Consider the following 72,089-nt stretch of genomic DNA (forward strand, 5'->3'; position numbering starts at 1 on the left):
GACAGCACAGAAGTGTGCCCACATAAATGCAAGACCAACATTTGAATTTTCCATGTGGGCTCCTTGCACGAGTAAGAGAGGGTGCTCAACAATTTCCTTGGCAGCTGACATGCCATGCTGTGCCCACCTATGTTCTCAAGTATGCGCGCAGGTAATTTTTATCTGAAACTGCAGAATTTGGTCTTTGAGTGGGCACAGGTGCATCACAGCGCTGGTGTCATGCACAGTTAAACAGTGGTCCTTCACTCTGTTTGATACAAGCAAGGGAGTATGTTAACTCCGAGCCCATGACGCTAGATTACAGAGTTCAGAGACAGTGAAACCACCGAGGAATAAGGACACAGACCTACAGCTATGATGTCACTTCATGATGCAACAATCCAAATAGAAAAAATCTCAAAATGCAGGACTGAAGCAAGTTTTTATTTCAAATGATTGTTGGCAGTGTCACAGTGCTGTCTATATCGATCACACTTGAAAAGTATACACCACACAAGAATGGAAAATGGGTCAAAAGTGATGGAAACAGCAGCATGTCAAGTATGCCATTAGATAGGCTTGAAAAATAAATGAGTTTGGACAAATTGATGTGTGACATAACTTGACTAAGACAATTGAAATTGCAGTTTGACTTGGGACAAATTGACTTGTGACTTGACGAAAAATGACTTGTGACATGACTTGCAGAAAAAAAAGCAACATGACCCTTTTCTCCTCAGAATGGAGTATTTTATGAGCAACTAACAAGGAGATTTTCTGAGGTCTTCACTCTGCATTTCAATTTGAAAGGGATATGTCAATTGAGTTGAACCAAATGACCAAAACCACAAAAGTCGGCAAGAATTAAGGGGTGGGGGGTGACAGATGTTAAAGGAGGGAGTTAAACTGCTGATGTTCAACACAGCAAGAGACCCTGCAATTTCCAAAGAGCGCCTGTAGTTCTTCCACCACACAAGTTCAAACAGGACGACCTGATGCATCAGATTGTTGCCACACCAGGTCTTTATACAGGACCACTCATGAATACTGACAATTGGGTTTCATCCAGGATTGCAATGTCTGTCCACTCCCAGTGAAATACTTGAAACTGTTACCCCCAGTGTTATCTGAGCCCATATTTCCAATACGGCCAATGTTCTGGAAGGCAATGTGAAGGTTTAGTCACAAGTGTTAAAGATTTGTGTGAAAAGAATGAGGGGGGGTGTTTGATTATTTTCTACAAGAAGAAATTGCTAAACCAAAATTTGTCTGTCTACCTTTCCTTAGGACAGGGGGATAGATGATGCATTGACTGACGAGAACAAATAACCGCAAGATTGCTGAGCCTAAAGACAGAATCAGAACAGAGCAAGCAATCCAGGGATTCATTTCAATGAACAACACTCCACCCAGGTTATAAAAGCAATTTTCTGTCAAAGATCTGCAAAATCAACAAAGATTCACAAAGAGCTGGCGGAAGCCACTTCGTTACTTTGATGGCAGGGCAGGGTGAAGTTGGGGTAAAGAGTCCACTAGCTAATCCTTTTGTGAATTAGTGAAATGGAGTCACATCCGGACCAAAGCTGTTGACTGTGTAAAACATCTTGTTTTGTTGTTATCACTCATCAAAGTGTAGCCATAAATGTGGATGGCAGAAAAGGTAATTCAACCTTAACACATTTTTTTTTTCTGGAGTAAATGTCGAAGTATAATCAAGATGTATGGCGGTCAGGCGGTCAGACAGTCATGCGGGAAATGGGTAAGTATATGGAGCCAACTTGAAGACGGGGAGGGTTGCAGTTGGGACTGAGAAGTGAACTGTGGTGCCTTATCGGTCGGTGCCATGCCGGGTGATAAAGAAAAGGATAGAACTTTACAGCAGCGGCTGATGAAACACTCATTACAGGCAGTTGGGAGGGAGGAACTGAAAAGGGGAGGGAGTTCGAAGGAAGCACACAAAGTACATTCAGCTCAACTTGTTTTCATACATATCACTATGTATTATAACAATACAATTGACACTTTGTTTCCATTGGGTCGTGACAAAAGGTAGTGGTCTTTCCATTCTTGGAAAATCCTTTCATCGATACTACTCAGAAGGCACTACTGTTCTTTTATTTTCAAGGCACTCTTTATCAAAAGAGGGCAAGAAAAACTTGCAAAAAATTTGCCCTTTAAAATAAACAATTTCAAAATAGACCACCAAATCTACCACCAATGATGGCCATTCATATTGTATGAACAAACTCATAAACAAGTAAAAGGAGGAACATGCTAAAAAAATGTAGAAAAGTGTGACATATATTTTTACACAGAGGAATGGTTACACAACTGCTCTGCCTTGACTGGCATCACGTTCTGGCTTATAAACATGGAAGTTTTCATTGGCATGAAAACCAAAATGTTGAAGGTTTCCCCTTTCACTGTTTCAAAAGAGGTGGACATTTCAAGAAAGCTTCCCTACATATATTTAAGTCATAAAAATCATACTGCATCTCTCCTTTAACCCTGCATTCCTCAAATCATAAAGCCCTCGTCCTCCATCTAAACTTAAATATTGACAACTCTGGTAGAACTCTCAGAGGTGTTCTGAAAACTTTAGAACAATTTTAGAACATTTCTGACAGATTCTCAAACATACTTCCCCCCCAAGAACTAATTTCAGCCATCCCATTTATTCTTGATGGAAACTCTTTCCTCTCTTTTTTCTTCCCAGAATGAAACTTTCTTTTTGTCTTGCTGTGCTGCCACATATTACAGGTTACTTAATGTTTGGCCCAACTGAAATCTCCCAAATTGATCTGAACCACCGAGTCAGTTAGTACAGTCGGCTGCTTGAGATCGTATGTCTGAAATCAAAATTTCTTTCAATTTGTTTTTCAGAGCCAGTAACAACCACCAATTGAAATGGGCACTGACACTGCCCTCTTTGGTTCCCTCCACTGTGCCTCTCTCTGACCAATCCATTTAACAAGGCAATTCTTATCTCATAAGGACCTTCACTTTCCGAGACAAATCCAAGGGTCTTCAGCTGACGGTCAGATTTTCAAATCAGAGGTTGAGAATTTTAACGGAAGCAACTACATCGAGTAACAAGAGTGGCATTAAAGTAAAATGTGTCAGTAAGGTCTGTAGGGAAAAGAATCCAAAACCAACTGACTTGATTAAAAAAATCGAGAGAAACAAGGGCCCAGTATAGGCAGGTTTGGCTGAATTCTTCCCTCCCCCTAAGATTAGAATGGCCGTTCACCCACTGCCAAATTGCATGGGCAAACAAGGGATGTGTCTGGAATCAATGATTAAACAATGCTTAAATGAGTCATTGAATAAATGATTGGGGCCCATCAATCATTCAAAAGTCGCCCCGCTTGCGGACTCTCTCACCTCCCAGTACGGTACACCAGGAGGGGATGTGTTACAGTCTGGCGGAGTGCCGGGCTCAGACTGAAAGGGAAACCCATGCTGTATTACACCGTGTTATCGTGTAGAACTTCGCTGGGTGAGGTGAACCTGATGAAACATGAAACCCTTCACCATGTCCTGGTAGCGGGGAGAGAGAAAACGTGCCGCACACAGAGTAAGGCGTGTCGAGACTGGGACAGCAACGTGACATTTCTGCATCTGAGGGAACACCGGTGTTGAGCAAGTAAGGGTGCATTTCAATGGCAATCACAGGCAGAGACCCTGTAAATATGAAGAAAGAGAAAAGGAGGGAAGAGGCATTTCTGGGAAGGCTTTGTACTTGTACTGGATATCTTATTGAACCACTGCTTTAAGTCCCTCAGAAAGGGGCCCAATTTCAAGGCTCTGCTTGGCAACCAGTTCTGTGCTTACAGAGCCTCTGATTATTTCTGGCAAGCAGGAAGTGAAGCTTAGTGCTTAGTTTACTCAAAACAATTTTACCACTCTTATGCTTCAGACTTCCCCCTCTTGAATTGTTCTAAATCACTGTCATTTAACAAATGAAGAATACAATTTTGAAAAAGTGCCAAATTAACGTGGCACATTGACAACTTTATGCCAAATAGACACTGGTGATGCATACTGTTTGCATTTTACATTTACGTATACGGTTTTAAAACTAACATCATGTTTCACATGTTATCAATAATAATCTTCCCACGTTTCCTTGCAGAGCCTCCTCTTGATCAGCTGTCACTAAATTGCTTCAAAACTGAAAAACCCTTCAGTGCAGGGAGCTTTGGTTGAATAACTGACTTTATGATCAGTCATATCATTTGAGGCAGGACACCTCTGGGCTGCAATCTCATCTGAGTCTATGACGCTCCAATAATTGTGCATAGAAGCTCAAGAACTCAGCGCTGAGCGGTGGGTACGAGGAAACCATGATAGGCGGCAGTGCGCTCACTATAGCATCATTGGATCATTCTGCTCGAGTAAACTCCCCTCAACCAGTTCCAGAGAGAGAGAGAGAGAGGGCAAAGGAAAACGATCCAAAGCCCTGAGCAATCAGAAGCCAGCCAAGCTGACCGGGATGATTCTATTCCACTCTAACGGAGACAGCATTGCGATCTCTGATTGGCCCAATGATGCTAATAATGCCATCTCCACTGCCTAATGAGCCAGTCAGGGATGACGTAGCTCACGCGGTCCAAAATCTGAATGTAACACTCCTGGCCAGGAAATGAAGCTGCGGTGGTCGCTGATCGTATCGTAAACACGGATCAATACGGGAGGTGACAAGTGTCCGCACGCTGTCAGTTGGTTGCCAATGCTGTTCTACATACCTGACATGATTTCTGTATCACAACCCACAAGCAATGACGATCTCTTATCTGTATCATATCTTTGGCCATGCAGGGTAGCTTTGGACGACAGAGGCTTTGCATAGTAGCCATTGTGCAGGGCAGTTCTTTTGTTCCACAGGGAAATCTCCTTTGTGCATACCCTGTGGAACCCAAAAAAATGGCCTTGTAAAATGGCAGTCTGGGGAATCCTATAGAACTTAATTGACATGAACAAAGAAGGAAGGCTTTGAAGCTATTTTCAGAGAGGGACTAAGGCAAACACATTGTTGGGATGGAGAATCATCTTGTTTTTCTATCTTCATCCATTTGACCAGGTTACTGTTTCAATTTCAATTAAGCCCGTGGATTCTTACCCGCACCTGTTTTCTTGCTATCATCGCAATCATAATTCATAGCTGGCATCTAACATCGTGTGACAAATTTTTTGTGACAACTTAAAGCTTTTTTGGTGGCAACTCGTTTTCTTCTGATGGCAAAATTGCTGAGAAATATGCCGCATATCATAAAACATTAAAATTCTGACAATAGGCTGATCCAAAATCTTCAGGTATATATCAAAACTAGAAGAAAAATTAAAGGAGAACGCTAAGAGTGCCTAAAATTTGGGCTCTGTCCTCAAGCACCCCCTCTCTTGTTAACAGAGGAGGGAGGCTTGGCAAACCATGGGCCAACCTCGTACCCATTGGGAGACCTGGGCATGGAAATGGGTCACCAAAATCATCAGGGTTCAATCTGGGGCCAATGTACAGAAGTTGGGGATAATGTCAAAGGGCCTCAATGATGAAATTCTGAGCAAACTCTGTGAATTCACACTCCCATGATGTACAATTAAGACAGAAATTTACGACGTCCATTACCGAACACCCCCGCCATTTCCTTCATCTTGCAGCTGTTCTTCACACTTCATAATCGGAGCTGTTCTGTTTACAGTCCTCATCAAGCACTCACATAACAGCCATTAGCAGAGTGATTAGTTTGTCAGATATTGCTCCTCAAAACCATTCTCTCCCCCCCCTATTTTCAAGAGGGTGAAAATCCTGCGAAGCTGATGCAGACGAGATGGAACTTCCGACCATACACTACAGGGTCGGGTCAGTTTGCCTCCCCCCTGTTTTAACAGCCAACAGAAGATCTCCCTCCTCTCGCTTACCATTAATCTGGGTTTCCTTGAGGATGCGGGAGGCCGGTAAGTGACCGACGAGGGCAAAAATCTCATCCTCCAAACCAGAAGTCGGCAATTAAGGCTGATTAATAGGACTGATTGCTTTTGAGTACTTGGACATGATCCAACTTGTAAATGAGCGATGGCGACACGACCGCAGGATGTCGGGCACTGTAAGTGGATAAATCATCTATTGTCGTTCTGGTTCTGTTTTGAACGTGAACGAACCAGGCACAAGGTTGTCCATACAAACAGTTGGTACACTGCCCCATTTCTTGTAGTACTTTATGCTGTCTTGTAAGACTCTAATGAAAGTGGTCTCTTTGATGCATGGAACCACGAGACAACTGATGAAACAATAGGCTCTATCAATGAATAAGTCATTGACTCAATAACCCACTGTCAAGCAGGAGTCGCATTTCAAATGTGGCTCATCACCAGAAAGGCAAATGTGCAGAACCTCAGGACAATGGAGTAAAAACGCAGCATGCAGGGAACTAGTAACTGTACTAGTGGTATGCACAATGTACGGAGTTACTGTTCGATGAGGAAAATTCTGCTCACCCTGCTGGCACGGTTATTTATCAAACATCACAATTAATATGCCAGCTCTCTACCTCCCCTGGGGCTATGAGGCTCAATAACCCCTCTCTCCTGTAAACGCAACCCCGGTACGTGTATGAGGAGGTTTGGCTAGAAGTGGGACAGGCCGATCGGTGCTTCGGGGTGGGTTCGGGGGGAAGGTAGTCATGTGCGACTTGGGAAGGATGTGAGGCAGGGGGTGGGCTTTTTTGTTGTTTGGAGGCCTAGGATCAGGGTTGGTGTGGGGAGGGGAGGCGCATGGCAGAGGATATCATCTCCAGGGTGATATGATCAGGGGTCCAGATTAAGTTCGCCGCTTCTGACAATGAGGTCTGGCCTGTTTCCTCTGCTCCTGCGTGCAAGCTGCTCGCTGTACTGACGACCACTGTACACAACCTCCGGCGCGCAATGCAGTCAGTTGTCCTTTGCCTAGAACTTTGGCAGATGACGCAGACTAAAAAAATGGGAACTTGAACCGATTTTGATGAATTGGGAAAAATTCATTAGTCGGTGGTTAATGGTGCGAGGGTGTACGACGATGAAATCAAGTCTGGCATGCTTGCGCGTCATTGTCGATGGTGTGAGATCACGGTCTAGTGTTTTCATTGTCAGGTTGGCCCACGGTGGTGGGAGCAAATGAATACAGCTCGTCTTAATGACACAACAATAAAATCAAGTCAATTGGAAACACCAATACTGTTTGGTGTTCGCTCGCATGAAATGCCTCTGGGCTTGGCAGCATAATGGCTGTGCTTCACTGGTATAGCCCAAATCACAGACCCTTTCCATTTTCGGGTATGTGTTTGACTTGTGTACTGATGAGGGCCAAACCATAACATCCTCAGCAAGCCACCTTGTGCAGGCATAGAAATGGGTAACGTTCAGGGAATGGTGATGATACACAGTCTTGGGAGGAAATGGACTTAAGCTGTTGACCAAAAAAAGGGGTGCAGGTTGAACTCAGTACATGTACATGCACGGTATGTACAATCAGTTCAAAGGTGGATAAAAAAGAAATATAAAAAAACACCAGCTTACTCAGGGCTATGAGGGACTTGACTTGACCCCCTGTGCAGACCTCTCTACCCCATTTCTGTGTAATTTAGGCAAATTGATATGCAGCAATACAAATAACCAACAGAGGACCATCCCTCTGCTATGAGTAAGAACTACATTACTTACAAGAGCCTTGCTCTACAAGTGTCCCAAGGACTTTTTAAAAAAGAATGCCTGTCCCGGGGGCTTAATACTCATTAAATAAAATAAATGCATGTATTGCTTACAGGATGTCAACACACATGAGAACAGTTGCATCCCAGGAAAAAAACAGTTTAAAAAAGGGTGAAAAGGAGAAAGAAGAAAGTAATTATGGGGGAGGGTTGATGTAGAATGTTTTGTTACACTTGTAAGACAACCTGAAACAGCAGCATCAAAACTGGAGTCAACAGAATTAGGTGTGTCTGTGGGGAAATTGCTGCAAGAAAGTGGAGCCTTGACTCGATGTAAAATCTCACTTTGTCCAGCACACAAACCCCTGTGCTAGTAAGCAGGGCAAATGGACAGAATATCTTGCAGCATCTTCTGGGAAATCAGTCTCAAATTAAGCTCGGAGAAGGCCGCCGTAATTCTGTTACTCATTGCCGGAGCAGCGTGGGTTTGCCCCACAAAGTTAGGCAAGCTTCCCCTGCCCCACTGCCAGAATGAGATTACTGTCTTGCGGACGCTGTTTGCAGACTCTCGCTCCCGTTTTCTTCTGGCGGAATTAATCGTGGGGCTGTGTAGCTACTTATGTCCCACTTCAAATTTTTTGGGGGGACACGGGATAGCACAACACTGGACGGTGTTGTCATCCCTTAATTGCGTGCCATGGGACCAGGAGTGTTATGGGAAGTTTCCAAGTCTTATACTGACCAAGACTTGCGCTATAGGAAGGCTTACACTGTTGGTGATGAGAGATTTGAAAACAAAGCAAGGTGGTAAAAAAGGCCCAGAATTTGAGTGACAGAATGCTGGGTTTTTGTGAATGATCTAGCAACAAGAGATCAGGTGTGCATAGAAACACCACCTGTGGCCGAGCTTTTCTTTTGTTTTTGCCCAAACTGTCTCCACAATGAAATGCCTGGAATATTTGAGATATCCAGTTGACGATGATTGTTGCATTCTCTTGTGCCATCTCAAAACAAGCCTTTATTTTCAGAGTGCAGTTCCTGAAAACACATAAAGCTTGTGACTGACCAAAATATTTTTCCTTCCCTCACCTCAGCTGCCCCCTTAGTTTCCCACATCTTTAGCACCTTGATTTTTGGTCCTTTGTGACAGACATTAATTAATAAGCGTCTCCAGCTCCCAAAACCACATCTTTCCTCCCACCCAATAACAATTAGAGTCAGGGCGATTTAGGCCAATATCACTTGATTTTCTGATAAACATCAAACACCCGCTTTTTTATATTAGTGGGGAAGCTGGCAGCTTGTGGCAAGTACACAATTGTGCCATCATTCAGAGCAGAAAATGAGCTGGGACTTATTCTCTAGCAGCAGGCTTGAAGTTGCCCCGAGGTGAGGGGGGGGGACTCAACCACATGGTACACCCGCCCCCTCCAGGGGAGGAAGCTCAATCTCATAAGACACCCTTCTCCCCCCCTGAAAAAGAAATCTTATTTGGGGAGTTAAACATTGGAGATGCTTTAGAGATCCCTGCAGGTCATCTGGAGTGGGGTACAGAAAACTTTTTTTTAGTCAATTGGTAAAAGGTGGTTGGAGGGTTACCATCTGCAATGTGGTGAGGCTTTTGGGCGCAAATTATTCATGGTAGAAGAAGGAAATGGGAATTTGAATCAAAGACAATTATCCCTGTTGGGAGTAATGAAAAAGTAATCTAATTGTTGTCAAGCTGCCGGCCGAATGAAGCGGCACATTATTGGGGCCTTAATCCCCACAGAAGAGGCCGACAACAGGGCTGGTGTGTGTGGGGGGGACGGCAAACCTGGCCTGGGTAGGGGCACTCGGTGATACCCTTGAATCAAGGGTTGTATCATGCTGGGGCAGCATTATCTCACAGTCCAATCCAGTAAGGAACAACTCCCTCACAACAGAAAATCTTCCCAGTCCCAGTCTCACCCTCCATTGTAACAACAGCACTCGGCACTCTAAATGTTAGAGGTCACACAGTTTCAGAACAAAAATAATTTCAAAAGAGATTTTTTTTGGTCATTGGCAGGTGCGGCGGAAAAAAAGGGAACCCAAAGATGTTAAGTCAACCACTAAGAAAGCACCAGGACACCTTTTTCCATGTTCAGAGTTGTAAAAGCCCCTTTCTGAAAAGATGCAGAACATCAAAAGCCAGGCCGACAGCTAGTTATACCAGGGGTGCTTGTCTGGTGATCAGCCACTCGTAAAATCTCTCCCTGGCTTGTGGATGTAGGCCCTTTTGTCTGCCTTGTGTACAAATTGGTTTGGGTGCAAGTGATAGGGGGATTAGAGAGAGCCAAGTACAAGGGATGGCTGAAAAGAAGTTTTGGTGTTGGGATTTTTTTTTTTAATTGAGTTGCATACTGCAGTTTTGAAGTCAGTAACAGCGTTGTGGGTTTTGTGTGTGTGTGTGTGTCAGGCTTTTTATTGCTCTAAGCTACTGAAAACAGCTTAACGATTCTCGCCAGGAGGGATCTCTCTTGGGTCAGCAGAACTTTCTTTCCTCTCCCTAAAAATCTCTCCAACTACCGAAACACATTTTGGACAGAAAAATCGGACATTACAAAACTATGCACACACATCTCAAAAGTCCATCGGGAAAAAGGTATCACTGATCCGTGGGTTAACCATTTAAAAAAGCAGATGATTTCTTCCTTTTTCAGTTTTCGGAATGTATCCTAAAGATCCTCATCAAATTTTGACAGGTTGCTATCTCAAGCGCCTTGATTAAATGCTGAGCTGTATTACAGATTTGCTAATATACAATGCAAGCTAACTTACCGTATATATAAAAATAACAATCTGTTTGGACGGCAGAAAAGAGGACACAGGAGTGTCAAAAGTCAGGTCGTATCTTCATTTCATGGGTACTGGTATTTTGAAAGCATTTGTAAATACTTCTGTTGAGGCAATGAGTGTCATGGAAAAACACTTTTCCAAAATGCACCAAGGAATGCATACAGAGCAAGCTGCGGATATTAAATTTGTTTATGCCTGTTGATCCCCACTTACATAAGCCTATTACCCTCTGTAATCCCATTTGCTTTTTCATATTTCACCCCTTACGAATTGTCTTCCTTTTTCAATTTCACGACTCCCTCTCTTTTTTGATTGATCAGAATTTGGGTGAATGTGTCCGAGTTGTTGAAGCAGAAACCAATCGCGGCTTGCAGGGTTTGTGGTAGTATTAGCCGCAAACAAGATCTGCATTTTTTCCTCTTTCTTTCCAAACCGGGAGTGTATATATATCTCTCTACCCGAATTGCCCAGGGGATAGCAGGGCAATGGTGAGATTAAAAACTCCTGGAGTGAGGGAACCCAACCTTGCCAGGAGCTATGAAAATAGGGGGGGGAGGGAAGATTTTGGCTGTGGCTGCAAAGCAGAGAGGGAGAGATGAGGATAGAATTGGCTCAAACTAACAAGGCTGGGTCTTATAAAGTGAGGAAGGTCCACCTCCCTCAACAAAAAAATCTGTGATTGCCACTCCAATTTGAGGATGATTTTCCCAGCCCGGGGGTGGTTGGATTACAAGGGAGTGTGCAGTGGGAAAGAGATTGCTGCCAAATTGAAATAACATAATATAACCACTGTCCAATGTCGAAGGGCTTACAAGAGTACAAGTGACCCCTGGTGGACACTGGAATGTAGACTAATATTCATGAATTACATGTACTCTGTCACAAACTCTAATCTGCAAGAACTCAGGCTCATATGTTTGAATAATGGAGGTCTGGAACAAATCAAATGTTTCATAAAATCTTCACTTCAAATGCCACTTGGCCTTTACCAGTGAAAAATGTCCTACTCATGTGACATTCCATGGGAGTAAATCTCTTTTCCAAGCAAAGCTGCAAGGACTATTGGAAATGTTTACAGACACTTCATATCAACAGCTGCCATTTTACATTAAGTGAGATTTCCTCTCTCTAAATTTGGCCCTGTCCCGCCCAAAGTGCAATGAATGCCAAGGCCAGTTACCATAACATCAGGGCCGCGTTACACCCCATCAAACTTGATATCATTACGCACTGCACATCTCAATCAAACTCCCAGACACAGTCCCAATGCCCAGTCAAAGAAAAAAAAAGAAAAAAAAAAAAAGAAAAGGAAAATCTCCGCTCATAATAAGAAAGGGCTTTGGCTTGATCGCCCTATCCATGCTAATCATTTCCGCAGATTTGACCTTGCGAGGGGCACCATTTCCGTCACGGCGCACACGTTCATATCTTTTCATTTTCTTTCTTCCCCCCCCCCACAAAGGGTGTTATAGGACGCACACCTGAGTGCACACAATGATGAACTCTGATTGGTTTAATCTGCTCTGTTATTATAGCGCTGAGTAAAATGGATGAGCTCGTGCGCTAAGCCATCCGTGGTGTTAGTTTTGCGGTGTCGGACACAGAATACCGATATTTTCTTGTTGACTTCCAAGTCGCTGCCATGCCAGGCTGGGGGGCACTGTTATTTGACTGTGAATTCTTTCTCTCCCTCCAAGGCATGATTACAGACTTTTTGAAGCTAAGCTGCATTCTTAATTTCTAAGACAACTTTGCAGATTGCAGGCTGGCCTGGAAACTGATTTGGCCTAAAATTTTTGGGGGGTTGTTATTTTAGAAGAAAACAAATGGTCGGAATGCAAAATCAAAAAAAAAAAGACAGAGGACAAGGCCCCCTAAAAATGAAACAACAAGATTAAAAAAAACAAAGACAATCGGTCAAGAATTTTAAGAAAAACAAACTAAATACAAAACCTATGACTGTCTCTACAAAACCATCACAACAATAGCCACAATTACTGTCAACTTTTCAACAAATTACACAGACGTTTCCTCAGGAATAGAGCCAACAGCATGGGCCCAATTTGATTGAACACAAAGTCCTGCATTAGGCCTAGGCCGTTGACACACAGCTCAGAACACTGACAAAATATGTTCAACCTTTATTGTCCCCTTGTAGTTCTCCTGTCTTAACTTAGAGGATGGCCTTTCCAGTCAATCAAAACAAACGTCTGGGACCGGCATTCCCTTTGAAACTGAAGTCCCTGTTTTTATAACCACTTGGAACCACCACTTTAAATTGTGTCTGGGTATAATGGCTGGCAGGCCTCAGATTTGTTTGTTGTAATAATAATCAAACAACAATGACTGGACTATTAAATTAAACTATGGAACTTGGAGAATTTATTGGTTGGAGAAACAGGCAAAATGGGGGCGGGAATGTGGAGTGACCCTCTCACCAACCCCTAAGACACTCAAGAGAAAGAAACTTAGCCATGCGGCTTCAACTCAATAGGTACTGAGAAAATAGTTCTGCAGTTACAAAAACCAATGTGAAAATCTTTGTATAGCAGTAACTTTTGGCAACTGTTTGGTTTCAATAAAATGGTCTTAAGTTCATAGGTTATGTCTGGGTATACATGCATAATCACTGCATGTGTCAGAGGACGTTATCCGAGGACATCAGTTATGACAATCCAAGTCCCCTACATCACCCGCATATTAATACCACAATGTCCTGCATCAATAAAAATGACTCCAACATATAAATACTGACATGATGTTCTTTCATGTTCCTGATAAATGTTCTGCCTTATCATTACATTCACAAGCTCTGACAAATCCAGGAATCCAGACGTGAAACCAGAGGAATGGACAGGACAAGGTGCCAGTCTAGCTGGCCTGATTGAATCTTGTCAAGTTGGTGTCATGTCAGCCATCAGCAGGCCATCATGTATCAGCCCAGCCCTCAGGAATGTCAGCCCATAACACAAACCAAACCTATCCTGCCAAAAGAATTCCCTCAGCCCCTCAAGACAATATTTGGTAAACAAGACACTGACACCACCCAGGCCCCTGGGGCTACTGTGACACCGATACCCTGTTGGTATCCCAGGCTAGCTGAGATAATGTCAATGGTGGGTGAGACCTTGCCAGGATTAGCTGCTGGGTCTGTGGTTGATTACCAGGGATGCCTGGTGGTGGTAGGGACCACACCCTGACAGATCATACATAGGGGGGCGTCAGCACAGTGCAAAGGGTCACTTCTATTACATTTTTGGAACCACATAACCTGCTGACTCATGCCTTAGTGAACCACAGAACTACAATCAACAGTTTATGCTCTTGCACAAGTTGCAGCCCCCAGCACAAAATGTAGTGTGCACAGACAGAGACCAGATCTATGCAAAGGTGAAGCCCAATTTCCTTGCTAACCCCAGAAATATATTAACTGTTACCTTTGCAGTTGGCTGTTTTTTTTTTCACTTAAGCAAAGCTATGAAATTGGGCCCCAAAATTTGCTTTTCAAAAGTTGGCTTGCAAGCAAAAATTTCACATCGACTGGCGGCACACTAAATTGTGCGTGTATAGGCATTGCCAAGTAAAACTCCAAGGAGTCTGGTGAGCAGGTGGTAACAATGATGTGGTGTCTTGAGTTCCAATTTTAGTTGGTGATTTAATAGAAGCTGACACCAAGCTACTGAGCAGGGAGTGTTTTGTACAAAAAAATGCTTTTAAGATCATTCATTTGATTTGCGGATGAAAAAAATTGTAAGTTGAAATAACCAACTTGCGGAGAAGTCATTAAGTGCATGTTTTGACAGTGCCATCTCCTGTTTACAAATCAGAGCATATCACGTCCCTAACTATGGCATAAATTACTTTATATAAAAAAAAAAATGACGGGATACTTGAAACTATGACAGATCCATCTACAGCCTTCTATCAATCATGGCAAGCCGACGGGCTGTGTCCCCTAGTTGTATTCCCAAACCGTGCGGAATTTTGGCACAGGAGTTTTTGGAAAATAAACATCTCATGACGATTGCACAGTTGTAGGACACAATGTCCACTGTCCTGAATAGGAGGGAGGAATGTGGACATATAAATAGTACACTGACACCGTGTGTTGACGGGGCCAGTAGAGTGAGGTGAGAAATGTCATCATCTGTAGAAGTGGGGCCGAAGCATGTATAAATCACTCGGCGAGACGCGTCATTCATCTTTATTAATTTCTCTCCAGTCTAAATATTTCCGTGGAAGAATGTTAGAATGTTGAAGAGGACACAGAAGTCCTTGTACTTTTCCACTCCCAAGTTTCACATGGTTAGAATGTCCTAACATTAAAACCAATCAGGTGACATTTAAAAGGTAGAAATACGATTTTACAATCTTTTTTCTCTGAAATTAAAAGGCAAATGGGACCGCCTCTATGAAACGAAGATTAAAATTCACAGCTTCAGTGACGGGAAATCCTGGTACATTTCTCTTTATGTTGACTTTTCTCAAGTGAGAGGGGCAAAGAGAGCAGGAATGTCCGTCGTGAGACAATGTTGGCCCACCAGGCCAACATTGAGGCATATCTGACCGAGAATCCTTCTGATCCCCCCAGAAGGGATGCTAGTCCATTGCTGGTTACAAGAACACCCCGTTTCCACTCCTGATGAGTGGAGAGAGGCAAGCAGTGGTGGTGAAGTGGCCTGCCCAAGGACACAAAATACATGTACACAGCCAGCGGCCTGATTTGAATCCCTGGCCCTCTGATCAGGAGTGATAGGGCTTTAACCACCAGGCCACACTGGGCAGCGAGACAGCTCTAAAATACATGCCACATGAGCAAGCAGAGCAGGACAATATACATGAAGCAATTCACAGCATCTGAGCAGAGCTGAGAAGTGAAGCAGTGAGAAGTGGAGCTGCATGTGAAGTAATACAGACATGGCAATATATTAAAAAGCAGAACAATCAACACTGAGAACAGATTTTGAGGGAGTGTGAGCCAGGGTTTGGCTATACCCCCTACCTTCAAAAGCTTGATGCTATTAAATTTCTGCACATTCTGGGGAAAAATTCCTACTCTTCCAAAGACACGTCATGCAATACTACCCGCCCAAGGGCAGTGGTTACAGAGACCTGTGTCAATTTAAACATATCAAGTGCCTCACTGAAAAATGTAGTTTTCAATAACTCGGTCATCCTAGTTTAAGCAACCAGAATCTTCTACCACCAAGATACGTGTCCTACAAGTAGATGAAATTACATGACAGATGACTGAAGTGCAATACAGAGAATATACATGTAAATGGACACATACATGTCCATTGTAATACTGCTGCACTGTCACCTTGGATTTTTCTTTGACCCTCTGCAACTATTTCATTAATAACGGTATCTTCATCATCTCTACCCGACTAAATGCAAGCTTTTCTAAGTTCTTCCTGCCCCATTTCTTCAAAGATTCGGTGCTGTCGTGTTGACAAGCTCAACTGCTTTGTTCTTGTGTATTATATCTAAACACAGATGATTTCACCCCAACTTCCATTCTTGTCACTCCCAACCATCAAGCATTTTCATTACGCCATCAGGCCAAGATTGATGGCCCCCCTGATCATATTACTGGGTCCTTAAGTCCTGGCAGAGGCCCGCTGAGCCTTTTGTTAAAACTACATCACCTGAACTTGTCCTGTATTGCTATTTAATTTGAGGAGCAAGGTAACTGAAGCGTTTGATGTCGGATTCAATTACCTGGGCCCAGCCCCACGAAGCAGAGATCCTTGCAAATAAGCCCCGGCGCTTCATACTCCATGCCGTATATTGACAGAGCCCGACCGGCATCAATTGACTGATGAATCAATAGGCCTGTGCGTGTTTGTCTTCTCTTAGCAAGCGCTCTTCACACAAAACTGCATTTTGATTAGCGCTCTCTCTCCCTTCTCATAGTCTCTCTCTCTCCGGCTCAGATGATGTTTAACTTCGGTCCAGCCTCCTCTCATGCGCAAGCTTCCCACTTTAAAAAAAGAAAGCTTTTTCTAAAAATCGATCTGGGGATATTGTCTGGCCAACCAATCAACGCCGATTCCTAATTGTTGCTCCAGTGCCCCAAATGAACCAATCAATGCAGGCTGGCCGCGGCTCATGTAGCCAATTTGCTCCCGGAATTTTTTTCCCCCTCCGTATTAAATAAGATTGTGGATTGAACGGTAGATGTCGTCAGCAAGTGCTGTGGCGACAACGGGGACTTTTTACTCTCTGTTTGCTCCGGCTCGGCTTCTGAGTAAAGCAAACTGACCATGACCATGCATGCATTGGCTGCTGGAACACTACTCAAACATTATGTACACACGACCAGAGACTCTTAGTTAAACATCAGGAGCAGATGTAAAGCCTAAGACAAACCCGGCTGGGTTTTACATCAGCCCTTAATTGATTTATACACACTCTAATAAAAAAGTTGCAGGACCAGCTTTTTTTCCCAAAGGTGGAAAACCGACATCAGGAGAGGATGGATTGCACTAGCAGAGCCTTAACTCACTGGCTGGCCTCAGCAGTCAGTTTAATCATAGCCAGCTATCTCTTCTAGACAGTCTTGGATAAGAAAATGAACTTGGCTGTAATGAACCACCCTTTACCTAGTCTCGCTTTGAGGGATGACAGTGGTCATAGGCCACTGCTGTTGTCAGTATGCATACAAATGTGCTGCACTCCACTCACTAGCAAAGGTTACATTTAACAAGTGTTGATTGCTGTGATGTGAGATATGACATTTTGAATCCACCTAGGGATGCATAGCACCGTCAGTTTTGCCTAGTGCCCCTTGGGTGTTCAAAACGTAATATCCCACATCACAACACCCTTGGCACGCATAGCCCCCTTGGCTTTGCCTCAGGCCGTTATGTGTCCCTCAGGTGTTCAAAATGTCATTTCCCACAGCACAGCAGTCAACAAGGGGAGTCAGGTTGGCGCAATGTTTCTTTCCTCGCCTTCCACCTCTGGGGGCCTGGGTTCGAATCTGGCTCATTCCACACGTGGATTGGTTTCATACGTTTATCCAGGTTTCCTCCCACCTCTAAAACTAAACATTTCTTCACTTGTCGTCTTCACTCACTGTCATCCTGTCATTGGCACTAAATGCACTGTTGAATGATCAGATAAAAATATAAATAATATAAATACAAATAAATATATAAACAATTGTTTTGTCATACCTCTGTCTTAATTACGTTGAAGCTAAGGAATTTATCCAGAGAAACGAGCTCTGAAGTTCAGAAGACGATAGGCTTACTGTCAAACTGTATCATAACAGACGTAAATGATATTATCTTTAATTACGTAAACTTTAAATGTGAAAGCAGTACAGGTACCGGTGAGTACAAGTTTACATGTCATGTAGTCCGGTTAGCGGTCCCTTCTTTACTTTATATGCTGCGAGGATGTGAACGAGTCTGTTATACACGCGCAACCATTGATCAAATTCCACAGTAACCTACATGTATGCACAAAATATATCATGGGTACTGCGCAAAACTGACTAAATGAGCGACAACGGTCCCTCTCGAACCTCCTGAAGCTCTTCTGTCTCATGTGTACACATGCTATCGGCAGACTGAGATGTCTCACAGTGAGTGTGACATTGTGGATATATCACTCGGTCATGTGATCGTTCTGGGCCAATGAACAGACAGTGTCCAAGACAGAGGTACATGAGAATTACTGGTGCACCACTTGAACATGAAGTGCACATCCCTGACCAAACTGCATGTACATCCAAAATGCAGATTTCATTTTGTTTCAAGTTTGTATTTTGCAGTATAATTGGCGTCATCTTTTGTATTAGAGGATTCATTTCATCCTTGAATATTCTCTGTCCAGGCAATGCTCTACTTTCTACATTATTAATACCTTTCATTCCAGCAAATAAATACAAAACCCCAAAGAAGTTTATTACAACTCGCAGTTAAACCATTTTAAACCAGCTTAAATCAGGTTAACCATTTTGAGACCAACTTAACACTTGGCCAGCTTCACCACAATGGTTAAACCTACAGACTATCTCCCTCTGGTGTTAACGAGTATATACACCGACAGAAGCATTTATCACTTTCCTTAGCTACTTCAGGTACGGTACATACATGTACATATATCTTCCTAAAGTATCTTGACCTATTACAATTAATGCTATAGAATGTATAATTTAGATCATGCTTCAAGGAGTGAACTCAGCGCTTTGCTCAAAAAATACCGAATTCACAATTTCACATGATTCAAGACTTGTCCCTCGACAGTACACCATACAGTTGACAACTGCCAAATTCTGTGATGTGGGACTCTTGTTCAAGGCACAGACCTGTTATTCTCTCATCTGTGTTAGAAATACACAAGCATACATGTATTTATTTTGGTTGTGGAAAAATAATATAACTTTAAAAAAAAAAATCAAAAATCCACACATCACAGCAGATATTTGTTTTGTTACAAGTCCAAAATACAAAGATCGTAACTATAATCTTCAAGGAATGTCTGACATGAATAACCACGTTGAACCTTTTTTACTGCACAACCCTTGCGCATGCATGCATCCTGCATAACACTGATCTTTTATGTTGTAATTGCTTATCTAAGCTTATTCATGGGCAAGGCAACCTTGTCACAGGCTGAACCCATGACGGGGGAAATAGGATGGCATCCAAAAGATGATATAACAATAATAGCATACCCCCACAGCTCCCCTATCTGGCAAACAAGATCCCCATCCCTACTACTCATCAAACGATCCTGATCCTACTGATTGGGTCTTTACAATTTTTTTTCTCTCCCCCTCAGTTTTTGTACACCTCATCAAATGTCTCTTATTGACATCTTCCTTTAATTAAATCTTCAAAAGTGCATACACACCCCATTAACCATCTGAGTGCCCTGTTAGCTCCCGCTCAGAAGATTAGAATCCAGCCAGCTCATTTTCACCCCCTCCCTCCATTCAAGTCAAAGATCTGAAGGAACCCTGAGAGGGTTTCATTTCCTCTGCAGTTGGAATAGACGAGGTGGTGTCGTCCTACTGTTCCGTGCACCCTATTGGACATTGTAAGGATATATAGCTCTGTTTAATATGTGTCATTGTCATAGGACGTGCTCAAGCGTGACTTTATCAGATCCTTATCGACACTCCGTCGTGACTAGGACAAATAAAAAGTGCGTTGGCTTCTTCCGAGGGGGGGGAAGAAGTACTGTAGGATGGGAGCTTCTTGATGAAGGCTGTTTAATTTGACTTTCAATTAGCACTGATCTCCCTGATTTTCATTTCCCCCCAAGCTACAGGGATTTATAGGGCCCCTATTCCAATAAATACATCTCGACAGACTTGAATTGAGTATCACGCACGATTCCTCTCCAAGTTTGCTGATATGAATGTCAGAGGAGCACGTGAGATTATTGTTATTTCGTCTCACCGTTTATGGGTGATGATTTGTCCAGAGCCCCCCCAAAAAGGGGGGGGAAGGCAGGTATGAAATGGCAATTATCTATAGTGACTGAAGCGAGAGAGTTAGCCGAGGGGGATGAGAGGTTTGCTGCATGGCGTGCCTAATTCCCTGTGAAAAGTGTTGATTCTAGCATATTGCACTGAAAGCTTAGTTACGAGCCCCCCCCATTTTTTTTTTTTTTGCTGGGCAAGATGTATATGACGTAGACCTCTCGCTTCTTGTATCGCTAGCTCAACCAGGCATCATTCTTCACTGGATGTGACTGTAACTTAAACATTACTCAGCCACTCCTGACTAATAGGGCTGTTCTGGAAATACCTTTGTGTTCTGTTCCTCGAGTTTACAACAGTGCTTTGGAGCTCAAGTTTGGACTCAATTTCTGCAGGATGTATGTAACAGCATGTCCATTCATTAATCATGCCATTTTTAAGGTATGCGAATATTGAGTTTATGAAAGACTCAACAGTTGAATTTTCGGACTCGGGCTTTCCAGACATAACCAGCAGGACTCTAAGTCAGACTCAGAAGAGGTGGACTCAACCTCAACACTGGTGTATAATGTGTGTATCAAATATAAAACAGAGTCCAGATTAAAACACAGGCTACCAATAATTATTTTTTTTAAAAAGTATCACCCTAGAAGTTTATGAAAAATTCTGCCACACTGCCGCTGCTCTATCATCATTCTTGAGAAAGTGGTTAAGGCGATTTACATCTTCAATTCATTTTTAAATGTACTGTTTTGTATAAATGCATATCCCAGTCTGGATAGCTCTTTAAGAGTAATTTGCTCTTTGGGCAATCCCAGAGCTTGCCGATTTTATTTAAGTGTCATTCATTTTTACTGTCCTTGTGGGCCTCAAAGCAAGTAAGTAATGAAGACAGGTACCTTTCCACATTACTGACACAACTCAGTGTCTCGCTGCAAAAGTGAAAAAGGAAGCCTGGAACTCGTTATGAGTATTTCCTGAGAATCTCAAAGCCCTTCTCTCAAAATGTGTAAGCTGCTTTTTATTATTTTGTTTTCTTGAATGAACTCTCAGAGGTCCATCAGCATTCAAGCACAACGGAGATGAGAGTAGGCCTATGCTGCTACGATTGTGGCTTAACAGCAGAAAACTCGAAAAGATTTTCAGATAAATAGAAATTCCAAAAGCAAACCAGAAATTCTTTACATTTCCCCCCAAACTGCCTTGCGATAAAAACAAACTATTTTGCCTCAATGCGTGCGGAATAAGACATCTGATGCTACTATGCCACATGTCTCCACACTCAAATTGTTTCCACTTAATGGGTACGCGACCACAATTAAGGCATAAATGGAGATTGGATGGTGAGTTTACATGTTAATTTGTCTGAAGGCTGGAACCTTAATGGTAGTTTATGGCCTGTTTACAAGGGGGCCCCCACCACACACAAATTCCTGTCCGCTCACTGATTGCGTTGAAGGCCGATCAAATGCTGGAGCACCGAGGGAATTAAAAAAAAAAATCCGGTTAGGGAAGCGATCCCTGTTGAGGCTTTTGCTTTTCCGCTCAATGATGAACTTGATGGAGTCGGGCTTGAGTTGATTGGAGCGGAATGGCTTTGTCGCCGTGCACCAATCAGTGGTAATTAGGCGGGCTTCAGCTCGGTGAGATTGTTTGCAAGCATTTAGCCTGTCGTATGCAATCTGGTCTCTCTTTTTTCCCCCGAAGATGTTTGAAATGGATGATATTCGCTTTTCATTTTGTTAAGAAAACAACGTTCAACAGTTTTTTTTTAGAGCACACAGCTTTCTGAACCATTTTTTGGTAACCTTTAAGAAATAATAATTGATTGGTGGCTTTTGGATGTCACGTGCAATCCTGTCTCTTTTTTCCCCTGAGATGCTTGAAATGGACACAATTTGTTTGTCATTTCAATGAAAAAAAACCCCAAAATTCAGCTTGAGATTTCCACGCCTCATTTAGTGCATAACAATGTTTACTTTAGAACCTTTTTTCCCCTTTTAGGAAATGAAAATAGGAGGGTGGACTTTCGGATGGATTTGAGGAACACTGTGACATGCTCATAAATTTTGGAAATTCCCCCCCCCCCAATTTCAAACTCAATTTTCCTTCAAAAATCAAATAACAACGCAGGGGATATAAAAAAAACACTGGCAGATGTAAGGTGGGACTCCAGAGCGGAAGAAAGGGGCAGTGCAGCTGGATGTTTACAGCTCTGATTTTGGCTGTGTACGGACTACTTGGCTGTGGCTAGAAACAGCACGAGCATCTATGGGAGTCGTAGCCAAACACTTCCGACAAGGCTGAATTTGGCTGTTGCCTAAACTGACAGCAACTCAACTTTCTGAGCTTGTTGAACAACTTACCTGGTTGGGACCACTGATGGGCTTACGATAACAAAAAACAGAAGTATTTTTGAAAATGGAAAAGACAAGGGAATAAAAATAAATGACAGGGCGAGCCCTGCGCAAGACCACAGGAGAAACTGCAGGCTCATTCTTGCCCCATTTATGTTCGGTCTTACCATTCCTGCAAGACTCAGCACACCGTCATGGCGCCAGTGTACGAGGCCATAAACTTTGTGCATATTGGTTCCAGGCAATCATATAACACGCCTTTAAAAAAAAAACACAAAAACATTAGGACCGGCAACTTTTCAAGTTGTGATGAAAATATCACATTGCAATGATGGGGTGATGGAAAGTTTGATGTGCTGAAGAATAAATACACATCTGTGTTCTGCAATTTACATGAAGCCCCAGACTGATCTGGCCAAGCTGTGACAAGGAGGGTAGTTTTTATCGTTTCGTTTTAGACATGACTGCATGGCATCTCATACCAGCACTGTCTCTGATTGTGAGTTTTGGATAGTTGTTTTTCCGAAAAAAGATTCTGGTCCTAACCACCTTAAGGTCATTTGAAAGAGCTCCACTTTTGCTGTCTCAATAGCTCAGACTGGCACTTTCTTGAAATGCAGACTCTGCAAAAATCCTGCTCTCTGATATCTGGGTGTAGTCTCAATAAAGCTAGAACACTGTGGCCTGACGCTACATTGAAGACCTTCATCCAAAAACCGTAGCGTTTTTAGTGACTGCAACAGATGAGGGACCAGACATCTGAAAGGAAAAAAGGCTTCCCCAGTGGTCTGACAGCTGAAATAATAGAGGCAGAGGTTTAGGAAATGCGACCGATACAAAGTGTGACAAAGTTTCTGAAGCTAGACAGTTTTGGAGATGTATGTGATTTGAGGGCAAAACTTAAAGGCAGTCTATCACCAATGCATGTAGACATACCATAAAGGAGCATTCAACCAAAGCTGGTTTTGTTTGCTCTTGCTCTATGCTCTTACAGACAGTTATGGGGGGGGGGTTGTCCTGAAGTGGCCCCTGTCCTGAACTCTACAGCTGCTCAGGTCAAACTGACCAGAATCTTAGGCAGCCACAACTAGAACTACAGGCTGCCGCTGGAGAGACCAGAGTTGATTGCTGAAAGGTTTATGGAGGCAGCTGTGGTTGGAGGTCCAGACATCTTGGCTTTTACACGTCTATTTCCCAGTGGCAAGATATCCAACCAAATGTCTGTGACTAGGAGTGTGGGTATTTACAGGCTGTCACGGAGTGCAGGATAATTGCAAAGTGAAGTAATACTGCAGTCTGGTTGCACAACACTGTGTAAGGTGATTGGGGGGTGTGGAGTCAGACTCAATGCAAAAGAAGTTCGGCAAAAGATTCTTTCAAAAAGATGTACTGAATCAACATTGCAGGTGAGCGGGTGGAGGGGGAGAAACAACGGTAATCTGTCAAGTTTCAGATAAGGTGTTCCCGTATATATGGCTCAGAAACTGCACGAAAGTAACAGTGGCCTGTGCTCAAAATTCTGAAAACCCGTAAATGTGCACATAATGTGTATATCACAATGACAATATGTCAGTCAACAGCATTTAGTTCAAGTTTCAACAGAGGGTGATCAATGCCGGTTGAAGTGCTCATGTGGCCATCTGTGCAACCTATCAATCTGAGGTTTTCATCCCTGGTACGAAATGATGACCTTGCGAGGTGGCAGAAAAAAAAAACAACAGAACCCCAGATAAGAAGGGAAAATGCCCCAGCCCCAATAAATAATGCAAGATTTATGACGACCTGTGGTTGTTTACAAGGACACAGGGAGTTCTACAAGAATTTCAGCTAATGCACAGTCCATAGACATAATACCCAATATTCCTCAACAGATGTTGAGATAAATCACCACGGTATCTCATGTTTCTCTCTCTCTCTCTCTCTCTTCCCCTTAGCTGTTTACGGGAGCCGGGGCTTTTCCTAAGCCAGCTGACACATAATAAATTCTCCTCTTTCCTCAACTTTTTATAGGGATTTCATACTTGAGGGGGAGAAATATCAGTTCTTATTTTGACAAGGATTGCTTGTTATGGTGTTTACACCCACGGCAATAGTGAAATGGGATGATATTTCATTGTGGGCCGGATGACTGTATCGATATTTCGCAAGGCCCCCCTTCCATAAATTTAGAAATGGAATGTAAATTAATGTAAATGAATGTCACTAGGCCTCAGATGCTGTACAGAGGATGTGATATCAGATTGATTTGGAAAGCTGCTGAAAAAAAGAGGTGAGTGTGAATTACACCTGATGTCAATTAAAAGAGGAATTTCTATCTTGTCAGTGATGCAAGTCAAGCGTCAACCAATACCAAACAATTCAAGCTCCAAAAATTGCAACTTGATGAGGAGTGTCGACATAAACTGTCCAACTGAAAACGGTGCAACAGTTCATTGATTCAGCAATTAGTTGCAAAGTGCAGGGTTTGGAGCATACGGGTGGTTGAGAAACTAAAGTTCCATTCTTCCCTCAAGGAAAAAAAAAGTCTGTTAATGCCCAGTGAAATTGGCTTCCTTTTTAAAATTTCTTTTAACATACTGGGAAAAAAGAGATCTGGATATAGGATTAAAAGCCTGAAATCAGTTTTGCAGTGAGGAGCTTGGTCTACTTGGTCACAAGACTGGCGACCAGACACAAAACCACTCACATGACCAGTCACAAGAAACAGGGTGACAAAGACATGCTTCCGTGGCAAGTTCATGTGAATGGCCTGTGACTTGACTTTAGACTGGAGTGGAGGTCTCAGATGGTTTCGTGATTTCCTGTATTGTTCTTGAGGGGTGTCAACAACTGAAATCTAAATCACTTATCCTTTTTGAGAATGCACCTTGGCAACTGAAGTAGTCAAGGGTTTGATTTTTCTTAATGCATGGCATGCACAATGAATACGAGTGAGTGCGCCTCCAAAGAGTTTGCAATGCGTTGACCAATCACAATGCCTGAAATCTGTCAAGCCAATGCGCATTTGGAAAGGGTTGACAGATTTCGCGCACTGTGATTGGCCAACGCGTTACAAACTCTTGGAGGCGCACTATTGTGCTTGCCCGTATTATGGCTGAAAAGTGCAGTACTGCTCCTACTTTGTAATACCTGATATGCTCCTCAAATCACCTTAAAACCCAAAAATGTTGCCCAGGTATTCCAATCCCTTATATCTAAGAGTGGAAAATGCCTGCCAGCTTTACCAAAACAAGTGCTCCGTGGAAGAAGACAGGTATGTATTTTCCACAAAAATTGTTACGATTTATGGCATACAGTGGAGTGGAAACTCATATGAGCACAAAAGTTTGATGAGGCGATTTTAAACTATTAACCAGATGGGCCTAGGAGTGATGATGCACTGAGCCAATCCCATTTATAAAGTACTTAAAAACTAACAGTTTTCCAATGATTTTGTTCATAAAGTTTACCTTGTGTTTTGGAAAACACCGCTCAAGCCATCTGTGGTGCATTGCCTCGCAAACACACTGCTAAAATCTTTTTACAGTGAAGTAGCTAGTGCACTATATGATGCATGGATGTGAAATAGTACTTGCTTGAGCAGTGCCGGTGTGCTATGAAATAGGGACCGCATTTTGCATGTGCCTAGCGGTACATGATGACAGTGATAGCCATGTCCAAGTACAAGAGTTGGAGTCCATAAAGTTTATTTAGGAGTCAAAACTGGGGAAAGGTTTACTACCAGATGGTGAGTTTTAATATCAGCTGTTTAATTATAAAAACCACATGTGATGGGCTTTTGACCAACAGGAACGGGGCAACTTACTTTGTATACATGAATTAAAAAAAAAAGGTGCATTAAGCTGCTTAATGACCATATGGAATCGAAACACAAATCTTAAACGTTACAAGACTAAACATTTCAATGCTCGCAGAATTATCCTTGAAGACAAAGAGAAAAGATTATTCACACTTTACAAGTAGTTGCCCCCTGACAGGATGATCTCTTTTGCTTTGAACTATCAACTAAGTTTGAATCTCATTGGAAAACCCAGTCAGCCATTTCAGTAGAAACTGACTTGCCACTTCTTGCCGGGACCACTCAGCCATCTCTCTGAACTCTCAAGTCGAAAGTCTCCAAATTCCACAGCTGTGGAAAGGAACACTAGACAATGTGACTTGGCTGTCAGTTCAGCACCCCCTCCCCCACAATCTTAACACACGCCTACCTCTCAGGAAATAGTTAGTATTAAGGATGAGGCTGTAATGCTATAGGCTTAACGGGGATTAATCGCACCCAATCATAACAATGATTATAGGAGCTTCAATCGTGTGGTACATAGAAAGGGTGGCAGGACGATGTAGATACACAGGTAGCGGCTATGTTGAGATCTGTCCGAGAGGGGAAATTTTTCTATAAGCGGTTTATTTTTTCTCCCTCAATGTTGTTGTTATTTCTCTGGTCATTAGCTGGGCTTTGCCCCTCGGTCTGTTCTTTATCCTCCAGGTTTTAGATGAAGGGATTTACTGCAAAAAACCTATCAATACAGAGGCGAGTGCACAATGCCATTAAGTGTAATTAATGTCAGCGGAAATCATGTGTAGAAAAAAAAAAGACTCTGAGATTTGTCTGTCACTGTTGACGCATCAGTCTGGCTTGTTCTTGGTTACCAATGGTCTAACACTTCTCCTCCTTCAGTAACTAGACAACTAACTCCCTGGGGAAATTACCAGCAGCTTGCATGAGCTTTAGTTTTGCAGTTAATCAAAGATAGTACTTGTTAAGTGCACTGTACTTATGTTTTACAGTTTACTAACACAATTCCTTTCTTTTGCTTTAGTGGCTTCTTGTTAAGCTTATTAACATGGCCCCAAGTCCCAGTGTGTTCCTTCTACCGGAAAATTACGTCCACCTCTCCCAGTGGTGAGAGATTTTCAGTTTTATCAGTTTGAACCTTAGCAACAATGTACAGTGCGAAGATGAGTAAAGTTTGCCTAACTGTGACTGGCCACTGTCATGCAAAGTTAGGCAGATTGTTCCAGTACTTATGTTCACATACACCTTCATGCACATGTACACGGAATTTACAATCTATAAAAAATATAAAAAATCAATCCCACCTTTCAAGGGCTCTTCAGTTTCAGGTCTGAGTGCCTGAAAAGGAGTTGTTAGACAGGTGTTCCCATTCTGAAACAGTTAATATGAGCCTGTATTGTAAAGGTGTACGTGGGTTATTCATATACTAGAAAGTTGACTCCTAAATTGGCAAGGAATGTATTCCACAGAAAAATTCTCAACACTGCTTAGTGTCCAAAACTGGTGCACCTTCCTCTTTTTTATCCTCCTTGGATACGGTATACATGTACAGTCAAAGGTCAAAGTACATGTAACATGTGGATTCCTATGCCATTCAGCCACTGGATTCCATACAATGGTAACCGAAAATCTTCTCTTGTGAGACAAGACAAAATCCTCCATATAACATCCAGCAACAGAAACTCTTCGCACCTTCCATCAATTTCGGTTAGGCTCAGAATGATCTCTCCGAAAAACTTTTGTGGACGTCGGTACGTCTTCCAAACTGTGGTAACTTACAGCATACTTATATGTGATTCAATTTACCAAATGTATCAGTTGGTATTCTCCAAGGCAAACATCTCCAATTTAAACTTTTCTTCTCTCATAGATCATCCTTGTCCCACTATCAACAGAATCAGGAACTTTCACATCGTGACTTCTCAGCTGCAATATTTTGCCCCTGGAATGCACCTCCCTCTCCTAAAAAGGAGCCACAACCCCCGAGGCAGTTTCATATCTACCCTTACAACCACGGTCTGCCCACTGGCCAAGTGTGTAGTTTTGTTTTCTCTTGGACTGTGGTCAACAGGTGAACACTTCATAGCCTGGCCCCTTATTACTTCTATCCTCCATCAAAACTCCTGGAGATCTACCACAGGATGCACAGGCTTTGGTCTAACATCCTTGGTTCTGCTTAAAATTCCAAGAACAGCCTCCCCCTTCTGTCCATTTGAAATGATCACAACAGAGATACATCACCCCAGCCCCAAATAAACACACCCACCTTCAAGTTATCCCACATTTTTGTCCAGGCAACATTTGGCTCCTGGGTTTTGTATTATATATCTCTCATCACTGGGTTAAGCTGCCAGATTGCTTTTTGTCAGCTGGCCTCAATGACTGGCCCACCATGGGGCCCACCCATGCACCCGCCTGCCTTGGGCTACTGATTGGTCCCCCCCCCACAGGTACACACTCCCTGATCAAATTATGGGATTCGAAAATGATTTTGAAACCGGAAGTTTTTTTGAGGGGGAAAGGGTGGGTTACCTCCATGCCTGTAGGTACATGTACATGTATAAAGTTATATCATGGTGTGTACCACCTGTGATGTACATGTACCTACATGTACTGTACATCATGTATCCAGTCAGTATTACAGAGCACAGAGATTTCATGAATAAAGGAACGTTTGAGGAAGTGAACAGATACCTGTCTCCTTGCTCAATGATCGGCCAAAATATCACACAGATTTTCTCAAGTTCAGCCTGGTCCTCACCAGATTTCATCTGAGCAATGCACTTTTCTAACCATCAACCCACGCAACCTTGTTGGCTTTCAGCTAGTTGCAAACCCACGGACGTTTTCTGAAATGGGGCTACAGGCTGTTGGCTAGAGTAGAATGCAACTTAAAAATTGCACCCAAAATGTTTGGTACGGTCAGGCATCGGGAAGCTGTGGTTTGCTTTGGTCTGGTTTTAGCTAGCTTGGCGTCAAGCCTCAGGCCTCGTCACACAGCCTTGCCTGACATTTTGTACAAGGCTTCAAAATGGCTGCAGCCTGGTGTTGAGCTGTATTTCATACACCACCTGATGTTTGAGATGTAACAGGTTCCACTCTACTATGAACATATTTTTTTCTCTCCAACTAGGTAAAATCAGCTTTCAGAATTCCAGTTTTCAGCTTGGCAGATGCCAGTTTTCAAGAAAGAGTTCCTTGTCTCCATACTCCCTTTGTCGCAATGGAACGGGGGTCCTTACTTGTTGGTGTAAGGAGGATTTCCAATTGCAAAGGAACGGCTGGCTAATCCTTCAACCAACCCCTCTGCCAAGTACTGTTACCTATGACTGGGAAAGTCCTCAATTTTTTTCCCTCAAGTAATGTCACACTGAACTGCAACAACAAGAACCTCTTGTCCTCAACACCCACATGAAACTCCTAGATCTGCCCCCACAGTGGTGGTAATAGTGGGAGGAGCAAGGGTTAGGATCCAGAATGAGGGCGGTATGGGGACAGTAAATGTTTAATGTGGACTAGTGTGGTTTAAGAAATCTTATTCTTTAACTGACTGGCAAGACCACACAATAACACTGCCTCAGGCTCCAAGCAACTGCTTTTCATTGTTTTGTCATCAAAAATGACAGCAGGGTTCTCTTGGTTTCCAATGTGCAAATGTTCCTTGCATATGTTACTGTCAACAAATCTCACTGGTATATATATATAGTAAGTATACCATATGGTCCATAATTCATATGTAGTGTTTTCAATCAACTTAGTTAAGCGAGACAACACTCAAGGCTATGGGTTTCATTGTATACTAATGTTAACCTAGAATTGATATGCCAGAAGCAAACTTGTAGGCCTTTAATAATGTTCAGTAGACTGAGTGCAACTTTTTTCACTTAAACGAATGGATATACAATACAAGTCTTTATCTAAAAAAAGAGTATGTGTTTTCTACAGTAGGTGTGCCGTTGCCAACAAATTTGAAATTCTCCAAATTGGAACAACTCTGCAAAACATGGAGGGGGAGGCCCAATAATGACAAGAAGGGACATTCTGGTGAGGGCATCTGTCAAAGATGGCTGCAATAAGTCTGACTGACATGGAATATGGATGGGACAAATGCCAGGGAGTTGATGATTTCCCCATGCAGTCGGATCCCAGAACAGTCTGGTATTTACTGCATGGGTCTTCTGGTTAGACTGTTCCTGTAGGCCCCACACTGCTCAAGTCACAGATTTTACATCACCTCAAATAGCCTCCCCCCTCTTTCATAATACCAGCCTCTTTTATGATGGATTCCTTGGATCAGAAAGGCATATATGTGTCTCCAGAGAGCCTTTGCTACTCTGAGTGAACCCCTCTTCAAGGTTAGCTGAGGCTTTTAAAGAATGTCAGCAGGAGAGTAGTAGCAAAATAACAGATGATGTTATTACTGGTAGGGTAGGGTGGACCTCTTCTAGTGGGGGTTTGCAGCTGAGTTACATGTACATGTACATGAGGTGAAGATGGAATGGAAATTTAACACTGGGGTGTTCTTCCCTTTAGCTGGCTGTACTGTAGTCCAGTTCTTCTGAGAGTCACCAAGGAAACTGACATACATGTAGAAGGAGAAGCAGAAATGAGGCCACATTGCCAAGGCACTGTTTGCGGAGTCACTCAAATAGGGGTCAGCTTGTAAGTCCGACGCCTCCTAATTCGGACACCTCATAAGTCTGAAACAAGCATTTAAAAAAGTCCAGAACTCCGACGCCTCAAAGGTCCGCTGGTGAACTTTTTATGACACATACAAACATTTTTAAGATTTCAAAAGTATTACAGTCGAAAAAAATGCTTTTTATTTTTAGCGAAGTAACATACATCATTCTTACACAGTGGTATTTTGGATTAAAAAATTACTGGACCAGCATACGAACTGTGCAGGTAGTCTGATTGATTTAGTTTTCCTAACAGGATCAGTACTGTGTCACGAGTTGGGAACAAAGTTGAATCTCAATCGTGGGCGATGCGTCGCACGGGCTCGCACTCCACCATCTTTCACAGTCAATCGCACTGATGCCTCATATTAAGTCCGACACCTCGTTGGTCCGATGTCGGATTTATGAGGCATCGGACCTTTGAGGCATCGGAACTATGAGGCTGAAAAAAAAAGGCCCATAAATCTGACACCTCATTATTCCGATGCCTCATAAGTCGGAAAAGTCGGACTTTTGAGGCGTTGGACCTATGAGGCGTCGGACTTACGATACACACCTTGAATAGGGATGATCAACGTGTTTAGACTCACAGATGGCATGGGTATGACGAGATATTCACATTTTTGCAGAAGGGCATTCCTGGTGCACTTTTTTGAAGCAAACAGACCCAAACTTCCAAAGAGCTCAGAACACGCTGTCTACTTTTGAATCTTGGTTCTTACCATACCAACTCAAATTTGGATATAAGAGGACTCTACTACCACACTGCTTGTTTGGGTTGTCAGCACGACACTGCAAGCCAGGCAGTGAGGCACTAACAGCACAAATAGTAAATTGGAGATGGAAAGTTTAAAGAAAACTATGCAACAGTGAAAGAAGAAGATGCACATAAGCAGTTGTGCGACTATTAAGTGGCTTAACAAATAGCCAGTTAACGACAGATTCTGTTACCCCAAAAAGCTGCCAGGGGTGGGAATTTTTTCCAGCAAATTCTTCAAAATTCCAAATTACTTATGACGCAACCAAGCAAGATGCATTATAATGTCAACTGCGGAAATGAAAAAGAAGTCTTAAATGAGTGAACATGTCCTCCATGGAACAGATAAGGAAAATTGTGTGTGTTTACACATCACTGATCCGGCATCTAGGGGTTCATATCAATAGTTAGACAGCCATTTGCAGGTTTTTACATTTTGTTCACTCTAGTCAATTCTATTCCAAAATTCCCAATTTGCCTTGAGCAGAAGCACCACCTCATTGGTTGAAAAAGAGCCACGTTGGTCAGGCGTCTTCATTTTGTGGGTAGCTACGCAACCGCAATGCACGCATTTCATAGTCCTCTATGAACAAGTAAAGTGCAGCTCTAACCAAACAAGCCTCTGTTGCTAGGAAAATTGCGCCCTCTTTTTGTCACGCTCAGGGCTCCTTTCCTACAATTTCCAATTCGGCCTTTTCCTTCAGGAGGAGAATCAAGGCACAATTTCTTAGGCCCCTCCAATTTTTGCCACGGCAACTGATTGAGACACACTGTCTGGAATGTCCAGTTCACTAGTTCTTCCCGGAACTGTAGGGTTCCCACAGAAATCTGAAAACCAAATTCTAGGGTTTTTGCAGGACTTTTCAGGCCTAAAATATGACAATTTTCATTTTGCAGAGAGAAGCCACTGTAGCCACTACTGTACGTTGACAAGGACATTCATGTACCATTTTTTTATCACTTCGAAAGCTGACCATCAAAAATAACCCTTGCATAATTTCAATGACTTTTCCATGACTTTGCTGGACAAATTTTTCAAGGATTTTCCATGACCAGTGGAACCCTGCTGAACAGAACAACAGAACTCACAAAAAGTTGATTAATATAATAGTAGGCCTATTAGTACAAGATTCAACATACATGTCCTTCTTAGTTTTTTTCCTTCTGGTAGTGATGATGGAAATATTTGATGGCTTTTAAATTGTCCAAGTTTGAATACTTCTAAATAAATACTACTGGATAGCTCAGTACCAGTACAGTATTCCGGAGGTCACAGGTTCAAGTCCCTCTCCAGTCAATTTCTTGGTTCATCTTCATAAGAACCTAGTCAATTTCCCTATATAGTTTGTTCATGATTTAAATACTTCTGAAACAATCCTTATAGTCTGCCATTTCTTTCCCAAACATTCACGCAAATCAGGTGCACCGCCTGGACTTTTAACCACTTCATCATCCTGATTTTGCTTTATCAGTGTCCCAATTTTGTTCCACCAGCATCCCAGTTTTGCTTTTAACATCCATAACCCATTCTTATCAGCAGCTGTATACTCCTAAAGTGATGCTACTGACTCAAAATGACTCCCTTTCTATTGCACATATCTTGCAAGGGCAGATTTATTCTAGACCCATTTTTGTCTACAATGAAAAGACAAGCAAACAGTAAACGAGAAAAGAGGCTGGTTTCAACACTCTGTCATCAAGCTCAGAGTAAAATACACCAAGGTCTAGAGCAGGCACCCAGAACGGCCTGCTGCTCCCACTCAGCACTTGGCAAAAACTGTTGGTTTTTTTCGGTGAACCGTTTCAAGTATGCTGTAAGACTGGGCGGCCACAAGCTAGACAATATGACTCCAGACAGTTCTGCTTCTGACTGGGGAAAATAAACCCCTCTGATGGACAGACTGCAGGGGCAGGAATCTGTCTCTCAAGAAGGATCCAGCATTGGGGGGGGGGTGCAGTGGTTGGAGGAGCAATGAAGGCCCAGGTCTGCAAAGAGGGAAGGTAAAGCCAGACAGCTGGGCCAGAAAACCCTCATTTCAGGGCTGTGATTTCTCAGCTTTTATTCCCCCCCTTTCAGGATTTCTGAACACTTAATTCCAGATTTCAGTCCCCTATCTGTATTTTAGGCTTTGCTTCTTGTCTGCACTGCTTGCTAAAAGTTTATTACCAACACAATTCTGCTTTGTGGAAAGCCCTGAGAAGTCAGTGTGTTCTACTGTCCTCATTGTCACAACCCGTCTGCTGGATGCTTCGTGAATCTGCCTTCATTTTAGCTCTGGAACTTGCTGATGAGATAAGAAGAAGGTATCAGATGAGAGACGAGAGTACCAACCGTGGCAAAAGTTGGCAGTAACTTTCTTCCAGCGGGGAAATGAAAGATAGGGCGAGCTGAAAATCAGCTGTAGTATCAGGACGGGAGAACTGAGTTAGCATTTGAAAGTTTGAAGCAATTCTGGATGAATACACAGGCCTGCAGATCACACAATTACCAAACAAAGGAAAATGGGAAGTTGGACTTAAAAAAAAACAAAACTGTAAAAATAACCTTTTTCATATTTATCAAGACATTAAATTAACCCTAACCCCCCTAGGGCGTATGTAGAGTCATATTGAAATTTTAAACTGTGTGATTGGTCAGATAACAGCATATGGCCTTGATGCATTTGAATTAGCAAGAAAACAATTTCCCTGGAACTTTTTCTGTTGCATCTTTTCTCATGAGAATATTTCCTACACAACTGAGCTGTCAATTATTCATGTTTCCCCTAAAATACTAGGTCAATAATCCTTCCAGTCTGTAATAACTGGATTGATCCACTTAACAGTTGTGTTATTCTCTGTGCATGGATACACATTTGACTGGGCCTTTATTGTACAATGCACATGCACCACCTTATGGAAACATTACTGACAGGGTTCAATCAGCCTGACATAATCATTCAAAAAGTACAGTGTCATTACAAGCCACCGCCACTGCCCACCACAAATCAACTTCTGGAGGACACTGAAACATCCTTGGAATCTTCATAAATCATTCCCTCTCCCAGTCTGCCAACATGCCCAAAGACAAGCCCCAATCCAACATTTATTTGGACAGTAGCCTGTCTCAACATTAATATTTCCCCCCTTTTGGTTTTGGGAGGAATCTTCTTCCTTGTTGACTTTAAACTGACAACATTTATCTGCTCCATTTCTTATAAGAGGAACCCCTGAGCTGATAAATTAGCCAGAGGGATGGGTGAGATTTACAGGCAAAGACAGATTCCAGCATGAGCTCATCATCCGTCAATCTGTCAGCAGCGTTAAACTACCCTGCTTCTTTCCAAGAGAAAGGGCTGGCAATTGTAGGTGCAGGTCCAATTAAAAAACACACACATATACCACCAAATCAGGAACAGGGGCTGGCAATTAGAACAAGTGTGAGAAGAAAACAATGTTGGTGGTTCCAAAGATGTGGGTCATGAGATTGGGGAAAGCAGAGGGGGGGGGGCATAAGCAAACAGTTGGCAACACAGGATTGTTGGGAGCATGTGACACTAACCAACATTTTCTGAAGACATTCATGTGCCTGGTCTCATCATGGAGGTAGGAAACAGTTCATGACCCCCTCAAAAAAACTCAAGATATAAAGAGAACCATGTACAGAGCTAGTACAGTGCCGTCTTGCAAGTCTTCCTTAATTTACATCATTCCATCTGAAAAAAATGGCTTTAAAGATGTCAATTCGAGGGAAATGGTGATGAAGACTTCAGATCTTGACAAGGAATAGTAAATGGCGCTGCACTGGATGAAGCCCATCCAGTAAAAACAAAAAAAAGATACATTTTTGTACATTTAGATTAGAATGACAATGGACAAAAAGAGAAAGAAAACAAGCATTAGTAGAATAAAAGCAGAATACACAAAATAAGAATATTCAAAATAAAAATACATAAAATCACTTAAATTACACTGTACTATTGTACTAAATCCTGTACTACTAAATAATATAGTGATGATAAATAATGTGATTGTGCTGATAAATAATGTGATTGTGCTGATAAATAATGTGATTGTGCAGAAGATGTGGAGAAATGTGGATGAAAAATTGACAGTGTGGACTGAAAATGGCACTAGGCAGAGTTTGTTCCAGGTAATGAAAAGTAAAAACTGGAGACAACAAAGTTGACAACCATGACCCAGATGGCAGATTTGCCATCAACTGTAACTCTGATGAAGATGACACCAATGGCAATGATGACAAAGATGACAATCGTGATCACAAGCAGGCAACACCAAGTGTAACAGTGACATAACTGACAATGGTGCTGAGAGCTGACAATGACGGAAATGCCAGCAGTTAGCACTGACCACAGAGACATCATTGTAGCAGAAGACCACACCGACGTGAAAGTGGAACTGTGGAAGGGAGGTATTAAGCAGAAATTCTCCAAGTAAATAGCGCTTGCATTGCAAGCTTGGCAAGTGCAGTTCAAGATTGTACAACAGGGAACACTGAGCACAATATCTGACAGGAGACGATTAAGCCACAACATTTGAAATGTAAACTTGTGACCATTGTCTCTACTCTTAAAAAAGCAATCAACTTTGCCACTTCAGTGGCGCACATGTATGCATAAACAACCAGTAAGCGTGGCACATCTATATCTCACTGACTGTATTGACCAGCGGAAAAGAAGACATAATTTACCCCATTCGTTGTTGAACTGGACTTTTACAGGTTTACAGGATGCAGAAACACTCACTTCCTGGGATGACCAACAGGGAACCATTAGCCAGTCCCCAGCAGGCGCCTGTGCCCCAGACAGGGAGGGACAAATCCCAGACAGGGTGGGACATTGAAGAGGCAGGGATTCAACCCCCCCCCTTGTAGAGAGAAACCAGAAAGCTTTCTCCAGTCTTGTTGGAGAAGGTGATGCTACTTGAGGCTTTCTACTCAGTCTGGAAGTAGGCCAGGGAGAGGGGAAAACCCTGATTAATCACAACTTTCTTCTGGTCTGAATTGAGAGATCACTTGACAGACAAGTCCAGGAGCTGTGACAGACCAGGTACAGACTGACAAGCTGAAGGTGAGGTAATCGGACAGCCCACAATGAAGGGAAAGCCGGGAAATTTGGACAGGAATTGCTTTAGACAGCTGGCTGAGTAAGGAATGAGTACCAAGGACAAGAAGGGGGGGGGGAACTGAGGGAATGAAAATATGAGACACTGACAGCTTATGTCTTACTCTTAAGAAAAATGTTCACTTTAAAGAGGGAGTGAGTCACCATTGGCAGAAAGTACTATGTGGATCAAAACATCTGTTCCAGTTTCAAAGGTGAATGAAAGTGCCATTTAGAGTATCATGTATCACTGTACGGCATGAATTTCGATGTCTCAATGATTTTTGGGAAGGAGCTGCATTCTCTGGAACTCGCGCTGTTCTGTTGTTGCTGACTCTCAGGATGTCATAGCAGTTTGGTGAGCAATGGAAGAATTCAAAAGTTGTGTAGGGATTTTACTCATGGCATCACACACAGGTCACAGCTTTAAATTGAACTGCTTTTGCTGCAACAGTTTCCTGATGTAACTCAAGTTTGCAATAACCTAAAGATCTCTAGGATTGACAGATGTACCAGGTATGGCTGCAGGATAGGCTGATTCAGAGACAGAGAATTCAATTACACTCACAGATTAATTTTGGTGGAGTCAAGTTCTCCCTTAGTAGCAACTGCAACTTCACGAAACTTACTTCAAATACTGGAATTAAATGAATGGAAAACATTTCCCCACTTGTACCAAAACCCTGTAAATTTGCCATTGAAAGTACAGTAAAAATGTCCAGGGCCGAGTCAAAAGAGACACATTATTTCTAAAATTCTACAGAGCAGTTGCAGGATAATGCTCTCATTTTCAAAGTACAGTGCATTCCCTTGAAGTTTTTCCCTACAAATTTTGCTACAGAGAATCACATATCATATCATATTCATTCAAATGTATACCACAGGTGTATACATTTACCAAGCTTGTTGGATCCACCCTGTTCCAAGTTTCATTTTTTGTATCACCAATTTGCCTCCATTCAGAGAAAAATAAAAAATTCAGCTCTTCTGGTCTAATACTGTATTAAAGGCAATTCCAAAAAGGCATCAGGGAGACAGATGGCCTATAAATAATACAATCCACCTTTAACAGTCAGGATACCAACCTCCCTCGGGCCAAAACCTGTCAGACAAGCCTTTGGGGTGCCAGACCCCAGACCTAAGCAGAGGGCATCACTGAAAAAAAAAACCCTCTACATGTTTAAACTGGTGTCCAGAGCAACAAATGTTGCATCAACATACATGACCCACAATAGGGGTTGGGGTTACCAGGGATGGGGCTCAATGACAGATCTGTTGCAGGTGGAGAGGGTAGTTAGAAAGCAATGTGCTACCCAAAATTACCACTGGGAGTCCCCCCCCAACAAAAATTACAGTTACTCAGGAGGACCTGTTACTTTTTCAGTGAGTTGATTATTAAATATAACTTGGCCCAGCTTAGCCAGCACCATCTTGTGGACTTACAAGATTAAGTTTCAAACCCAGCACGTGATCTACTGGTATTTCTCTTCAAGATGTGAGCCTTTAAGACGGTGAAAACAAACCACTTTTTTTTTCCTTTTTTTTTTGAACATTTACAATGTAATTCGTAGGGACTGGTTCAATATTGGGAGTTCAACATGACTTCATGGATGACCAGACAATGAAACAATGTGCATGTAAATGTGCTTATTTAAAAGTGAACATGAATTGAAGAGTGTGAAGAGGGTGTCCCCAGTTGCCCATCTCCTTTTCTCCACCAGTGGTTGTCCATCATTTACCTGCTTGTCTATGTTCTTGGGGCATTAAGTAAAATTAATGTCTTCTTGCACTTCTTTGACTGCCATGAATATCAAATTTGCTCTGAGGGGCTGCCAAACAGACTCCCTCAGTGGAAATGGCCAACACTTTCACCCTTGCACAAAGGGACCCGCCAACAAGAGAGGCTTGACAAACCCCACACATTTTTGTCATATCATTTTCGCAGCTTGGAAGTCTTAAAACAACCGAGAGAGTCATTACAGCTTTCAGGCCTATTTGGCAAGAATGGACCAAGTGAGAGAGAAAAAAGTGGGAGCCTTCAATTCCCATGTGTGAGTTTAAAGGCCAGAGCATGGCGCCAGGCTCTGCTGGAATGGAGGGACCTGGCAATGTCATAGGCACCCCAGCCCATCACCTCAACTTCCCCTGTCAGGAGAGATTGCCTGGCTGTGGTAAATAAAATGGGCAAAGAGAAAGAGAGAGAGACAGAGAGAGGGTTTCAGAACTCAAAGCTGCAAGAATGGAAAGTGTTAGAGAGAGGCAGGACCAGTCAGACTCCTAACTCCCTCCAGCCTTAGGACAGCAATTGATGGCCGGCCATCAATTCTGGGATGCCAGCACCTGTTTTGGGTTGGAGTTTGGAGGGGGGGGCTATGTTGTCAGGAGAGAGGATCAGGATGTTGTTTACTGGTAAACTTCCTCCCAAGAGAGACCAACCTTGCTGTTTTCTACTCCCCCCCATCTCTGGTAACATCGCTCAAACATGCCTGGCTGAGAATAGACGCATCTCTGGCTTCTCTTCCCCCCCCCTCCATTAACATTGGGACATCATTCAGTGATGTTGCGGTTCATGCAAAGGGCATGTTCCTGCAAAGCCCGTCAGATTCCTAAATGGCTTGTCGATAACAGCAGGGCCTTCTGCGCATGACAATGTGCATGTAGATTGCTTGCTGGCGACATCCCTTCTGCCCTAATTTTTGTATCACCCACTCCCCCCACACGCAACCAGCTGCGATTTTACACTCATCACTTCGCATTACTGCGGTGACAGTTAAATGGGCCGTGCTCTGCAGAGCATCATCCCTTGGTAGAAGCTTGGAGCCTGCTTCTGAGTGATAGGGCACAAGTGTATACTGGATGAAGACCCCCCCTACTCCTATTCAACCTGTTTGTAATTCCTAGTTGGGCTTTTGTCCTTACAGGGTCAAACCAGGCTTGACAGGGCCAGCCAAGTTGGAGCTATAAAACATGTAATGGGCTGTTAAAAGTAAGTGGCCATGAATCATGGAGATCCAGCCCCTGGCCTTGGTTCATAGATTTGCACAAGTCAAGCCTGCATTCACAGAAATGTAATACTTATTTTCCCATGTGTACTGTAAGGTTTGCAACATATAGGATAAAACAAGTCCCAAGTTTCTGTCTGTTCTTTGGGTGGAAAATACCTTGCAAAAGTTTCAATGAATAGGCAAACAGTATGTCAAACATCGGAAAGTTTCTTTTTGTACGATGTATCAAGTAACTTGATTGATATTCACACTTCAAAATGATTCAATTCAAGCAGGTTGTTTGGCCAGATTTTTTGGCCCACTTTCTCTCTTTGTTTTTATTATATTTGTTCAGGAAAGTCTCCATTGCACGCTTATAATCATGCGCAGGTATGACATCCTCTGCTTTTCTGGCCATAATACCACATGTTGCTTCAGCCAGATTAAAAATTCATACCAATTCGCTGACTGGAATATCAGATCTGGGCGAATTTAACATCAGTTTATGCCATCATTGTCGCGACATTTGTGACATTTGTGGCGTCCTTTGGGGGAGGAAATCAGAAACATTTCCTGGGAACGCAGGCTCAAACGCCAGCTCCCTGGGGACCAGTTAACCAACTCCTATTCCAAATCATTCCATTCAAGAACAAAAAAAAAAAAAAAGGACAGGAGGAATTTGTGAACTGCATGAAAAACTGCCACAGGTGACGATGGCAGCGTGTCCAAGGGTGCAGGGGTCCTCATAACAACCCGTTTGTTTTTCTCTCCCCTTTATGCTGAAGAATTTGTTTTCCAGATTCAAGTTCAACTGTCAGGTGCATATATTGCTGTCCCTCTGGTGACAGCAATGATGCAGCTCTCCCCTACTCCCCTGGTAAAATACTGTTATTTTTCTATGGCTGGCTCACCTTTTCAACTCCTTGCGGGATGAGTTCCTTGGAGATAATTTATACAGTCTCGGGGATCCCGCAGGTACAGGAGCGTGACATACTGCCATGTAAAGATCAAGGTCTTGTGTGCAAGCGGCAGCCAACATGGCCAATCAGAGATCAATAACTCAAAAGTGTTGAAGCCAAAGATTTGTCTGCTAATAGTAAACAGGAGTCTGAAAGTTATTGAGGTTACCCCAAGGCCCATGAGAAAATCCCCCCCCTTCGAAAAAAAATATTGGGGAAAAATGTTTGGAATTTCATAATAAAGAGAGGAAAAAAACAGAGAAAAGTGTGAGTTCAGAGTCGTGGGGGCAGATCTGGAGGGGAAGGGGGTGGAGTTATTGAAGGAAGGGGATATTCCAGTTGGGGGTGTCACTCCTTTGGAGGAAAGGTGTCTCAACTTCCGTATACTCAATACTGGCACATGAAGCACTCCTTCACTGGCAAAGATGAGACAGGTCGGTGGAAATCATCTCATCTGGCTGAGCCCTCCACTCCAGCATATACTGGTCATGCGAGCTCAGCATGCTCCACACCAAATGCACAGTACCCGGATTGCACGGGATGATCACCACTGCATCAGTGCATGCCACCGCCTTGCTGCCCCGCCTCCCCCCCTTGAACATATTCCAGAACTTCTGGCACAATTATTCTCCTGCCTTGCCAGATACTATCTGAAGTGCACATTTACATCTAACCTCCATTTACACTTAGTCAAACATCAATGGCCCTATATGCTGCAACATCACTCTCCACTGGTGGACTGATGTCAAGTGAAAACTCTGTGTCCTGCTCCCTTGGTGCACCTAGGGTCAACTGTATAAATCTCTCTGGATCCCCAGCATAGTACATGCTCTACCAGGTGCAATGGGATCCTGACTGGTACTTAACAAGCGCTGAAACATTTACTGTCCCACTGAAAACTAAAGGGGGGAAATTGACAGAGTCTGAGTTTGGGCATTTGAGGAACGGTGCAAGTGAGCATCTTGAGTGAAAATTTGGCTTTTTGGGGGCAAGAAATATTGTCGTCTTGAAAATCTCTGAATCTTTGAAAATTACATTTTGCAGGAACATGAAGTGATAAATTTGGACTCGGAAAACGATTTGAATCAATCATGCGTCGCTTTCGTGAGCACATTCCAAGTGGTGCACCAGCTTGCTTGGTTTCATCAGGAGCAGCTTGAGACAAGTCTAGCCTTCTCCTACAATACATACATGTACCACAAAAAGTCTACCCGAAAATTCTGCAGAAATCAATTGAGTTTTGTAGCATTTTGACAGTGTCCATCAGGGCTTCACAAACTGGAAAGTTTCACCAAAGCTTACTGTCCATGGGGTTTGAAGTCGTCACTTCTGCCATTGGTTTACTGCGCAATGTTGAACATGTACATGTAGCAAGAATGACTTCTTGGGGCAGGGGGGGTTGTAGAAGTTCACTGATACTGTATGTCAACATTGCCTCACACATAAATGTCATACATGCACCTGTATACACAGCAAATATAAGTTCCCTCAATAACCCCCAAAGACATCAGCTTTTCAATTCTCTGTGAATACGAGAATTACTAGCTTTGGGGGGGGGGGTGGGGAAGGAGGGGGAGGAATATGCCCACTCTGGGCCAAGCGAACAATCTTAATTAAAGCTTATCCAAAGGCCACTGTACTTTTTTCCCCTCCCTCACCGTTGATTAGGATCAGGGAATTACACGGGCGACTTCACCACACTTCAAATACACAATCCTCCTTTGCATTCGTGTTTATGCCAGACTTAATTAAACAAAACGGTGCACACCAGGCACGCATGTACATGCTCCGCGAGTGCGGATATTAACAGGGAAAACAAATGCAGCCAATTTCTTGCTTTCTTTTTTTAAGTCAAGTTGACTTCATGCAAGTAACCCATCGTGCTTCAGTTGATATGACTCAATGATTCATTAAGGGTATTCTCAAAGTCTCTCCACAAATTTCTTCGAAATTTGATATGAAAAAAGTGACTTATAATACTTGCGCTTGTTTGGGTTGTATTCTTCCAGGACACTGTAGAAGCACGGAACAATTTGCTTAAAATCTGATTGTTACTTTTTTTCAGTTGGGAAAAGTCTAGTCTCAAAGTCACACAAAATATGCAGATCACAATGAAATGAAAAGTATATACAAGACACTGCAAAAATGATTAAAACTGAATCATATACCAGTACATATATCTTCAGTAGATATTCTTGTTAATTAAATGAGACGAATATTGTAAACAAGTTAGTACTCATTCTAACGGAATGAACCCTATGTTCTTCGCTCTATGGAATAACCTATTTCACAAGCAAACAGCCTGAAAATGCGGACTATTGCAGTATCATACTGACTGACAAACATTCAACAGCTTATGGGCGCGGATGCCCATTTCCGTCTGACAGTCTCTGTCCTTTATTAGGGCTTGATTCAAGGTTCACCATGGTTTCGCAGGGAAAAAAGTTTGAAAAAGTTGGAGAGGGGTGGTGAACAATATGCGCCTGCAGTAAATACACCCATTGGCTTGTATGGTAAGGATCCACGATGGCAGCGGGTGCAACACGGTGCATAAAAGGGGAATGCCCCTCCTAGCCTAACCCAAAACCCTTCCCCCACCTCCACATCTGGCCCACTGGAGTTTTGCAAGGGAATGGATCAAAGCTCACATTGGAAAGGTTTGCCTGGGAAGCACAGCAATGAGTCGAAGGCTGCATCCGAATCTCTTGTCTAGAGCTACATATAGGTCTAGGTCTTTACTCCATCGAAAAATACGCAGAGACACCCAGACAATAGACCTAGCCATAGCTCTGGAAGCCCGTTTTGGACACGGCCAATGTCTATCATGTGATAATCTCTTCTTGGGGAAGAGTGAGGTTCGACAAAGAAGTACTGTGGTAACAACATTTCGGAGAGTACGCTCTGCTGGCAAACACAGCACAGGAGGAGTACATTTAATGGATTTCCCTAAAAAAAAAATACAGAGCTGTGAAAGGCATAGCCTGTTTACCTAATGGCATCATGAGAAAAATCGCAAACAGATATTTAATCTGCATTCCATATCGACTACATAAACTCAGCCTCATACCAGACAATCTCTGGTCTACACATACATGCATGCGCATGTTTGAACAGTCGGTTCCAGCAGCCAATGCATGCACGGTCATGAACGTTGGCATCACTCAGAAGCCGGCCCCCAGCAAACAGTGAGTGGAAAAATCATGGTCTCATCCCCTCGTCTGCGACGCACCGCCTGCAGAAGAGCAAATACTGGGTGCAAATTGGCTACATGAGCCGCGGCCGGCCCGCATTGATTGGCTCGATTTTTGGGGGGCAACCGGAGTAACAATTAGCAATCGGCGTTGATTGGGCGGCCGGACAATATCCCCCAGATCAATTTTAGAAATGAAAAAAAAAAAGAAAAGAAGCTGGCCATTTTACCGGGGAAGCTTGCACACGAAAGGAGGCAGTGCCGAAGTTAAACATCATCAGAGAGCTAGAGAGGGGAGGGAAAAGAGATAGAGCGCTGGTTTTGTGTGACGAGCGCCGCTAAGAGAAGACAAACACATGCAGGGCTATTGATTCATCAGTCAATATGCCAAAGTTTATGAACCTACCATCAGTGGTATCACAGGCATTAGCTGAGAGATGAAGAGGAAGAAAAAAAAGAAAAAAGGAAAAAAAAAATGCTGAATGATTAACACTCAATCAGATTATCACCACTTCAATGATCTACCTGAAGGAGATGGCACAAACAGGGAACAAAGGCTCAGCAAAGTGGCTGTCAGGAAGTAAGCAAGCACTTACGGAAGATTGGCGTAATTGGAAGCCTAGGTACAAAAACCCAAAACAAACAGGGAAGCACCTTAGGGAGGAATACTGATGCACTGAAAAACATTAGTAATGTTGACTAAAGCAGACTTGTCCAGGTTTTTTTAAAATCAATATTCTGTGGCAAGGAAAGGAGAGAATGCTGCTACGTTGACCTTCAATTCAGACAATTAATATAATTTTTCGTATAATAAATTTGTTGAGTTTCTTATGTATTATATACATTTTTGTATTGTTATCCACATTTTGTCTATATTTACACTTACAATTTTAGAAGAGTATTGCACTTGACATGTAGGATAATAAAAATGAAATCCGACGAAACAAACCATTTTCATTGACATTTGTTAGAAATATGTGAAACATTTAAAAAATTATGATCCATTCAATACTGTTTGCAGGGGATAGCAAAAGTTGAAGGCTTTTCCAAGCAGCCGGAAAATGTCCACAATGAGAGTGGCCTGATATGTACAAATATCAATGTTCCACACTTCACAGTCAACAGTGGCTTTGCATTGAAGGCTGACGACCACTAGAGTTAGGCAAAGTTTCCATGACCAACACATGTGCATGTGTCCGAGTCAAAGTTAGGCAGCAAGGCAGCTTGTTGGCTTGCACAGTTAGGCAGTACATCACACCGTGTGCATTGCCAGTTTCAAAACCCAAAAATGCTGAACTAAGAACTATCACATTCAGGGATTTTGGTCAATACACAACCACTACGACCTGTAAAGAACAGTATGAAGTTCAAATGTTGCACTGAACACAAACTCTGTGTTGATTCTCTTATGAACAGGCCTACATGTACATGTAGCTGGCTGCAAATATATATTCAACCTGAAGCATGTAAATTATTTTTTTTCTTTTTTTAAAAACTATTTTTACTTCAAACGAAATACTTGACAAATTCCCAGCATGTGAAAAATTCTTTGGCAGAAATGCCATACATCTGTAATGCAAAAGCAGCCAATAAATTACACGGAAGAAAAAATGCAGATGAAGCAACAACAGATGTACAGCTACTGTGCACCATTTTTAAGGGATTCAAACTGCCAGTGTTAAAAGTGGGTGCTCCTGAACATAATGTCATTCAGCACCGGGAGGTTGGACTGCATGTGTAAGTTTGCAAAACTTGTTGCCAACCATGCACAGTACTAGGACATGTCATCAAGATGTCTGTATCCGACTGGAGACCTGTCTTCAGAAGCTCTGACGGTGCTTCCTGTTCACAGATGAGTACAGGCCCTAAATATACTTATGAGGACACGTAATGTCCTCATATCTTCCTAAACCATAACAGTCCCTGTGCTGATTAATAATTTGCCTTTCCCTGTCACATGTACATGCAGACTGTGCCACATCTGCCGCGGCACCACACTCATCATGCATGTCACACCCACATTCTAAAATGGAAGATGTGGGAGAATCCCCCCCTCCTTCAACATTTCCTCCAATATTGTCACAATGCATTTCCTTTTCTCGTCAAACCTTCAGGAGTTTCTTCAGCAATGTCTTACAATCATTTCCAACACAGGCCGACCAAAAGTGTTAACTTTGCTGCTTATTTTTCAAACACAGGCCAGCAGAAAAGCTTTCCTCATTAATGTTGCTCAATGCACACTGGCTAACACCAACAAGGCCATGAACTGAGTGATCACAACATTGGATACTTTGTGCACTTCCAGCAGTTTCCTTGATTTCCAGACAACTTGCAAATTCCACGTAATAATGATTTAAGATTTAGCTCTTTAAAAGATAGAGCAACAACATTTATACATCATTGCTCCATGCAAATACACTGGTAAAAATTCAAAAGAATTACAGTACAGCTTTTCTCGATGATCATTTTATCCTGGCCATTTTCTGCCCCGGGCAAGTCTGTTTCAACCCTTTGGAAAAGAAAATGGGATGACAGGCTTTACATGAACTCCTGGATCTTTCACTGAAAGAAGAAAAAAAAAACGACAACCAAAGAAACTCACCTCATTGTCCTGAAAGCTGTCAGTGGTAATGTTGACTAACCCTGGACCCAAAAGGACAGACAGCCCCACTTTAAAATTGATCACACACTGGGCCAGTTCTGAGTGATGACAGCTACATCATGACTTACTAATGTGGCAGCCATTTGAGCAGCCCCTTCCACTTTGGAAAAATCTGTGGAACTCCGACTGAATCCTGACAGAAATTTTTGGGAACCAGGGTCTTGACAGGTAAAGGGCACGCTGGCGACTAACAGGGCTACTGGTAGGGAGGGGGAGAGGACGGGGCAAGACTGTGAAGGAATATACTTGTTCCTACGGAAGAAATGGGGGGAGGGGAGTCAAAGAATGATGAAGTTGTCGACAAACAGATGTCACTCATGGTTAGGCATGACACCGAGACAGGGAAGGCGGGTGAGGTTGCAATCGATCTTCAGAGACCAGATGATTAAGGGAGGGATGGGAAAGAACTTGACAGCAGCTGGGGTCCTGTCCTGATCAAACTTGACAATGACTTTGGATTCTGCCACTGATGGGATTAGCGCAGCAAGAAAGAAAACAAATTCCCCTGATCTGATGACACGGCATGGATCTTGAATGAGGGACAAACAAAAGTCATCTGCTCCGTTAACGTGAACCGTTTGTACTTGCAAAGGCAACGGCCGCCACTTCCCATTTGTAGAGTTTGGGTTCCTGGTGACAATGACCTGAAAAATGTAGAAGTTGCATGCCTGTGGACCCAACTTGACAAGGGTCCCATTCTACACCATATAGTATACAGTACTGGCTGCAGACATAGGGTCAGGGAGGGGGATTATATCAGTTGAGCTCCCTGTCTGCTCTGTGGGAAAACAAAAGGCAGTGTGCCTTTACACAGAGACAATGGACCTTTGGTGGGAACTCTTGCGAGCATGCAAAGGTTGGTGCACATTTCATGAGGGACACAATGAGCCCATTGGACTGATTTCTCTTGGAATGTGAGGTCTCTGTATGCATGCCCGGCAATCCAGATGAAGGATTTCCACCAATCAGTTTGCCATACACTGATCTCTTCCTTCTGTAGGACCCAACCCAAATGTGGTGGCACATCTTTGAGAGGGAGATTAAAACATGTGCCACACAAGCACGATCATGACATTTCTGGCCCTAAGCGGGGCAAATTTCTTGTACCGGTAATGCTTTCACTCCACCAAGAGTGAAGGCAGCTTACTGTATATGAGGGTGGGCCGATGTCCCAAAAGTGAAGTAATATTGTGGTGTTGTCTTAATTCCAGCTGCGAGTAGGGTGGGTTACCAACCACGTGGGTAAATTGCTGTCACTGGCAATGTGCAATAACTACATTCCACGGGTCTAATCCACTTTCGCGGTGCTATTTTTAAGACAGAATACAAGCTGAAGTTTGCAGCGGGCCAGCATATCGTGCTGTGGGAACGTTCCCATGGAACACAGTGTTCCTTGCAACCACTGGGCTTTTCCAACGGAACAGCTGCAGTGCTCCACGTAGGGAACATGCCGTTCCAGTGAGAACTTTCCAAGTATTTCAAATTTTGAGACGCTATCTTATTATGAGGGCAGAGCAGTACAATTTGTGGGAATGACTACAATACACCAAGGCCAATTCAAAAGAGGAAGCATGGGTAGCTGTCCCTGAGCAAGGCAATTGACAGCAATATCTCCATTCCAGCTAGAAGCCAAATGAGTAAAGCTGAAGGTGTGTTGCTGTTCCTCAGGCAATTAGCCCATTCAATGTTTTGGTGAGGCAGGGTCAACACACTTGACAACATATTGAGTTGAACATATTCGGCACTTGTAATCAGTGTACACGCGGTCACTGTTAATGAGTCAACTCGCATGCAGGTACCAGTATAGAAACTTAAAACAGCCTGTGATGCCCTTAATTTTGGGCATGCATTGTTGGAACACTGACATCATTCATTTATGGTAAGTTCTTCATTCCAGCCATGATGCAGATGGAATTGAAGTGGGCGTGGGTTACTGTACATATATGTGGTTATGTGTAAAATGTGCATCTGCAGTGATCTAATGGTGTCCATGTAGGGTAATAATTATTTGCTGCATACAGCATGTTCCATATGGGTAATTCCAGAAATTAGGGGTCCAAAAGTGACAAATTTTATGTCCCCGTTAGATCTGACCTTTGTTACTTGACATGTAAATATCACCGGAATTGATTTCAAACTATTAGGCTACTGTTTGTTTGGCAGGTAATTTGCATTAATTCATCACTCTTGGAAATTATAAAATGTGTTCTGAACTTACAAAATCATACGTCGGATGTGACAGGGACACAAAATAAAATGGAATCTAATGGACCCTTAATTTTTGGAATTACCCATATTCATGTACAGCTTTCACAGCCACCATCCAGCAGCTGTTCGGAATACCATGTGTTTGGCTTAGAGTGACTAGGCCTATGTAATGTATCTGTATAAAACACTGTCTTGGCACTGCGTACAGACATGCCTGATGTAATGTATTTGTATGTACATAGACGTGCGCACTAATGCTATACCTGAAATTTAAGTCGGGCAACTTGACAAGTGGCCATGAGAAAGTTGAGCATGTTTCAAGGTACTCGGTATGTGGGCTGTGACCAGTAGGCCCGGGGTAGAGGGCCTTGCCCCATCGCGGACTTGGGAGGAGGGAAGAGGTGTCACTCTCCTTACAGGAGGGACTAATTAGTCTTGGCACTGATCAGGTTGGAACTACAGTGGAGTTACGCAGCAGGTTAGGAATTCCTGAGAGGCGATTTGACAGGTTGTCAGTTCCGTGGCCAGGAGTCAGAACATCCTGTGACGTTTAGCGATGCGATAGGGGAATTTCATGTTACCAGCAGAGGTACAAATCTCTCTCAAGGTGACCACTTCTAAAGACAACAAATTGTGTGCACTCAGAGAAAGGAATATTAGCAAACTGGCAGACCATATAATTCCACATGTGAACTTGACCGATTCAATGTACAACAATCCACCAACATCCTTGCAGTGCAGTCTCTACGACTGATGAACTATACAGCATGTCTAATTGTGTCACCTTCCTTTTATCCCTTCCCCTGTCCATCTGACTACAGACTGCCATTAAATCATTTCTTTGTAAGATAAAGATCAATTCTCCTCCACTTTCCTCCTCGCTGCTACTCACTGCAATTTCAGTCAACAGTAGGTGTTATAGAATCCTGAAGAATCTACTAAAAAGAATGGTTACTAAATCCCTCTCCCAATCAGTACAAGTTTAAACTAAATTCAAATTTACTTAGGACTCGGACAACTGTTACGAAAATAAACGGAGGTGTCAGTTTCGACAGGTCCTGGACTTGATGCTGACGGTCGGACAGTAGGGGGTGCCTGTAATGAGCACAGGCGACTCACTACGAGCCCCTGATAGCTCGCCGGCTGGTCCCCAATTAACACATTTGTTGGGGAATTCTAAACAGGAGGCGGGCCAGCCTTCTGGCAGGGTAAGCAGCAGGGAGGCTTCAAGACTCGGAGGAAACCATCCCCCCTCTACAACACAAAAGCAAGCCTGATATGACACTGTGTGATGTCGTACTGGTGTGGGATGTAGCTGACATGAGTAAACACAGAGTGCATGAATCTTCTGACAAGGGACAACAAAGTCCAGATGAAAATCTGGTCCAGATATCAACTTTGCCATCTCGGAAATTGACACAAACTCCTGCGTGACTCCATCCGGCCAAACTAAACATTCAGCAAAAACTCAGAAAAAGAAATGCTCAGATTTTCCACGCGCAGGTACATTTATGCCTGTGTGACCATTCTTTACACATTTAGGTTGAATTAAAAATGTTTGGTTTAAAGCAGTGCAAATTCATGGAACTTAGAGTTCATATAAGGGCTTGAGGGGCAAGCAAGATTAAAACTTAAAAAAAAGGTCCAATTCTCCATTCAGAACTAAAAATGAGAATAACCGGTCTGTTTACTGTGATTAACAAGACAAAAATTCTGCTGGTCTCATCAACCCAAAGGCAAATGATCAAGAAGACCAGTTTGGCAGCTGAGGTCAACTAAGGTCATCCTGTATAACAACATGGGAGCAATCCACAGGACATCTGTGTATCAGTGTCACCCAACCCAGGGGGAGGTCTCAACCTCATTCTTGACAAGACAGGGCTGTGAAACCCTTGGCAGGGAAGACAAGATGAGGGCTGGGCAGACTGGTCAGCATCAATTTACATTCCTGCTGGAGACTGTGGGGCGGGTAGTGCTCAGATTGAGTGAGGGCTGGGATTTCACTAGGGAGGGAAACAGGAGAGATAGGGTTTAAAAGAAGTAGCCGGTGGGGGGCCACACTGAAAACACTTATGAGGAATTTCCGCTGTTACCGTTTTTAAGGTACATGCGGATTCCCAGCGGGGTCTCATCAAAAAGAAACTCTGTTTGTCACCACTGAGACCCTCAATATTTGGTGAGATCCACAAAAGGGGCAGTGGTCACATGGAAGCTTCACTGTGATGATCAAGTTGTTCTCTAATGAAGCATGCTGTTTAGTTTTCTCTCCATAATGTTTCTATTTGGCGCAGTGCATCCTTTAAGCTTTACTCCACAAGTCAATCTTTCAAAAGTCAATGAGGTGTTTGAGGATTTTGAAGAATGAGGAAGGGAGAATTTGCTGAAACATCGTGTCTGTGTAAAGTTGAAGTATAAAGAATGTTTCATCAGTTACCTAACAAAACAGTTCCTGATTTTTGAAGAATTTGGAGGATTCAAGGAAGTTTCTTGCACAAGAAGAGTGTTAAGAGGTTTAGGGTTTGAGGCTAGGCTTTGTCTTTTCAATCACAACAGAGCTGTCTTAAGGCCATACATGTACACATATATGTATGATTGGCACAGACATAGTCCCTGCAGAATCATCTTTGCACAATGCTGAAAGTCAACACCGGTGTGACCAATTTCTGGTTGCCTTCTTAAAGGGAAAAAAAACCAAAAAAACAAAACAAAGAATGAGAAATGTATCACTTGTTCAGCTGCCGAATGAACAAATCTTCTCACCACGTTTCACATCTCTGATGTTTTTGGAACTGTTTCCTCCCTGCGTGCCCCAGTCCTCTTGACGCTCTAGTCGTGTTGACTTTTGAAACTAATACACCTAGTGTCTGCTCCAAAACAACAGAAAAAATCTCCTAATACTTACACCCCTCGGAGACAGAATTCAAAAGGAAAAAACAACAGTTTGGTGTATCTTTTCCAGATCATGACGGGCGGCTTGTTTCAGGGCTTCTTACATTCAATCCTGGACTAGTCTTGGGGCTTCCGAGCTTCCAATCCCAGCGAGACCAACATTTGGCTCCAGACTACGGGACAGAATTCTCATGCCCTCTGGAAAACTGCAGCCCTGTTATTATTTTGTCTTTTCTGCAGAAGCAGGTCACGCGTGTAGTACGCTACCTGTATATTATAACAGTCTGCAAACTAGTTTCTATCTCAAGTTTCCGGGGGCAAGTACTCTTCGGACGATGACCCGCACCTTCCGACAGCCAGGTATGCCAAGAGCCAGCAGCCTGGGCGGAGTTTTCAGAGACAGAACGGCTGGAGGTGCAACACATGTTGCAAGCTAATTAGCAAGCAGGTGAAACCTAATTCCTGAAATGACTGAAAAATGACAGGCCTGTCAACTGTGGGAACGACACCAATGAATACTGATATTACAAGGATGCCCAAAGCTCTGCTGCGATAACTTTAGGGTGTGGTACGACTTCCATAATCGTAACACGTACAGACATAGTACTCACATCTGATTCTCTTCTGGGCTCAAGGCTACACATGACAGCTACAAAATTAATGGCATTCATCAGCACTAGTGATGCATTCAGTCCAGTTTTCAGAAGTTCATAACAAGTCTATCCAGTACCACATAGTCTCACTTCAAGTCATAAGCTTCTCTTTATGAACTCTTAAATAAAAAGTATTTCCCTCATCATTGTGCATTCCCTATTGCTTTTCATCAAACCTGTGACTCCACATGCCACAAAGTTGTACTGAACAAAGTTTCAGCATGTGTGCTGAGAAACACAATAGACCTTTTTCCTCTTTGATCCAGCAATGTGAAGGACAAACATGTTTACCTCACCCCAACTGGATGTTCTTTTGAAAGTTTGGAAAACATGTTAGAATTTGTTCTGGCATAATGCAGAACAGACTGGAAAAGAAAGATTTTGAAGTATTCCTGTGCTCTGAAAGCTTCACAGACTTGGAACAGAAAAACTATTCCATTCCGTGTACATGTAAGCCTACCGGTAGCTTGCCTTCTCGGGAGTTTAACACAGTGACCAAAAATGTATTCCTTGTCACAAGCTTTGATAATTTATCAAAACACAAAAACTTCAAACTCGTTATTTCCAACCTGCTCTTCATAGTTTCAGAGCCCTTTCTAGCAATTTTCCTGTTTCAATTTTTTGATAAACTTCCCTATAAACTAAAAGGCAGACATACAGGTGTATGTGTGTTTTCTCATGAAGCTTTGTGTCCTCTGCAGAGAAGTACATGTACATGTACATGCATACAGTCGTGCCTTAAATTCAGTGACTCGTCTAAGATTACAGATGACAATGTTATGACATGTAGGGCCTGTACTGAACCTTGCTGTATCCAACAACACCTACAAGACCCACTACTCAGATGCTCTACATAAACCGCACATTTTTTTTTCTTTTTTGACAGGAACAACAAAATATCTTGCCCACAACCAAAATACATCATATCCCGCCATGTCCAACCTTCAGCGAGTTTGCCGATAATTGGAGCAAAATACCAAGACTTGACTGACTCACCCCAGAGCACTGGTTGTTACTGCCTCACCTGCATAACCCTGACCGAAGTACCGGTAAGGGGGAGGGTCTGCATGGATGGGGGAGGGAAGGGACATATTTGCACACCTTTTCGCTCCCTGTTTGCAGGTGTCTCAGGAATGCAATGTTTTGACAGCTCGCTGGATACCAGGGGTTGATTGGTTTGGGGCTAGGTGTGGACGAGACATTGGCTTGGTTTGTACCTGTAGATGTAAGAATTGAGGATGGCTTTTCTGGTTTTTATTGGGGGATGGGGGTTGCAGTTGGAGGGAAGATGGGCTTATTCCAATATTCATGGCTTAGATATAAGCCTCTTTCCAATATCTTGTTTTTTTTTTAATTGACAAATGAGCAGATCATTTAAACATTCATTAGTTTTGAAAATACTCAAGCAAAAATGACTTAAAATACTAGATTGCATCAGTCAAAGTGGAAGAGATCTTTAGTAACATATTCGAGTTGTATGCTGGTCAATCACGAGGTAATCACAGTGAGTCACAAGTATCCGGAGGTAACAATTTGCAACGGAATACTCTGGTTATGGTCCATATTGGGACCTGACTTGAGACATGATTAATGCTGTGGGGTTGGGCTCTGATTGTATGTGATGATTTGGTTTTATCAAAAAAATACAGCTTTTTTCACTGGCCAAGAACAATCACTTGACTGGGCAACATGACCGCATGTCACACGCACCGTTAGACACCAAATTTGCCAGCACCGTACACATGTAATATCACATGCATCATACATGCCCCTGCAGTGTACAGGAAAATACAGCAACCGCTAATGGCTAATATCAAAAGATTCCTTTGTGGCCCTTAATTTCCCTCATAGAAACAAGTGAGAAACATCAAGACAGAGACAACTCTGACAAAGCGATTGTTAACTGCTGTGATGTGGGATATGAGGTTTGGAAAACCCTAGGGTACGCATAGGGCCCTTGGCTTGCCTTGGGCTGTGGGTCCCTCAGGTTTTATAAACACCATGACGCAGTCAACAATTGTTCAGTGTAACTCTGTGACAGTCCTTATGAGCTTTACCTTCCAAGTCTTCTGTCAAGCACTGTTGGATTTTGAAATTCGGCAGACTGGTGCATACAAAAACACTGTACATGTATACACAATGTACATGTAACAGTGTAACTGGAAATTGGAAAATAATACTCTCATCGATGGAAACTGTTCCAGTCGTGAAAGCGAAACTTCCGTCAAACATGAACTGCTAAGTCAGTCAGTCCTGGAAATGAAGAAAGGATATTTCATTAGTAAGGTCTTTCTGTGCTACAGCATATCTAATAATCAGGTCAAAAAGGCAAGTTTTCTAACGGTACACAAAGCCCAAATTAGAGGAAATTTGCAGAAACAGTGCGCATTTGTGTGTATTACCCTCAATACTCACAGGTGCAGGAAAATGTTGCTCACGCATTGCGCTTATACTCACAGGTGCAGGAAAATGTTGCTCGTGCACTGCGCTTATACTCACAGGTGCAGGAAAATGTTGCTCGCGCACTGCGCTTATACTCACAGGTGCAGGAAAATGTTGCTCGCGCATTGCGCTTATACTCACAGGTGCAGGAAAATGTTGCTCGCGCATTGCGCTTATACTCACAGGTGGAGGAAAATGTTGCTCGCGCATTGCGCTTGAATCACATTTTGCAAACAGAAAACATCCACCTTTCTGCCATCTTGAGATAACCGCATAATGCAATATATGTCCAGCCTCAAGGAAGGTGTGTTCGCACTTGCCGGCAGGTCATGCTCCTGCTGTTTGTGCACTTAAGGGCTACACTGACGTTAACACGAATAACATGCTCAGATGCGGCCCAGGAACACTTGGGGCATCATCCATACCACATGAACCAAAATGAGCAAGACTTTCAATGCACCGACATTGATTTGTGGGGCAACTTCATCTCCAATCCAATCATTTTATCTGAGATCTACGGGAGGCGACGCACCCTATGTTTATTGCCCCCAAAGCCCATCCCCCCTGCTTGTGTTGTCCCTGATACTGCTGTCCAGAACCACCTTGGTTGACGACCCTTCACGTGACGACAGATGCCCAACAAGTCAGTGGTACGATTAGAAACCAAGACACATCCGCCGCCAGCCAGGTTTGGTGAAGCACATCCAAAAATACACATACAAAAGAGTGCTCTGTGTTTTGTGTTATGCTACTAGTAGTGTACTGTACACATGTCCAATCCCAGCAGCTCACACACCCCGTGATCCGTTTATCGCGCTTGGGCAGACAGTGTAAGTGATGCTATTTTCAGCAATTTTTTATTTGTAAACATGGCAAAGTTTAATCAAAACCCTCCTCACACATATAACAGACATACGCGGACTGGACACGCACATGGGAAGGGAATTTTCCCTTTTAACACAACAGAGCAAGTGCGGCATGAGCAGGCGGGGGGAGGCCTTCCGTACTATCGGGATAGAGGGCCAAGTCTTGCGGAAAATCAAAAACCCAGACCCGGTACCTCTTGGCGCATTATTTATTATTCCATTATTCAAACCCATTGTGGGATGTGTGTGCTAGCTGATAAAAGAAATATGAATAAGAAATGACCCTGTATTTTGGGCAGGCAGCCCTCACAAAGCGGCTTTCGTGCCTAGTCGCTGCTGTTTGTCTTCCAAATTACCACTGCTGTGTACACCAATATGGACGGTTCAATTAGCAAACAAAGAACCCAACCAAAACCCTCATTAGGATTGCAATGGAACTCTGACGAACATGAATATTTCAAGACCTAATGGACTCTGTGCAGTAAATGTAACCCTATCTAACAAAATGAGTCCCAAGTCACCACAGCCACTAGCCTCTAAAGGCATCTGGCACAATGCCCACCAATGAGAGTCCTTTACAATTTTCAACCACATAATTTCCATTTTCATTAGGATCTGTAAGGTAATGATACTGTCCATTAAACCAAAGAGCTTACTTTGCTCTTTCTAATGCAAACAAAACAAAATCAGTAAAAGCGATCATTTTGAGGGATTTGAGTCACAAATGTCGATGAGGATTCATGGCCTGCTCTTAAGGTCCAATGAAGAACAGGCCACATGTGAGTAGGCTATTTTATGGCTGAGGCTTACAGTTTTTGCAATTACCATGCCATGGAGTGCAGCTGTAGCCACAGACAAACATGCCCGACCCAGACATGGCCATGCACCACATACCCGTAGTACACATTGGTTTGGGCATGTGTATGGCGTGGAACACACAGGAACAATGTTCATTCGATGTCCAGAAATCTACAAGTTCTCCTACGTCACAGCAAGGTGTTTTATTCCTCCATGGTGACAGGAACACATCTGAGAGTGTGAACCAAACAGAACTGTTACTTCGGAGTCCATCGCTCACACTAACCATGATGTATCATGTTTTTTAATGCCAAGGTCTTCCTTGTACAGTACATGTAGTAATGGATGGATTAGGCTGACTGAAGCCATCAACCACAATACAGTGTTGTGAATGAGTGTGTCAAAGTCAATGCTTTCCCAAAATGTAATCAAATGTGACACTTTGTTCCTTTTCACACTAATACGCAGATGTGACCGTAGGCAGAGGAGACTAATGTTATGATAGTTTGGAAATTTAAGTACAACATCATGATAGATGCACACATGTAAAAACACCCAGAAAGTAAATTTCTTGACAGAGTGACATCAGATTACACAGGAGAGGAAAACGGTTGAACTGTCCTCTTTCATACTCCTGTTTATCTCCTTAGTTCAAATCCCAAAGATTAAACCTTGATTAAGGCCATAATCCAGGTTTACAATATTTTGGTCGACAAATCTTAAGCAGTTTAATGCCATCCAGTCCTGTGGATTACATGCACATGTATTTTTGCTTGTCAAAACTGCTCCCAAGGTTGTCTGCCATACTTTGCACAAACGACAGATATTGTTTTTGTAGAGGTCAGTAAAAAACAACACAAATTAATCTACTCATTGACCAATCATAATGATAAGCAATGGTGCATGGACTGACATGCATGGCAGTATGAACTGTACAGTGAATCCATGTACCCACGACAAATGTTTTGCCATACATGAACTGAATCTTCAACTGTGTGCCGAAAATGGATGTTTTTACGTAAATGCAACATTTCAATCTGATCTATCTCAGGACAGCTAAGATGAGAAGCGACATTAAATAAAAACTGATACAACAAAATTTGGTCTGAAATGGTCTTAAAAGAGGGGCAGATGTATGAATTTTAATTTTAGGATGAAGGGCGATTTCCCATGAACAATTGTTCTGAAAAGTTTATTCTCACAGAAGCTCACACGTAAATCCCATTCCCACCCAACAATTACAGATGAACAACGGCTCTGAAAATGTAATAACAACTGCAATGATCCACTTCTTGGATGGATTTATTATTTGAGATCAAATTTGATGGCGTTCAAATCCCTGATGGGCTGCTTTCCATTACCTCAATGGTGATATAAGGTGAGGCGATGATTATTCATAGGTACTGCTCGGGGCAGTGGAAGGTGGGAGAACTGGCTGTTTGGAAGGGGCGAACGTGGTAGGCAGCAAGGGTTCAGATGCACTTTTGTTGTTCTTGAACAGTGGTTGCCCTAAGGATTAGGCGCAGTTCATACAAACCCCAGTCGTGGTTCGACAGATGGGGGTCACAGGAATGCTAGGATTAGCATTCGTATTGATGATGTGCTGGTGTAAGATTTTAAAGTTCCAGATCATCAGGAAGGGATAATGCATTTCTAATGATTGTCATGCTTTGGTTCCTGTAAGGTGAGTAAAATACACATAAACCTGAGTACAATTTCTGGCTTTTATATTTCTTCAGGAAACACCTAAGAATTTGATTGAAGAGTTTATTTGCCCCTCTTCAGGACTCTGTTTACTGTTCAGTGGTGCATTTACAAATTCAAAGTACCAGAACGTAGTAATTTTGGTTTCAATTTCTGGACAGCATTTTGCCTCTCAAGGCTGAAACAACTGAGGTGATAGGTGAACCCTAAGCACAGCCATTTTCAATCGAATATGAGCATAAAAACAGCATTTACATGGTTTAAATGAGAGGGTTATGATGCCCTCAACTCGTTACAAAGCCTGGCAGATCTCCAAAAGTAGACTTCTAAACATTTTCTACATTTGGAATATTGTACCAACTGGTGCCAATCTCTTATTAACAGAACGAAAGAATCCTCCTGTGGTTAAACATTTCTTCACCCTAATTTTTCCACCAAAAGGAAACAAAAACCCCGTCCAAACCGCACTGCTGATCAAGTTCCAGCGATGGTATAAGCGTATTTGTTTTATGAATGATAAAACATGCCATCCGACCACTACTGTTCCCTGCATCACTTTCCCACTGACTCTTCTGATCGCCAGCATTTGGTGCTATTTGTATTGTTTTGTGCGCTGTCATCTGAACAATAATAAACTTGCCAAAAAGCAATTTATCAAACTGACGCCTTTCGCTGAAAGGAGATGAATGCTAACAAAAGACCGGGACCTACTCATTGACTACATGTACATGTACTTCCGCCCCCCTACCACCTCCCACATAGGCATCCCCCCCTCCACACACACACACCCAATTCAACGTTTAATCCCCCTACATAAGATTTAATATTCATGGCCAAGTGTTGGGGTTGGCAATAAATGTTGATTGGATATTCAATTTGCAAGTCCAATTGAATCACGGTGTCTTTATCCTATTAGGGCATTAGGGGAGGTGTGTGTGGGTGTGTGGGGGGGAGAGTAGGTATGGGTTGGGCCAGGCAGTGAGGGCTCCGTGTGGACGCGCCAGCCGGTTAACCTCCTAAGCTCCGCTGGTCCAGAAGATACCCATCAGCAGATTGTTGCTGTGGGGGATGGAGGGGGGGCTGTAGGGGAGGTGGAGGGAAGTATTGTCTCGCTGAATGCCTGACTGGATTGCGGAAAACCAGCAGATGTTCTGCACTCTGGAACGAACCAATAATCATTTCATTTTTTTCTTAACATACTCCATTCACGGAAGGGACGGAGATCCATGAACAAAAGTTCATTTTTTAGGCAACGTAAAAACATTATAATGTACAGCACTCCTTTTTTCTTTCCCTCTCTCTCTCTCTCGCTCGACTTTTGATTTATTATTTTTACTCTGCTTTGGCAAAATATGAAAGTCACAAAGACAAGAATTGCAAGAAATGTGCACCTGCACAAAATAATAGAATGGGCTTGTTTGTTGCTAGCATATCTTTGCATGCCTTTGAGCAAACATACATCCAATTCTTGACATTGACGTATACCTCGTTGTGAGGCAGTCAATTCTCACATCCCTCACAAACAAAGGGCAGGACGGCTCTAAAATGTGGTCCATTGTGACCACCACTGGATGGGCACAGGCCGGCAGCCCTCATAACTGTCTATGTCGGCTGAAGAACCCATTCAAATGGAATAGCATTCTCATTACTTGAAGGTTTCATTAACCGATATATTCCGGCTTTTGACAATTGCGCAAGCTGACCCCTCCTGCCACCTCCACAATGAACTGCCGTGTATCCCTTGGAAGGATTCCAGTGTCCAACTAAACACTTCACAGCTTTCCCACCATGACTTGCTGTGATCGATCATTTTCAAATCTTCTGTTCCAGGGTTCCTGTCTGGCTTGACTCATGTCAAAAACACTCATAACTCTGTGATCGACATCAAAAAGGAAGGGGGAAAATGATGGGAAAAGAAAAAAAGCTCTACCTTACCGAAAGAAAAAAAACCCTGCATGGGAAAAAAATGTCCCTTACGCAGCTGTGGTGTTGCGACAATCAGCAAACAAAACATGGTACATGTAGAGTACTTCTTATTCTTTTCATCGGATGGAAGGGGGGGAACTTAACAAGTCACTGCCGATTATACCTTTCTCCCTACTGCACACGATCAAGAAGTCCCATGCCAGAAACCCCCGAGGTTTGTTTTACTTTGTCCTGACTCAACAGATTACGGCTTTGTGCTTGCCGTCCAGTGTAAGCAGGCGGCCTGCTTTGACTTCATGCCAGAGTTTGTTCAGCCATTGTTCCCCCCGCCCTTGTACCACGGAGAAAAAATTTGCCAGATTTGGAGGTGAAAAAAAAACTGAGAAAGGCAAAAGCAAGGAACAACCGGCATCCAAATCAATTTTCTTTGCTTGGGTTGTAACGCTGTAGGGGTTGAAGTTTAGTTTGCCCAACAATGCAATGGATATGTTTACATGTATTTGACAAATCTCCACATCTCTATTTTCCTGGTTTCAAGTGACTTCCTCCAAGTTTTTCTTAATAGTGCGGATCACAAATAAAAAATGCAGAGCATAAAAGCAAAAGCATGTTAACTCCTGGGTGACTGGATGTTCAAACTATTTTTTTGTACAAAGTTGACAAGCAAAGAGTTTCCCATCAAACAGTGTATTGCTTGACTGAGGGCAACGTTGTGGAAAAAAACCTCACTTGACGTACATGTACTTTTAAAAACTTTTGAACTTTCCCAAAGTAGACATTTAAAAACATTTCTGCCCTTTTTTTCCCCACCCATGAAACTACATTCCCTAAAGCTGAATGCCTTTGTGGACTTCTCTGAAAAGTTTCACATCCCTCAAGGAAAACTATGTAACCTTTCCCTGTACAAGTTAAAGAGCGAAGTGTCACAAAGAACAGCTAACCCAAAACTGCTTGGCCTTCACTTCTTCAAGGTTTGAAGAAGGATGTAATTGGAGTATACCTTTTGATGGTCATTTGTAAGAAAGTACATACAACCTTGGCAAAAACATTCTTTGAAAAGTGACATTCAGTGCATGCCTCTGTCCTGCCCCTAGCAGCACCTGGCTGCAGTGAGCTACTGCCCACAGCAGGTGACTGTCTTGATGAGGTTACATGGTAGCTCTAACAGTTAAACATCTCATCAGCGTCCCTCGCCCGTCAGTCAAAGCACGATTGGCAGGGGCTAAAGACAACAGAGCCAACAAGCTCCAAGGGTCTCAGGTTTACTCGGGGTTGACACAGGTGCTGAGGTACATGGATAGGACCACAATGTACCCAGCGAGGGGGGGGGGGGCTGGAGGCATGTGTGTTTGAAGCAGGGTCAAAATGGTCAAGCAGGTACATGGATAAAATTGAACACTTTACCCAGCGAGGTGCCAGTTAGATGGAGTTGGGGGGGAAGGTGTTGTACCAGTGGCCTCAGGGTGTTTTTAGGGGTGCATGGGCAGCACCCGCAGGTGTACCCAGTTAGGGTGTGGACTCTGCACTGGCCTAGAAGGGGCATGCTTTGAAGTAGGGTGAAGGTATTTACAGGTACTGATCCCTGCTAGGGTGTAGGTGCAACAAGGGGGGGGGGAGATGTATGTTTGACATGGTCTCAAGGTATTTAGGAAGGGTTCATAGAGGGTATCACAACAGGGGTACCTTGCAGAAAGGGGTGCCAGAAGGGGTGTTGATGTAATCTTGGGGGTGTTTGAAATCAGCTTTAAATGTAAGCCAAAATTAGGGAAGGGGAACTTTCACAACTTGGCCAGTGAGGTGTTAGTAGCGGATGAACAGGGATGGGCTCTGGTTTCAGTTTGATCTTGAATCAAATATGCTTCATCTGAAAGTACAGACCAAAGATTACGCTTGCTTGTGCTCTCCTAATCATAGAGTGAACGGGGGTTCAGGTCAGCGAGGTACAGGTACATGTAGTGGGGCCAGAATATTTGAAGACTGGTTTTCAACTGATTAACTATTGTTACAGCTGAAGTACTTTGGATCTTAGTTTATTCCAAATCAATGTGTCTAGGTAGTTTCACAATCACACTAATACATGGGAAGTGCTAAGTCAAAAGTGTGGCATTAAATCGAAAAAAGCACAGGAGTGGAGATGGAAGTTTTGAAGTCACACATAATGTGTTTGAAGAAGGCTAAAGGTACTGTAGGGTGGATTCTCATGAATGTTCTCCAGGCTGCATGCTGTGATCCCCTAACATAAACAAGGTGTCTGTAAACAACACAGGGATTTTTGGTGGGGGGGGCGCAGCAGCATAGTAATTTCATTGTTCTTGGATGTGATTACCGGTAACTCATCTCACCACTGTGTGGAATCTCATGGCTTCAGCCCCAGCATCCTACTGGTTCCAACGGAACCCCGCAGTTTTGGCAAAGCAAGATACATGTACAGGCCAAGTTCAATACAATCTTAATAACAGGTGTTTTAGTCAAATAGATAGCTCAGATCCCCCGCTGTTTGGGTGTTGTTAGATTTGATGGGCCAAGGGTTAAAAAAAATGATATTTTTTGTTGGCTTCATCACCCAATTGAGCCTTCACCTGAATTTGCTCCATGACCCAGTTCAATCAAGATTTGACTGTCCACACAACTGGGAACACACCCAAGCTTACACTTTGTGCACCACAAAAGTAGGTCTTTGAAACAAGCAGAAAAAAGTTACATCTTTGTCCCCCCCCCATGAAACTCACTGGAAAGCACGAAATCAAACTACTTGTGCTAAAAATTACATTAAAACACTAACAAAAGAGTTAAAAAGATGTCTTGCCTTACATGAATTTATTCTTTTACGAGACTGTGCCTTCTATGAATGCAGACATGGAAGCACCCATACTCCCTCGGCCACTGCACTGATCTGTGCTGCTTATATTTTTACATCATGTTTGCTCCCTTTCCAGTGAATATCGGTTATTATAACACATGGCTTTGGGAGGGCACAATTAGTAAACAGCACATAATGGCACTGGCCTGTTTCCCATCCACAGCTATCTGACCGGAATCTGCCAGATGCAACTGAAAAAAAAAAACAGGTTTCATTTTTCAACGGGGCCACGTGCGTATGTTAAGAACCTCCTGGCTTAATGATTTCCATACCATCCAACGCAGGGGGAATACTTATTGATTGCATGTACACGTGTGTTTATTTACTTCATTTCTTTTTTGATCAATTTTGTCCCATTTCTTTGTCGGCAAAATGATGGCGGGTGATTAATATTACAACTTTGAGTAAGACTGATTAGGAATGATTCTATTAATATGATGCAAAGCAAATTTCAGATAAGCGTACATAAAACTTATGTGTCACACTGTTTCAGAAATTACGGACAATAATTTTTTAACGGTTGTTTCAATGATAGAGCAAAGATATTTTGAAGTGTTTTGACGCTATGCATGGCATGGTGTGGCACAGTGCTACATTGACGAGTATTGCTTGTGGGTACACCACAGAAACACTATCTGTTGGGAGGAGGTGTTGGGTAAGAGAAGAGCCGGTGGTGACTTAGTGAGTTCTGTTCATCTTTATGAAAAATGTTTTCCCTTCAATAGGGTTTTTATAGAGATCCGTAATGAAGCTAATGTACATGTACTTAAAGACTACTACTGTGCAGGATATCAGTGTTCAAGGTCCACGTAAAATATTAGTGACTTGTCTTGTAGCCTTCTGTGATCCTCAGGGATACTGAGGAGGACAGAAACAGGGGGGTTACACCTTGCACGTAAGTTTCCATGTCAACATACTGAGATGCAGCCAGCTCCGCCAGACAGTCCCCAATGATACACAGTCACATACATATCAGTATGCCACATGTATACCTGGACTGACCCAAGCACAGATGCAGATACAGGTGCACACAGTCAGCAAAGTTGGATCATGCTCAACTCTGCCAACTGTCTGCATTTGAGTTGTCAGAGGAGCTAGCCTTTACAAACAGGCACACTGGCACGAGGAGCATAGGTTTAGTACCACTCACCTCTGAATATTCCATACTTGGTCCATTCTTCTCCTTATGACAAAGAAATGAGACCTCAATTGACAACAAACTTCAAGTAGCTGACCACACAGGAAATATACGTCAAATTGAAGTGTAGGTACAAAGGCATTTCTTACAACGTCTTTGCATTTCTGGCACGATTTTGTTTTCCCTGTATTGTCAAATAACATCACGCTGTCTTTTCTATGACTCTCTGAATCTTGGCATCTTGTTTACTGCCAGTGATTGTTATGACCATAAGGAATCTTGTCTTTAGGGATTTAGTTATGTTGAAGGTGCTCTTACAACAAAAATTACTGACTGCCGCTTATGAACTAAAAATTGTGTAACCATCAAATTAGTTTCTTTTAAGCTTTCCGTTTGTGTACACAAAATACCAACAGTCTCACGCTACCGGTACTCATGTATATAAATTTGTATAAAAGGGTGCTCTACATTTTTGAGTGTGCTAATTTTGCACTTTTTTATGGCCAATAGCAGGTCTTACGTTCTTTTCTTTTTGCAGATGGCATACATCTTAATGACCTAAGTTTCACAATTTCCAACATCTTGATACACTTATTGTCCATGCCATGTAAAGAAATCCTCACATCAATTCCTCCTTATGTATGTTCGTACGTGTACGACACAAACTAATTCCCAAATCACATCTGTTGTTCAAAAGTTGCACAAACATATCACAAGTCTTTCATTGTTACAAACAGGATCTAGTGTATGAACTTTTAACAGAATCACCTCATTAAGGCAAATAAATATCAAAAAGCTTTGATCGTTTCCCGTTTACTTTGCGTCTGGCCGCTAAAATAACAACTCCCAGTGTGTCGGGGAGAGGACAGTACAAGGGGGCGCATGCCCTGGCGGTACCCATGACATACACACTATTAAAGGAAGGAAGAAAAAGCCAGCATATTTACTCAGTGCTATAGAATTCAGGGGATTACAGCAGCTAGACTGTTTATTGTCCCAGCTACTCAGATAGATGAAATTGCTCACGCTGATTTTTTGTTTGGGGGGGGGGGATTGGAAAGGAGGGGAGTAGGCCTTTACCATGCTTTGTCAGGAGGGATAATCGCTGCTTGGGTGGACAGGCAATAAGGTTCAGGGGACCGGTAGTGGAGCAGAAACTGTCGTGTTTTTTTTTTTGGTGATTTTAAGCCCCATTTCCAACCCCCCCCAAAAAAGAAAGGGGGTATCGGTTCGTGAAATTTGTTTTGGAGTAATTGGGCTTGATGGAGACTGCACGTGTAAGTGCAGCGCCACCGCAGTTGCGTCTCCTCGGATTCCTCTACACACACATGTATGTGCAAGTACACAAGGAATAGAAGTTTTCAAAAAAGGACAAGTCAACAAACCAACCGGCCTTTCGATATAAAACCCACATTGATCTTGATTCCTCCATACTGATAAGGCAGAATTGAAAGTTTGTTTTGTGTCCTACAGTGCTTTTGTTTTGTGAGTACAATTTTGTTCGTGTAGCTTAACGCTACCATGTAATTAATTATCAACAGTACATTGTTTCTGGCATTCTTGAATGGAAAATCAGCATGAACTTGTCTAATAACGCAGGGCAGAAGACCAGCTGGCCTTGTTGACTTTCTTCCGATGGCAAGCCATCTGCGTACTCTGGTTTTGTTTTTAATTTTAACGCGGCCCGTACCATTGAAACCAACAAGGTTGAGATATTTTCAGCCGTTGCACGTGATAAACTGGCAAACTTTTCATTTGCCAACAGAGCAAACAGGCAAATAATGAAACTGCAGGGACAAGACGGAAAGACAAGCAATGGTACATGACAAGAGGTAACAGGCAGACAACAACCTTTTATTAGGGCAAGAATATTGAAATCGGTCACCTGCCCGATTAGAGAAAAAAAAATGTTTAATGACTTTGGTGTTATTGATTGACACACAGATAACGGGAGTGGTTTGCTTTCAGTTTTGAGCTTTGCTGGAATGTACATGTACATGTAGGTCATAGGCCATCAATCAAACACAGCTCCGTTTTTCCACCCAACTGTCCTCTATGTCGGCATCCTCTGTCCTTATTGGAGTAAACTTTGGTGCAACATTCAAATTCCCAATGTCTGACCATGAAATTAGTCTCAAATGGCATAATGAAAGTGCAAAGTGACAATCAGATTGTCTTCGACACAAAAACATCATTCATTATACATGTAGATTCAACATTTCAATAAGCATTTTAGAAACAAAAATAAGACACCTGTAAATTACCTAACAGACAACTCCACAGGTATAAGTCGTCTCCTCTGGGCTCCAGTCTAGGCAGCGTGCATGGCTGCTGTAATCCCTGCCTGATGATATAAGTATTTAGCATCATTGAGAATCATTATCATCGGGGGGGGGGAATCAATCTCTACCCATGCGCCGAAGGGGATCATCACCAGTTTTGGGGTCTCAGAGATCACTCGCTGTGCGCACCACACTGCAATCCCCCTACGTGCAAGCCGCACAGTGATGGCGATCAACTAAACGACAGAGAGAAAAAAGCCCTGTGCAATTTTTTATCGCATTACTTTCGTTTGTTGGCCAAATACCCATTTTTCATGCTGATAGATTCATTTATAATCCCTCCATGCCCCCGGCACAAAATAAGAAGACTAAAAAAAAAAAATCATCTCCAAAATTGAGTCTCAATCACTCTGGTTGGCCACATACCCTCTCTCTCCCCGAGTCTCAGAGCCAGCTCTGTCAGTTTGTGACAATTTTCTGTCTCTTATCTCTGACCTCCTCCATCTCAGTCAGGATTCTCTTCTTTACAGCTTCTGGCAACACTCCCCTCACTCCAGTAGGAATTTTTTTTTTTTTTTTTTTAATCTCAGCACTGCCTTGCCATCCCCTGGGCAATCCGGGTAGATATATATCCCAAGGTTTGAAGAATAAAAAAAAAAAAAAAATGCAGATCTTGTTTGCGGCTAATACTACCACAAACCCTGCAAGCCGCGATTGGTTTCTGCTTCAACAACTCAGACGGAGGGGTTCATCACGACAACATTCACCCACCCTTCCTCCCCCCCCCTTCCCTGCCGTGAAAAAAAAAAAAAAAAGGACGGGGAAAATAGGCAAAGGCCAGAAGAAAGTACGGATAGTCAATCACCAGTTTGGCCTCGGGACTGGAAATTAGGGAAATGGCCGTTTGGATTAAGAGGGTGCAGGGTGAGGAAGATGAAGATGGAATGAGATTAAGTGTGTAACAGGCTTAAGCACAAATCAACAGGCAAGCCAAGGCAGGGATTTACACTCGTCTCCCATCGTAGGAACAGAGCCTACCCGTATATCTTGGACCTCATCTGGGTTTGCTATTTTTTTCTGCCTGCTATTTTTTTCTAATTCCAATTAACATGTACACTGTGACTTGTATTAGATACTTGTCTTAAATCAACATGGAACTCTACAACCTGGATATTTTGTTGTGAAAGCTTGTACTGTAGGATAAAAGCATACACGTAAGACGTAGGATTTATACATGAATCTGTCAAATTAAAAAAGAGTCAAGTTCTCTTTTTTCACTTCATCTTTTACATGCAGTGCGCAATTTCCAAAGGAAAAATAAGAACCGCTCATGACAAGATGAATAATTCTAAGGCATTTGAAACCATCAAAACAGACCATACAGAGAAATGGAAAATGGTTATCTATAAAATTTCAAACAGTTGCCCAAGTTCTATCAAAAATGCACATTTTTGCAATTTCGTCATACAATGACAAGTACAGTTTGGGGGCAGTTGCTCTGGATTAGGGGCAAAGGTTGGATCTGATCACCACCTGGCAGCAATAGTAACTGGCACCTGGAAGTTGGAATAAACAGAGACCAGATTTGAAAGTGATTGCAAAAATTCATGATTCTGTCATTCAGAGAATCATTTTTGGAAACTCATGCAAAGAAAGAAAGAAATGAAATGGGTAGGTTATTATTTTCAAGTAGACAGGTGCAGCAAGCATTTGGCTGCTTCTCTCTAGCTGTAAAAACTTGAATCGTGAAGTCATGAAGTAGGCACATACATGTACATGTATACCAAGGAGAGCTTGGGTATTAAGAGAGAGCAGTGTTTTAGCATGCACTTGCGAAAGGCGCTTACTGCAATAAAGTAATGGAGCCCAAGTTAAGCTTGTGCCTCGAGCAACGGTGTACCCTGGAGTCTATGAACTGAAAAGATCAAACCATCCGAATGAGGGGGGGGGAGAGAAATAGCAAAGAGACAAGTCTTTGGTCCTTTGTGGTTGCCACATTTATGCACCCGCTCTGAAGGTAGGACATGTACATGTATCACTGGCACAGGAGTCAATGTCTTTACAATGGGGAAAAAGGGACAATGGCTTTAGTTCTCAAGGTATTTGGGTGTGCGATCGAACACAGGACCGACAATCCAACTTGTTATTACTGTCTTCTGCGATTGTGCCCAATCTCAATGGCACTTCATGACAGCAAATGCACAAAACAGTGTAGTGTGCACGCTGTCAACAGAGCTGAACATGTCTGGCCTTAAGCTCAGTTGAAAGGGCTACACGATACAGTCGGAACAGAAGCAGGAAAAATATTGCACTACTGAATATTACCTTCCCATACTTGGTGTCCATGTGCATGTGATGTCGATGATACTAGAATCAAAGTTTTTAATAAACCTGATGAAAACGTTGTGTCTTGGTTAATTTTGGTAGTTGTGCTTAAACAGTGATGACCTTTAACATTTCAACGGGCATGAGAACGAGCATGGCAATGCATTCAACCCCAACCCCTGAGCATTCATTATCTAATGTACATTTATAGATGACCAAAATACTTGTAAACTTCTGAACTTTTGCCCTCATGGCATTCAAGTTTGTCACTGCAGCATATACCGCGGCATGTTGCAGACTGTGGACAGGGTGCGTATCGTAAGTCCGACGCCTCAAAAGTCCGTATATTTGGACTTACGAGGTTTCTGACTAATGAGGCGTCGGATCTATAGGCTGAAATAAACTAATAAAGAATCCTCCGACTTTTGCGGCATTGGACTTGTGGACTTTTTGGATGCATTTTTTTCGACTTATGAGACGTCAGGCCTACATCTATGAGGCGTCGGAGTTATGAGCTGACCCCTGTGGAAAGCCCAACTGCAACTTGTGCAGCACCATTTTGGATTTTTTATGGTTTCTGGGACAGACGGCAAGTGTCCCCTTATTAACAAAGAAATGGCAGGAAACATTTTTAACATGTCACAAGGCATGCACACATGAGGAATATATGGTATATTTTTTTCCAAAAAAAAAACGGTTGCACCTGCTCAGTGCATCCCATGCCCAATGCACATAACACCTGTGCATGCCCAGTGCCTTTTAACCATTCGGGTGTTGTTCCTATGTAACAATGTGGCAGCTTTTGTTCCTGGTGTGCAGCAGATGAACCAAATTCAATTTATCACAGCCGCCTGCAAGAAATTACAGAGTGATCTGCTGAGTTGGTGAGCTTTGGCCAAGATATCTATGGGAAGAATCACATCTGCAACACTTCACAAAAACCTGATGATCACATTTTCCCCCTTTTTTGCATTTAGAGAAAAAAAAACAAAGCACTAAACTACAAAACACATTCCCACTTGATGGTCGGTATCATTAACGATAATCACGGGTATGTTCTTACCAGTATTTATCAAACCCATGCAGGACATCAATTTCAAGGTGAGCATCTGAAAGGAACTCTACAAAAATACCCATCCCAACAAAGAAAAGAGTGTGCAGTTTTTGTCAACAGTGCAGCCAAGAGAGAGCGGTGAGCGACCCACCAACCGGGCCACGTTTGTCCCCCGAGCCTGGTCGGCCTCTTCTGTGGGGATTAAGGCCCCAATAATGTGCCGCTTCAATCGGCCGGCAGCTTGCCTACAATTAGATTACTTTTTCATTACTCCCAACAGGGATAATTGTCCCTGATTCAAATTCCCATTTCTTTCTTTCCATGAATAATTTGTGGCACGGCCAGCAAGATTACCGATGATTTTTTTTTTATCATCTCAGCATGTGAGTCAAGTACAGTGACTAAAATGTGTTGTTCAACTTGAGAGCTCAGTCCCATTTTGAGCGACACTGACTTGGACCTGAAACTGATGTACAGGCATGTGATTTTGAACAATTACATGTACTCGTATAAGTTCTACAGGTGTAATCTGGACTTGAGAGGAAAAGATGATAGTTTCAGGTTGAAATCCCTTTGTCACTTAATCAAGCTGTATCGTTAATGGAACAGTGATGGTGCTACACCAAAATAATTACACATAATTATCAGAAGTTGGAAATGGTCTTGGGTACCTGACTTGCAGCAAGACCAAAGCAAATTAGAATAGCCACTTAGACTTGCCAAGCAACCAGTATATTAGCAATTTAGGCTCAACTAACTTTGAGGACTTTAATTGAGGAATTGCTGACTCCATGTTTGCAGATTCAAGGTGTGAGAAACCCACAGAATGAGGAATTTGGCTCAATGTTTGCTTAATAGGATTGAGGAGTGGACACTCAGATGTTTACAAGTCAAAATTTAGAGTTTAAGAAGAATGATTTGAGGTCTGAGGACTCGCCTGACAAGTTGACATGTTTTAGGAGTTGAACTGAACAGATTTTTCAGAACATCTACTCACAGATTTGAAGATGCTGGTAAAGGGGTCTGGAATATTCAGACGATACTGACAAAAAAGATCGGTCAGAGGACAAGATCCCCAGGGTTCAAGGTCCCAGCACACAGAAAGAAGGGGACTCTGGATCAATAAAGTCAGGATACAGAAAAGACTTCAAAACTTTGCCTGTTTGTTCGGATGTTCCAAGCAACATTTCAAGACACTCCCCTCCCCCATATCCTACTCAAAATGAGTCTTTCTTGGTTCCAAACTCCATTTAGAAATGATAAAGTTGGTGGTGTGAATTTTATGAGTCCCTCCTCCCTGAGGGGAGAAGGGTGTGCCATGTGGTCCGGTCCCGCCTTGAGGCAAACCTGCTGCCCCATGATCAATCCTACGCCGGGACTATACGTAAAGCATATATACACATATTATACCACAAGCTTTCCGGCTCCTTTAATAAACCGGTGTTTGATGTTATCAGATAATTGATTCATATTGCGCCAAACTGCATGGACGGATGCCCAGTTTGTGTATCAGGTGGGAGGACTAAAGAAAATATCCCTAAGTTATGGTGGGAATGGGGGCAAACTGGACCTCAAAGCCATCCAAGAGAAGGGAATAGGAGACTGGACAAAGACCGGGTCCTAAAGCCTGCAACTGGTTTTTATAAGCTGGCTGATTCCACTCTTAAGTACACATAACGTGTGGGCACGACAAGAGGTCATTTCACTGACCATGCAGATTGATGTTTTGTCTAGTTCCCTTGTTTTCTACTGCACCATTGCCACACAAGCTGTGAGACCAACCCAATGAGCTTTTCATTTCCCCCTGTGGACATCCAAACAGATTTCCTTTTTCCAATCATCACTTCTCAGTTCTTTTCTTCATTAATTTCTTTTTCAGTTGTTAGTCCTCTGTTGCTTAGAATCACAGACTTCACTGTTGATCTTCTGAATGCGGTGCGACAATGCTGCCACCAAATATAAATTTCAAGAATGAATGCGAACTCCCAATGAAGCCACTTCGAAAGTAGCATGATTAAGTATTCTGGCCGTTTGTAACCTTATCCAATTGGGGGGGAATAACTGCATGAATGATGAGGTGCCAGTATGGCGTAAGAGTCTATATTTGGACACAAGATCTACTGTAGGGGGAAAAAAAAAACCAATAATGATCTTTCACCAAATCCTCCCACTGGGAATTGATTGAGCCTCAAGACTACGAGGGGGGGGGGAAATTGGACGATACCTGCACTTTGTGTTTGTACATGACTTTCCTGACCCTTCTCTCTGTACAAAAGGAAGTATAACATAAGTAGCTACACGGGCAGGCGATTAATTTCACCAGATGAAAACAGGAACGAGAGTCTGTAAACAACATCGGCGAAACAGTAATCTCATTCGGAAGGGGAGGGCGGATTGTGATTGCGCGCATCTCGCGCTGCTCTGGCGATGAGTAACAGAATTACGGCAGCCTTCCCCGAGTTTAATTTGAGGCTGATTTCCCATAAGACGCTGCAAGATATTCCATCCGTTTGCCAGGCTTATTAGGAG

At 42.8% G+C, this 72,089-nt stretch overlaps 1 protein-coding gene across 6 annotated transcripts; it reads right to left on the reverse strand.

Moving 5' to 3' along the window:
• Nucleotides 1-358: 358 nt before the first annotated feature.
• LOC147798822 (uncharacterized) lies at nt 359-56,537 on the reverse strand. Of its 6 annotated transcripts, XR_015425696.1 has the most exons (6): nt 55,140-55,545; nt 54,223-54,418; nt 53,162-53,382; nt 4,728-4,888; nt 3,364-3,663; nt 359-3,059 (listed from the first exon to the last, which is right to left on the reverse strand). XR_015425696.1 is itself a non-coding variant. In XM_087138281.1 (5 exons), the coding sequence occupies exons 3-5, from the start codon at nt 53,254-53,256 to the stop codon at nt 3,419-3,421; spliced, it is 501 nt and encodes a 166-aa protein (XP_086994407.1). In that variant the 5' UTR covers nt 53,257-53,382; nt 54,223-54,418; nt 56,299-56,537; the 3' UTR covers nt 359-3,418. The 6 variants fall into 6 exon arrangements, 4 of the variants coding, with proteins under 4 accessions (XP_086994407.1, XP_086994406.1, XP_086994405.1 ...); XR_015425697.1 differs by having other exon boundaries at nt 359-3,663; nt 53,267-53,382; nt 55,140-55,613; XM_087138281.1 differs by lacking the exon at nt 55,140-55,545 and adding an exon at nt 56,299-56,537 and having other exon boundaries at nt 359-3,663.
• Between the last annotated feature and the right edge of the window lie 15,552 nt (nt 56,538-72,089).

The sequence above is a fragment of the Acanthaster planci genome, linkage group LG06 (genome assembly GCF_054643075.1).
Source record: "Acanthaster planci isolate LZ-2023a linkage group LG06, COTS_SCS, whole genome shotgun sequence".
In the NCBI taxonomy this organism is placed as follows: Eukaryota; Metazoa; Echinodermata; class Asteroidea; order Valvatida; family Acanthasteridae; genus Acanthaster; species Acanthaster planci.

Excerpts from the sequence above, each read along its gene's own strand:
- LOC147798822 (XM_087138281.1), bottom strand. The coding sequence starts at position 53,256 with ATGTCCCTTCCCTCCCCCATCCATGCAGACCCTCCCCCTTACCGGTAC. Across the intron at positions 4,889-53,161 it reads GTAACAACCAGTGCTCTGGG|GGTATGCACAAAGGAGATTT; the intron begins GTGAGTCAGTCA and ends TGGGTTCCACAG. Across the intron at positions 3,664-4,727 it reads TGATACAGAAATCATGTCAG|GGTCTCTGCCTGTGATTGCC; the intron begins GTATGTAGAACA and ends TCATATTTACAG.